The sequence below is a fragment of the Hypomesus transpacificus genome, chromosome 9 (genome assembly GCF_021917145.1).
Source record: "Hypomesus transpacificus isolate Combined female chromosome 9, fHypTra1, whole genome shotgun sequence".
NCBI classification, from domain to species: Eukaryota; Metazoa; Chordata; class Actinopteri; order Osmeriformes; family Osmeridae; genus Hypomesus; species Hypomesus transpacificus.
Genome location: NC_061068.1, coordinates 11,954,610 through 12,013,029, shown reverse-complemented (window position 1 = coordinate 12,013,029; position 58,420 = coordinate 11,954,610). Strand labels below are relative to the sequence as shown.

General features: G+C 47.4%; 5 protein-coding genes across 7 annotated transcripts; 4 read left to right on the top strand and 1 right to left on the bottom strand.

Annotated features, from left to right (window-relative positions):
• The first annotated feature begins 8,388 nt into the window (after positions 1–8,388).
• Positions 8,389–11,439, top strand: ccdc51 (coiled-coil domain containing 51). 3 transcript variants are annotated; one of them, XM_047025271.1, is made up of 4 exons: positions 8,389–8,485; positions 9,226–9,556; positions 9,759–9,923; positions 10,406–11,439. In XM_047025271.1, the coding sequence occupies exons 2-4, from the start codon at positions 9,242–9,244 to the stop codon at positions 11,264–11,266; spliced, it is 1,341 nt and encodes a 446-aa protein (XP_046881227.1). In that variant the 5' UTR covers positions 8,389–8,485; positions 9,226–9,241; the 3' UTR covers positions 11,267–11,439. The 3 variants fall into 3 exon arrangements, with proteins under 3 accessions (XP_046881227.1, XP_046881225.1, XP_046881226.1); XM_047025269.1 differs by having other exon boundaries at positions 9,185–9,556; XM_047025270.1 differs by having other exon boundaries at positions 9,150–9,556.
• Positions 11,440–11,787: 348 nt separating this feature from the next.
• mcm2 (minichromosome maintenance complex component 2) lies at positions 11,788–18,849 on the top strand. Its single transcript, XM_047025009.1, has 16 exons — positions 11,788–11,857; positions 12,385–12,569; positions 12,818–12,981; positions 13,424–13,696; positions 13,962–14,181; positions 14,586–14,793; positions 14,967–15,101; positions 15,253–15,444; positions 15,744–15,837; positions 16,137–16,387; positions 16,543–16,669; positions 16,789–16,901; positions 17,169–17,411; positions 17,637–17,819; positions 17,951–18,106; positions 18,198–18,849. The coding sequence occupies exons 1-16, from the start codon at positions 11,852–11,854 to the stop codon at positions 18,306–18,308; spliced, it is 2,661 nt and encodes an 886-aa protein (XP_046880965.1). The 5' UTR covers positions 11,788–11,851; the 3' UTR covers positions 18,309–18,849.
• Positions 18,850–22,365: 3,516 nt separating this feature from the next.
• podxl2 (podocalyxin-like 2) lies at positions 22,366–25,903 on the top strand. The gene is made up of 8 exons (XM_047025516.1): positions 22,366–22,611; positions 22,722–23,458; positions 23,919–23,993; positions 24,360–24,516; positions 24,640–24,701; positions 24,810–24,989; positions 25,252–25,517; positions 25,880–25,903. Exons 1-7 carry the CDS (start codon positions 22,386–22,388, stop codon positions 25,477–25,479), a joined length of 1,665 nt encoding a protein of 554 aa, XP_046881472.1. The 5' UTR covers positions 22,366–22,385; the 3' UTR covers positions 25,480–25,517; positions 25,880–25,903.
• Positions 25,904–27,638: 1,735 nt separating this feature from the next.
• zgc:171566 lies at positions 27,639–32,407 on the bottom strand. Its single transcript, XM_047025123.1, has 9 exons — positions 32,007–32,407; positions 30,940–31,054; positions 30,087–30,137; positions 29,923–30,007; positions 29,596–29,734; positions 29,319–29,425; positions 29,045–29,135; positions 28,677–28,814; positions 27,639–28,326 (listed from the first exon to the last, which is right to left on the bottom strand). The coding sequence occupies exons 1-9, from the start codon at positions 32,107–32,109 to the stop codon at positions 28,205–28,207; spliced, it is 951 nt and encodes a 316-aa protein (XP_046881079.1). The 5' UTR covers positions 32,110–32,407; the 3' UTR covers positions 27,639–28,204.
• A 1,916-nt stretch (positions 32,408–34,323) lies between these two features.
• Positions 34,324–36,181, top strand: lsm3 (LSM3 homolog, U6 small nuclear RNA and mRNA degradation associated). Its single transcript, XM_047025267.1, has 4 exons — positions 34,324–34,390; positions 34,828–34,938; positions 35,134–35,229; positions 35,500–36,181. The coding sequence occupies exons 1-4, from the start codon at positions 34,364–34,366 to the stop codon at positions 35,578–35,580; spliced, it is 315 nt and encodes a 104-aa protein (XP_046881223.1). The 5' UTR covers positions 34,324–34,363; the 3' UTR covers positions 35,581–36,181.
• Positions 36,182–58,420: the final 22,239 nt, after the last annotated feature.

The window sequence follows — 58,420 nt, the reverse complement described above, 5'->3', positions numbered from 1 at the left end:
TATAAGTAAACTGAGAATTGTAAATGAATCGTTTCTAAATGACTTGTTTAATATCAGATATTGGCTTCTATGGAAATACCCATATTTACAGAGCAGCCCAAGTTTGCATTTGTGTGCGTAATTTGGTGATGTGGCCCAGTGAAGGCTATAAAGCCACATATATAGGCTACTTCAAACAAACACACAGTATTTATATCAAAATGCAATTTGAAATGGCCTGGCACTGTGTAACACTTTTTAGAAGCAATAGCTGCTGTTGCCTAATTAGGCTAAAAGTGATCAGATTTAACGGTTAAAACGTCCACTTACGCGCCTGTAGCCCACATTCCAACAGAATGTGAACACGAACAACGATTGAGCGCTCGAGAGAGTGGACTTATACCCATGAAGGTTCCTCACCAAGCTTGATGAAATCCGGCACAGCGGGCTATGACGCCGGACCACACGAATGGGCTGCTTTCATTCGCGTTTCATTCATAGAAAGGGAACATAACTGGACGAAAATGTTGGAGGGGGAGAGTTTCTTAAAATAAAATAAATAACCATGGTATAAACATGAAAATCAAATAGTCCTGACTTGAGTTCACTCAATTTATTAACTAATTCCTGAATAGAGAAACCCACAAAACGAGTGGTTCTTCTAAAGAACCTCATATGCCTTTTCAAACCAGTTCAAATTCACAGGTGCCATAAAATGTTTTAAAATGTCATAATATTTAATCCATGAAATTCCATTGATGTATTAGGCTTCACACTATCTCCCAACAATACTTACGCTACCTGATTTAGTTCTGTTTGGCGGAGTTCATTTAGTTGTGTACAGTGGAATTTAATAGCATACACTGAAATATATATATGTCAGAACTGTTTCTTGGATGTTAACATTTCTAATTGCGTAAAATTGCGTGTCCATAACGTCCGATCATTTTCAATAAAACTTGCAAGCTTGTAGGGTAATTATAAGAATTACAACGAACGACCCGTGATGAAGCCAACAGGTTGTCCAATGGAACACCATTGCCGTCTAGGGTTGATCTTTTGAAGAGAGCAGTAGCTTAAAGGTAATTGTTATGAAATAACATTATAACTATCACACTCTTTAGTAGGCCAAACAGAGGATGCATCGTGAATGGCAGAAGTGCGTGTGTCGACTCGGTGGGCCCGCCGTGCATAGTAAATTGTGTGACAATTGCCGTGTAAAACACTCCTGGTGGAAGGCAATTTCACAAATAATTTTAGTAACAATTAGGGAGTGTGGAGGGGTGAAATGGCGATTTCACATGTAGATGCGCCGGTGGGGAGAACCTGGTACCCAGCCCAATAGCTCTGACCCTCACTCTCCAGCTTTAGTTAGCTTCACATGGGACAGAAAAGCACAAAGAGCCAGCCTCACCCTCCTGGGAAGGCTCACGGAGCACTGGATTAAGTCAAGCATCAATCACGCGAAAACCCACAACAAAGGCGTTTTTCCAGAAAACCTTTTCTTGATAGAAACCTTGCCATGACCTTTTAGACTGTGGTGCAATGGCTATTCCAAAAACAAAACAATAAAAACACTTTTTATTTTTGGTCGGAAAATCGCCTGACAAAACTCCTATTCAAGATCATTGAAATTCTCTATAGTACCCTAATAATAACAATTCTAAGGCCTTGGCTAATATTATGGTTTTGTTATTTACCCGTTTTAATAATTGAAGATATACAAAATTATTTTTTACTATTATTGTTATTATTATTATTATTATCATTATCATTATCATTGTTGCTGTTGTTATTAGGCCTATTAGATGGCCATAAACATAAATTCCCCAAATACCAAATCTGTTTAACCTACGCATAACTTTTATCTAACCTAGTCAAACTTTTATCTTGTTCAGGAATCAAACACGTATTGTTTATTAGCTATTTTTACAAGTAGATGTAGGCTTACGTTTGGAATTCTTCACAGAACAATAAGATAGCCTATTCAACAAGTCACCTTCAAAAACAAAAGTAATAGGCTTATTTGCTATTAAAAAAAAACCTTGCAAGATGTACCACAATTTAATCTTGAAATGTTTTGGGGCTATACCAGAATGCGTTTAATGATTTAGGATAATATTACACTAGATCCAGTGACAATGACATATCGTTTTGAATGTCTAATTTCAAGCTTGACATGCAAGTTTAACACGAAGCATTTATCTAATTTCCTTATTATAAACATTGACCCTGTGACATATTCAAGTATAAAAAACATATTTTAGGCCTGTTAAATCCCGCAACCTGGACTTTCCAATCATTTTAACTCAGGCCATACATCATACTTAGGGAATGTTTTAGAGAGGAATGTTGGGCGCGTCTGGTAAGCTGTAGTCTGCGCAAATGACCGCTAGTAGGCGACTACGGCTTCACCTTGAATATCTCTTGTTAGTTAAAATAACATTAATAGTTGCAAGAATGCTTTCACAGAACAGGCGTAATGTTCGCCGAAACTATAGACGAGCTTGTCGAGACTATATTATATATAAAAAGACTGAGATCTCTGTGACAGTATGAAGTGTGATTGACTTGGTTCCTCCAAGCAACGAAAAAAGCAGCGTTCAAACTGTGAGCTGAGGTTCTCTCTGTATCTATCTGGCGCTTCCCTTTCAACTTCAGAATACAGAACACTTCCCATGTCCTGATATTGTCTACAATCTTATCTTGATCTGGTTTTGCTCTTCAAACACGTAGCTATATAGCCTCTCTGTGACATGCCAATTACTCAAGTTTCTTATTGCTTGTAGGTGTATTTGGCTGTGCTGTTTTTCTGCCGGGCAACTTCATCTATCTCTGCCTACATCACTGGATACACAGTGTGTAGCCATAGCCGTTCAGAGACTAACATAAAACACCTTTAAAGAGCGACATTGCATCTTTGCCTCGAGTTGCCTTCTTAATTAAACAACAGTCAATTTTCTTGCAACTGAAAAAAGACTGTAAAAATGGCGATTACACTGTTTTATAAAACATCAAAGTCTGGTGATGAATAAATATAAAATATCTTTCATTTAAAGAAACCCAGAAGGGATGATGTCTGTTAAACACTCACAAAGTATTTCATTAGTCCAGCAAGCTACCTTTGTAGGCTTGAAAAGCTTGTCAGAGCATGGGCACCTCTGCTAGACCTCTATTATAAAGATAACATGTGACTTCCATCTCTGTAGGGATACAGCCAATTTAATAGAGGGGGGCCAATGTATATATACTGTATATAAAAGAGGGGCCCTGTATCTATTGTGTAGATGATAAAGGGGTCCAGCTCTCTATATGCTGTCAATTAAAAAGGGGCCCTATCTCTTTATAGATTATGACAGTTGACTGATGGGAGAGATAGAGACGTCTCCATCTCTCCCAGACATGTGGGACTCAGACTGGTTTCGATAGTAGCTCCAAGCTGGGCTCTTCAGAGCCTCGGTGTCCCTGTGCCAGGTTGTCCTGTGCCAGACTCAGGGGACTGTCCCTTTTCACTCCCTCATCCCGCTAACCCGCCACAACAACACAAAGCCTAACCAATTACAACAACACAAACCCTAACCAGCCACAACAACACAAACCCTAACCAACCACAACAACACAAAACCTAACCAGCCACAACAGCAGCTCCGGATGCAACACAGTCAGACAGACTGGGCCCAGCCCAGCTGCTAGAATCTTGTTAACTTGCTGAAGCATGTTCACATCTGCTTGGAATTATCTAAATGTGTTTTTGCTTCCTCATGGGAATTATTTTATCAGGATGTGGGGAGAGGGGGAGCGTATGAAATGTGTTGTAAGACGGCAGCAGAGCTGCTTACTTTACTTTGTGATTTCATTAATCAGTAGTTACTGGTCTGAGATACCTATCTTCTAAAGGATGAGATCCAGAGGGGCACACACAGGCTCTGATAGGGTGATGGTATTCAGGTGGTCCATAGTCATGTAATCTGTTAGCATGTGTCACCAGCGGGAATGGAACCTATTTGTCTACATTTACCATCTGACGAAGAGGACACATTCTAAGGGTGTTATGTAAGTGAACAAGTCTTCAACAAGACAATGTTAGTTCCAAGCGTTCTGGAATCATCCTGACTTTGGAACTTTTTCTCACCATTAGATCTGCATTGTTAACTTCTGGGAGAAGATGAGGGAGAGTGGGGGAGTAGAGTGATATCAGCTCAGCAGGCAGTCCCAGCTGGAGCTCAGAGCACAGGTGGGAGCAGGTGTTTGTGTGTGCTTGTGTGCTTGTGTGTGTGTGTGTGTGTGTGTGTGTGGGGGGGGGGGGGGGGTCTTCCATGGTAGGGTGGATGGCTGCCATCTTGCCACACCTCATTATTTCATAAATCCCTCTCTGTGCCATCACAGCAGCTTCCCTGACTGAGAAGTGACTCAAGAGACAAAGGCCACGGTGGCAACAGATGTCCAGGAGAGGGTGTTACTCATCCAGTCTGAGAACACAACACACAAAAAAACAACAACTGTCAAACGAGCACTCCGGACGCAATATGCTAACACCAAAAAAACTAAAAAAACTCTAAAACTAACACCGCTTTTTTTGGTTGAAAATGGCATACATGGGTGTTTTGGTATGTATCTCAACAGGAGCTGGGCAGAATAATGTGGTAGAAAGAATGGCTGCTAAAGCCCTGCCATTGATTTATGTACCATAGAGAAATAGACCTTTCTTCTCCCCCAAACACAGAGTAGAGGTGTAAACAGACATTTACATGCTCTTATCGCCCCACGTCAGGGCTCACCTATCCTCTCCTGTTAAATGCTGCTACGGCCCAATATTGCCCTTTTCATGTTATCTTCCTGTCAAACGCCACAGCGAATTAAACGAACACTCCACTTCAAACACCCCCCCACCAGTGTGCCTGTGCATGTATTTGTTTGTGCATTTGTGATGCCCATGGAAGGTGTATTTCGTAGATCCCCACAAACAACATACATTGCAGCCAGGATGTTTAACTCCCAACCCAATTTGACTGCTTTGGATGATTTCCATCACAAACTCTAGAAAACATCAAGAAAAAATTAGTTTTAGGGGAATGTCGTCATGCCAGTTCCTGTTCAGGGGTTAGGGGACAGAAGGATGCCCCCAGAGGAAGAGAGGTAAAAGATAAGAGCTCTCCTGGGTCGCCTCCTAGAGTACAGAGACGAGGACCTCTCGTGTGTCAGATATCTTGACCTTCAGACAGATTGGGTTTGTTGTGTATAACTGGATTATGTTGATTATACTGAGGAGCCCATCAATTAATAACTTAAAGTCTGCATTAACAGATACTTTGTAAAACTTTTATTAATACAAAATAATGAAGCAAAGATCAGAGCAAGCATGAGATTTCATTTGGAAAGCATGTGAGCCTGCATATTTCAAACAGTATTTCTGTGACTAATTTAAGTGGGAATCATAAAAAACCTATTTGATGAATCTCTCTTGGTTGATATCTGATAATTTTGTCTAAATCCCCTTGAATGTTCATACAAAATACATCCTGAAAGGTTTTGTATTAATTAATGCTTTGTTTAATCAAAAATCAAATCAAACTCAACTTCCCCTAGTGTATACTTTAAGAGGTTAGGAAGTAGCGACAGAGTGTCCCTTTACAGCAACAGGAGAAGAAGAGCACGAGTTTTGTCCGAATAGTCATTTAATGTTTTTGTGTGTCTTTTAATCTAGCATGTGATTAAAAGCAGTAGTCTGGGCTATCATTCTCTGACATGCATACTGAATCCCTCTGTCACCTCACACACTAACCCCATCTGGCCTGCTAGCTAGCTGTGGGTTGATTTGAACAGTGATTAGAAGAAGTAAAGCTATTTTTCCACTGTAGCTACACATTTATGTTTACAGTAATGTATTCATTTAGCAGATGCTTTCTTCAAATGCGACGTACAGGAGGGGATTCAAACCTACATCCTTTCGATCTATCCTGAGCTAATACCTATCCCTAGACATTGATACATCCTGTTTTACTGCTGCTGATGACATACCGGTGAACCCACATTTATGTATTTCATGCTTGACAGGTCAAACCAAATCAAATCAATCTTTATTTGAATAGCCTTTTGCACAGAGGGCTTCCCAAATGCCCGTAGAATTGCACCAAACCAGCCTAAAACCCTCAAAGAGAAAGAATTTAATGAACCAAATGTGGAGGTCAAAGTCTAAATGTGATACACAAATGTTAGCAAAAAAGGACAATTTAGCTGAGTGTTGGTCTGTAAGAATAATCCTTTTACTTATACTCTCTCCTCCAAAACATCCCAGATGAAGGGGTTATTTGGCACAGAAATGTCTAGGCAACCAGCAAGTGTGTGAAAATGTGTTAGCCTACTACTGTTAATTATCTGATTTAGATTGTTCTCACGTTCTTGTCTCATCACAGAGACGTCTGCCATTCTCTCTCTCTCTCTCTCTCTCTCTCTCTCTCTCTCTCTCTCTCTCTCTCTCTCTCTCTCTCTCTCTCTCTCTCTCTCTCTCTGTAATCATGTTAGGTGCTATGTGGTTGTTTGTTGTTGGGGCTGTTTGTTTTTGTTGGTATTGTAGTCATCTTGTTTGTTTATCTGACAGTGACTAGACATGATTCATTTCCCAAAGTATTTATTGTTCTAAGTACAAAAGGTGTTAAATCTTTACAGTTTGATGCTAAAAGGTGACATTTCACAGTGACGCTTTGAAATGTGTGTATGTATTTCAAAAAAGTACGTCATTTCTAAGTAGTGCATCAAGACTTTCTCAAGTCATCTGAGCATCTCTAAATGAGCTGTCACAGGCGATTAAGGCAGGAACAACTCTTCCTGTTGTCTCTGAGAACATGGGGCCCTCACGAGAGACGCAACCACGACTGGAATCAACGTCTGTGTTCACATGGCCGGGCAGAGCAGATTCACCATGTAAGATGCATTCTGCTTGCTCTCCAACTGTGTGAAGCATCTATTCATTTTCTGATTCTTCACAGAAAACTGGTCAGCGTGATGATGACGCTTGGTGTTCAGAATATCCCCTCTCTTTATCTCTCTGTCTTTTATCGATCAGGATGTGGAGGACGAGGCTTTAGGTGTTTGGAGTCGTGATCGGCCTGCATGACCAAGGCTCGGTAGTTATCACTTTGCCACTTTGTTGAACCAAGCATCACATGTAACCGGCCTGCGACATTATCAAAGAGGATTGAGTGTTAAGAAAAAGTTTTGGTTGACTCTTACTTTTGAAATCGAGAAACCAACATCAAGGGCACTACAGTTTTAAACTGATATGGATGTTAAATATAAAAGATGCTCAGTCGGACTGAGATAGGTGGTATTTGGAGGTCAGGGTCAGACGCTGACAGGGAGCATCCCACAAGCCTTGTCGTCTCAGAGACTCTGACCTAGTCGTCTGGACACAACAATGTGGCTCTTGTTCCAGTTGCCCAGGTCTTCACTCCTGCAAATTTCTCCTGTAACCAAAACGTTGATCACGAGAACCTATTGTTTGCTTTAGATGTCATTTACCCAGACCTTGACAATGTGACCTTGTTTGGAGACGAGATACATTCTTCTCTTCAATGAATAATATATAAAATAAATATCAATGGATATTTAACATTAATGAACAAAGTGTCAAAGTTCATCTGCTACATTATCGGAAAGTGGTCCTCCATATATCTAATACAATTAAATCAAAATGTATTTGTATGGCCCTTTTTACAATTGATGTCACAAAGGGCTTTGCAGTTGCCCTCAGATCAGCTCCAATTACTAACCTAAACCCTCAGAGAAAATGAATGGCCGAAGCTCTTGACCTCACCTTATAGAAAATCATGTGTTTGTCACACACACAGAAACACCAGTTCTACAGAACAGAAGTATGAAATCAACATGTTCCAAGCTGGGGGGTTTGGGGGAGGAGAGAGAGAGAGAGGGAGGGGGGGGGGGGGTTAGGATGGGTAACCCTGAGCACATCAGGCCAAACACTGACCCATCTGTCCATGGGATATTCTGAGAAATTGATACTTTTCTTGGCTTTTGCCAACTTTTTACTCAACGTAATCCAAAATCTTGTTTGTGCCCTTATGTGAGGGATACGGTCTATGGTATAGTGTTGTTTATTTAAATATTTAAATACATATATATATGCATATTATACTTATACATATAGTCCCAGAAAGTATTTTCAGTTTAAAATACAATTTTGTACAGTTGTGGGTTCGTAAATTTTCCAGGTTCTTTATGATATCGAAATATTTATTTGTCAGGGAAATTAATTAATTACTCAATAAGTAATTCAATTTCCATTCCTTAAACGCAGAGCACAGTGTAATGTAGTCCAATGGCACCATCTCCTGGACGATTAAGAACCCACATTTAAGAAATACATTGAGGACCCCGGAAGCACATGTGTGGCTATATGCCTGATCAAAAAAACTACCTTGGAGTTAGACTGGGAATCATGTCATCATCGCTATGTTAATCCCATAGTTTACAAATTTGAACACCACCGGTATGTCTTTTTACTTTTCAAACTGTTTGGTTTGATGGATGACGTGTGTGTGCAAGTATAGTAAGCCTGGAATGAATGACACATAGCTTGCTCGCTAAGACGTAGTGTGTGGAGCTCCAGCATCATGAGCGAGCCAAACCGGCTAACCTTGGATCACCTCGGATGCCAGTTGTTAGCCAGTTATCTCTCTTGTGTCATGACTAAGTTATTTTAGACATGAGCTTTAATAACACAATCGGTCTTTGGAATGACCTAAAGCATATTTCATTTGTACAAATATTCGCTATCCAGCTAATTTCCTCTCAGCTACTACTAGTGCCAGGGTTGATTACACCACTGTTTCATAGCAAATCCGTAGCTAATAAAGCACTTTTTACTTTTACTTTTGATTCTGAAGTAAAATTGACGTCAGATCCTTTTAAACGTTTACTCGAGTAATTAAATAGGTACCTATGTACCTACAGTAAGTAGATACATTCAAGTGTTAAGGTGTACTTAATTGTGTAGCCTTTCAGGCACTGGAATATAACTAGATGTTGAATTCATGCTAATGATTTCATTCATTAATGTGAGCCAGAGCTTCACTCTCTTACTGTAAGCTTGATTGGAACACAGACTGTTGTCAACTCGTAAAAACAAATCATCTTTATCTTCTGTGGTATAGGTCAAGCTAACATAACCCGTCGATGTGCCAAACAGGTGCCTTTACGTTCTGATGTGTTGTGCTGAAACCTGTACAGTAAACACACCTGCCAAATGAGGTTGAGGGGCCCGGTTCGCCCCTGGATCCACGGTCCGGGCCTCTACCATGTCCACGGCCCCACAAGGGTCTATGGGGTCCGGAGAACCTACTGCACCCAGCCCCCCCCGGCTCCACGGGACCATGGGGGCAAGGTTGCGGTGGTGCGTGAACAGACCATGGCTGTGCTCCAGAACCTAACGAGCCTGGGGAAGGAGTGGGGCCAGAAGACCATCACCACGGCCTCCGCCACCACCAACTACTGGTGGGGGCGCTACGAGGACTTTGTTGGCCTGAATGAAGTCAAACAGGCTCAGACTCAGGTCACGGAGGTGGGTCACAATGACTGGCAGACTACTGGTGACAGAGTGTTTGTCATGGATAGGATGTGACTTCACTCCAGTGTCCATCTGCTTCCTACTTGCTACTCCACACTTGCTTGTGTGTGCTTTGTGTATTTGCGTGATTTAGCATATTTATGTGGTTTAGCATATGTGTGTTCACATTCATATTTACGCTTGTGCGTGTCTCCAGGCAGAGAAGGAGTTCATGGTGGCCAGAGGGATGGTAAGGGAGGCCCATGGCAGCCTGGACACCCTGCTGGTCAGGCTGAAGGAGGTGAGGGACAGGCTGGACAGAGTCTCCAGGGAGGAGGCCCACTATCTGGAGCTAGCCACCATGGAACACAAGCTGCTGCAGGTAAACCACACAGATCTGGCCACTACTTTACAGAGCTTTTAATGGTATTAAAGAGCTTACTGAAGATACTCTAACAGTGCGTTATGTTATTTGGCATATGTCCTTCTTTAAAACAATACAAATAAGACACTCCAATTTCTGGAAAGTACTGCAGCGAACAGCTTATTACAATGCTAAGTATTATGGATCCTTACTAATGCCAGCCTTAGCTTAAGCCTGCCTTGCACGCAAGCCACTGGCAGGGGTTTATCCACTAACAAATGTTGTGTTACTATATTAACCACACACTAGACCAGCAGTGAGTCTCTTACTGTGGGGCTAAATGAATTCCATAGAAACAGGACCAGATTATGATTTTGTCTGACGGAGAACATTAGAAAAGCACTACCATACAGCAATACCATATTATGACTGTACATATACCTACTGTATCACATGCAGAGTATGTTGGCTGTAACAACCCCTCTCTCTTCTTCACAAAGGAGGAGCGTCGACTGCGAACGGCGTACGAGAACGCAGAGAGCATGGAGCGGGAGAAGTTCAGCCTCTTCTCCGCCGGCGTGCGCGAGAGCCACGAGAAGGAGCGGACGCGCGCCGAGCGCACCAAGAACTGGTCTGTGATTGGCTCGGTGCTGGGGGCTCTGATAGGCGTGATGGGGTCGACGTACGTGAACCGGGTCCGCCTGCAGGAGCTGAAGAGTCTGCTGCTGGAGGCCCAGAAGGGGCCGGTCAGCCTCCAGGAGGCCCTCAGGGTGCAGGCTGGGATGCACCGCAGCCAGCAGGGCGAGCTGAGAGGCCTGATCGACAGCCTGAGGACCACGCTGAGCCAGGACAGGCAGAGGGACGCCCAGAACGTAGACACCAAGCACACCTCGGCCCCTGCTCCAGCCCCGGTACCAGCACCAGTTCCAGCACCAATACCAGTACCAGCCCCAATACCAGTACCAGCCCCAGCCTCACCAGCCTCCCCAAGTGCCTCAGAGCTGGCCCTCAAGGCGCTGGTCCAGGGCAGCCAGAAGAGCCAGACTCTGCTGGAGCAGCTAGGAACTCGGCTGGGGGAGGTCCAGCAGGGCGTCTGCAGGGTGGGGGCAGAGGTGGAGGGAGTCAGGACTCTAGTGGAGAGCCTCCCCCCTGTGGTGGTGATGGAGAAGCAGCCGGTCATCCAGCCCCACGACTCCCAGCTGCTGGTCTGTGACACGGAGAGCGTCATCCAGGGCCTGGGTCTGGTGGAGAAAAGGCTGGAGGCCCAGATCAGCAGGACCTCGCTGTATAACACTGTCCTCACATGCACAGTGTTCGCTCTTACAGTCCCTGTACTGTATGTGATCTTTAGAGGTAGTTAATTAAATGTGTTAATGATCTAGACTGGGTTCAAAAGGTAATGTGAGATTAAGACTAGGTCGGGTTGGGGTCCTTCTTGAATCATGATTTCATATCCTTAACTGATAAACGGTCATTCCTACTCTTAATAGTTTACATTCAGGGAAATTAAACATTGCACTGAAGTGAGATTAAATCTAATAAATGTAAACATGAAACGCTGTTTTGTTTTCTTTGATTGGTTACGTGCGTGGTTTTGTTTAAAGAAGGTTTTTCCATCCGTATGTTAGATGAGTGCAAGGAAAAAAAACGAGCAGCATATGAAGATGATTCGCTGTTCTGGACCTGCCGGAGTGTCACAGGAGTCTGTCGTTAGTTAGTATGCGCATGCCGGCACAAGCCGGGCCGTCAAGTAATCAAATCAATGAACGTTCTCCACCAGTATACACCCTCTTCGGAGGAGCACCAATCACAATGCAGAAGCCTTTTCTCTAACGTTGCATATTAATGACGTTTCGCGCGCTTTGGCATCTTTTCGCGCGAAAAAGTTAGTCCAGACAGGAAACGCCAGACGCGTGGAATCAGCGGACACATTCAGACACATCACTATGGCGGTGAGTCAAAATGTTAAATATATTTACCATTAGAGATATTTTAATTAACGCTCTGGAAATCGGTGCAATGATCAGGATTTATTCAACCTGCAAAGCAGAAAAGTCGTGCATTCCAGGTTAAAACCTTATGTTGATCTCATCTGACTGCAGCCACACAAAGCCCAATGATATCCACACAGTTTACATTTTGTAAAAAAGTTTATATTTCCAGTTGAACTTGCCACACTCCTCACAACACAACGCATAGTGTATTAGCACTGTGTATTATAATCAACCGATCGATGAACTCAACTGTAAATACTGTTGTTGAAAGGTGACGTCGCGGACAAAACAAAAGCGCTCGGTTGCAAGCTGCTGCCGCTACTGTAGCTAGCCAGCATGACTATATTTTGAGCCAGTTAGCTTATATTTTGTGACCACATGTTTTTGAAAAACTGCTTGAACGTTGCATCCTATGTAGCATAGTATGGTGCTCTTTTCCGTCTTATCGTGGTTTGCTTCTAAGCTTCCACGGCTACTGTCTCCAGGATTCATCGGAGTCGTTCCACATGGCCACCAGCCCGACCCGCGGCTCCCGGCGGGGAGACATGACGTCCAGCCCTGGCAGAGATCTGCCACCCTTCGAGGACGAGTCGGAGGGTATCCTGGGTGACACCCTGCCGGATGAGGAGGACGGAGACGGAGAGGAGCTGATCGGAGACGGGATGGAGAGGTGAGGATGAAGTGCCAGTGCGTCCAATAACATAAAGTTGAGGAGTCTGGTTCAAAGCTTCAACAAGTGTCCCTTGTTGAAGGATCACATCCCTGTGGTCTAAACAGCAGTACCTGTTAGTCCAAAAGCGAGTTATGGACCCTCATCTCTGTGTGTAATTAAGGAGCTATGTTTTGGTTTCTAATGCATCATTCTCCCTTTCTGCTCCATCCCTTTTCCCTTGTCTCCTTACTCATCCCTCTCTCCAGGGACTACCGGAACATCCCGGAGCTGGACCAGTACGAGCAGGAGGGGCTGGACCTGGACGAGGACCTATCAGAGCTCTCCCCTGGAGCGCGAGCGGCGGCCGAGGAGGCTATGAGGAGGCGTGACCGCGAGCAGGGGGGCCGTCTGAGGAGGGGCCTACTGTACGGTGAGGAACTCCAGTTAGCTACCGATGGGGAACTACTGACACGTCCCTGGTGTATACCTCTAGAAATCTACTGACACATCCCTGGTTTATACCTCTAGAGAACTACTGACACGTCCCTGGTTTATACATCTAGAGAACTACTGACACATCCCTGGTTTAAACCTCTAGAGAACTACTGACACGTGTCTGGTTTATACCTCTAGAGAACTACTGACACATCCATGGTTTATACCTCTAGAGAACTACTGACACATCCATGGTTTATACCTCTAGAGAACTACTGACAATTCCGTATTATCTACCACTGTCAAGCTATTGACATGGCTGAAATTTCACTTACCCCCCACTGGAAAACAACTGACAAGCTACAACATCCCTACTGAACGGGTAGTGAGGTTTGTTGTTGTTTATCCTCTTCTTTGTTGTTGTTTACTGTTGACAGACAGCGAGGATGAGGATGATGAGCGGCCGGCGGCCAGGCGGCGCCGCTTCGCCGAGCGGGCGGCGGAGGGGACGGGCGAGGGCCTGGAGGACGAGGAGATGATCGAGAGCATCGAGAACCTGGAGGACATGAAGGGCCACTCGGTCAGGGAGTGGGTCTCCATGGCAGCGCCCCGCCTGGAGATCTACCACCGCTTCAAGAACTTCCTGCGCACGTACGTGGACGAGCACGGCCACAACGTCTTCAAGGAGAAGATCAGCGATATGTGCAAAGGTGTGTGTGTGTGAGAGAGAGAACAGAATACATGTGTGAGTGGAGACCAACTTGTGTTTGTCTGTTAGCCTTAGAATAAGAGTCACATAAACAACCACCAGCTCATGAACTCATTTGAACTAACCTGCTCACTCACAAATCTGTTTACTAACCAGCTCACACAGTACTAACTAACTACACTCACAAACTTATGTTAATGAACCTGCTAAATGCCTCCCATCCAGCTGACTAGCTGCCCTGCTAACCCAGCGGTGTGTTGTTCCAGAGAACAAGGAGAGTCTGGTGGTGAACTACGAGGACCTGGCCGCCAGAGAGCACGTCCTGGCCTACTTCCTGCCCGAGGCGCCCACCGAGATGCTGAAGATCTTCGACGAGGCGGCCAAGGAGGTGGTGCTCGCCATGTACCCCAAATACGACCGCATCGCCCACGACATCCACGTCCGGATCTGCAACCTGCCCCTGGTGGAGGAGCTGCGCTCGCTCAGGTACACACACACACACACACACACACACACACAGACAAATAACAAATAGATACACACACACCTATTCACGTGTATATACAAACATGAATATAAACACAACATGCACACCAAACATACTAAACAAACCCCGGCAGTATCATCCTCTCGATCATTCTAACTGTTCTCCTCCTCCTTCTCCCTCTCCTCTCTCTCATCTCTCTCTCCTCCCCTCTCCTCCTCCTCCTCCCTCTCATCTCTCTCTCCTCTCCCCCTCTCCTCCTCCTCCTCCCTCTCATCTCTCTCTGTCTCATCTCTCTCCCCCTCTCCTCCTCCTCCTCCCTCTCATCTCTCTCTCCTCTCCCCCTCTCCTCCTCCTCCTCCCTCTCATCTCTCTCTCTCCTCTCCTCCTCTCCTTCCTCCTCTAGGCAGCTCCACCTGAACCAGCTGATCAGGACCAGCGGGGTGGTGACCAGCGGCACGGGCGTGCTCCCCCAGCTGGGCATGGTCAAGTACAACTGTAACAAGTGTAACTTTGTCCTGGGGCCCTTCTTCCAGTCCCAGAACCAGGAGGTGAAGCCAGGCTCCTGCCCTGAGTGCCAGTCAATGGGGCCGTTCGAGATCAACATGGAGCAGGTGAGAGGAGGGACAGACACACACACACACAGAGACAGGAGCAACGTATGCAGGCGTGCACACACATGAATATCACAAACACACACTATAAGAATAAAGACTCATCAGAGGAACACACATACACAGCAGGAAATGATGATGCATGAACCATGTGACCTTTTCTCCGCCCCCAGACGGTGTACCAGAACTACCAAAGAATCACCATACAGGAGAGCCCCGGCAAAGTGGCAGCTGGCCGCCTCCCACGCTCCAAAGATGCCATCCTATTGGCCGACCTGGTTGACTGTTGCAGACCTGGTGATGAGATTGTGAGCGGAACATCTCTGATTGACTTCACCACTTCAGTCCACGCTGAAAATATTCTACTGTAGAAACGGTTCCTTCATTCTGCTTCCTTTTGAAGGGCACAGGTCACAGCCCTACTTCCTGTCAGCCAACTCTGTACTTCCTGTGTTCCAGGAGCTGACGGGCATCTACACCAACAACTATGACGGTTCTCTGAACATGGCCAACGGCTTCCCGGTGTTTGCCACCGTCATCATGGCCAATCACATCACGCGCAAGGACGACGGGGGGGCGGTGGCCGAGCTGACAGACGAGGACATCAAGGCCATCGTGACGCTCAGCAAGGACGAGCGCATAGGGGAGAGGGTGAGACACACGCATACAAACTGAGGGGGGATATAAACAGATGGCTGAGCGTTTAGAGAGTCTGGCTAATAATCAGAAGGTTGTTGGTTCGATTCCCGGCCAAATGACGTTGTGTCCTTGGGCAAGGCACTTCACCCTACCTGCCTCGGGGGGGAATGTCCCTGTACTTACTGTAAGTCGCTCTGGATAAGAGCGTCTGCTAAATGTAAATGGAACAGACATGCACACTATCACACACATGCAGAAACAGACAGCCAGATACATACTGTGGAGCTGTAATCACTCTCTCTCTCTGTCAGATCTTTGCCAGCATTGGTCCCTCCATCTACGGCCACGAGGACATCAAGAGAGGTCTGGCGTTGGCTCTGTTTGGAGGAGAAGCCAAGAACCCAGGTAGAGCCCTCATGGACACACACTCTGCTGTAGGAGCACTGGCTGAACACTGGGTGGAGCTCTCTCCCTTTCTCTCTCACCATACCTCCCTTTTCCTCCTTTTTACCTCTCTCTCCTACCTTCCTTCCACCCCTCTCTTTCCTACCCCTCTACCTCCATCCCACCTCTCTTTTCTACACATCCCTCTCCACCACTTCCCTCCGACATTTATTTCCGACCTCCCTCTAAACCTCTCTCTTTCCTACCTCCGTCCTCCTCTTGTACCCTACCTCACTCCTACCTCTCCTCTCTCCCCACAGGTGGGAAGCACAAGGTGCGCGGGGACATCAACGTGCTGCTGTGTGGCGACCCCGGCACGGCCAAGTCCCAGTTCCTGAAGTACGTGGAGAAGGTGGCGAGCCGCTCGGTCTTCACCACGGGCCAGGGGGCCTCGGCCGTGGGTCTGACAGCCTACGTCCAGAGACACCCGGTCAGCCGGGAGTGGACCCTGGAGGCCGGGGCGCTGGTGCTGGCCGACCGGGGAGTCTGCCTCATCGACGAGTTTGACAAGGTGGGTGGAGGGGTTGGGGGGGGGGGAGGAAGAAGAGAAGATAGGAGGAGATGGTTGTTTTAATGGACGAGGGGGGTTTGGGTCCCCTGACAACTGTGTGTGTGTTGGAACTACCTCTGTGTAGCCTAACCCTACTGTGTGTGTGTGTGTTCCAGATGAACGACCAGGACAGGACCAGCATCCACGAGGCCATGGAGCAGCAGAGCATCTCTATCTCCAAGGCCGGCATCGTCACCTCCCTGCAGGCTCGCTGCACCATCATCGCCGCCTCCAACCCCATAGGTAACCCCCGAGGGAGTGGGGGGGGGGGGGGGGGGGGGAGAGGGAAAACAAAGTCTGAATGTTTTGTTTAATCTGTGTATTTGCTGCCATTGTTCACGTGTGTGTGTGTGTGTGTCCAGGTGGTCGGTACGACCCGTCTCTGACCTTCTCTGAGAACGTGGACCTGACCGAGCCCATCGTGTCTCGTTTTGACATCCTGTGCATTGTCAGGGATACCGTAGACCCGGTGCAGGTAAAAACGGCTTTCATTTGTCTGATATTCAATCTACTTTCATTTCTGTTATTTTCAACCTACTTTCATTTCTCAGCCTATCTTCTCACAAATACACTTATAAATCTATATCCAGAACCATTAAACGTTGACATTTACATTTGAGTCATTTAGCAAATAACCACATATGAGCTACCAGGCATAACACAACGACAACACAGTCGTACACTGCAGTAAAACGTCACATCTTGAAGTTTCCATCATTGCTCTGTATTCCCCCTCCATCAGGATGAGATGCTGGCTCGCTTCGTGGTAGGCAGCCACATCAAGCACCACCCCAGCAACAGGGACGGGGGCATGGCGGGGCTGGAGGAGGTGGTGCTGCCCAACACGTCTGACGCGCCGCCCATCCCCCAGGACCTGCTCAAGAAGTACATAATGTACTCCAAGGAGCGCGTGCGGCCCAAACTCAACCAGATGGACCAGGACAAGGTGGCGCGCATCTACTCCGACCTCCGCAAGGAGTCCATGGTACGGGCCTCGGCCTACGAGCCTTAACCTGGAGGGTCTGTTCCTCTCACTCTGAGCTCCGTTGAGAGGAGGTGGTGTGGTCTGGCGGTGTATCCCTGCCCTCAATGTTCTATTACCAGCTGTGCAGGGAGTCTGGGTTTCAAACCGCTTAAGCCTTCCCTGAATTGTTTGCTTTGACTTCTCTGGAAACCCTGACCCCTGAGTGTGTGTGTGTTTGTCGTCCAGGCAACAGGCAGCATCCCCATCACGGTGCGCCACATCGAGTCGATGATCCGCATGGCGGAGGCCCACGCCAGGATGCATCTGAGGGACTACGTCCTGGAGGACGACGTCAACATGGCCATCAGGGTGATGCTGGAGAGCTTCATAGACACGCAGAAGTTCAGCGTCATGAGGAGCATGAGAAAGGTAGGGGGGTGGTGGGGCAGAAGTGAGGGGGGGGGTATGAACAAGGAGGGTGCTACCGAGACAGTTACGAGACAAGGTCTACACTATATTTCCAACCATCCTGACTCCTCCCCCCCACACCCTTCTCCCAGACGTTCGCCCGCTACCTGGCCTTCCGTCGTGACAACAACGAGCTGCTGCTCTTCATCCTGAAGCAGCTGGTGGCCGAGCAGGTGACCTATCAGAGGAACCGCTACGGCGCCCAGCAAGACACCATCGAGATCCCCGAGAAAGACCTGGTGGACAAGGTAGCACACACACACAGATGTACAGACACAGGCTGTATTATTCATGGACATCCTAAACTGACAGTGCCCCTCCTCCCTCTCCCTCCCCCAGGCCAGACAGATCAACATCCACACCCTGTCGGCCTTTTACGACAGCGAGGTCTTTCAAACCAACAAGTTCTCCCTGGACTCCAAGAAGAAACTGATCGTCCAGCAGTTCTAACCTCTCTGTCCTCGTCTCTCACACACAGAACCACAGCTTCTGGAGCACGCAGGCCCGATCTGGGCAGTGTGGGCGCTGCGTTCTACCTTGTTGTGTGTTCGGTGTTCGACCAGGTCACATGATCAGCGTCATTTGTTCTGCTGTGTCGCATCCCTATGGTCAGGGATAGGTGGATGTCCAGGCCAGCCTCTGTAAATACCTGTATATGTCTGTCCCTCTGGTGGAATCATAGACTCTGTGTCACAGGGAATAACCTGTCTAGTTTTGGGGGGACTAATTGTTTCCATTCCATTAGACTAAGAATGTTTCTTGTTCCATCTTTTGTGCTCCAACGTCTTGGAATTTGCATACACACAAACACACTTTGTGTCATTTGATGAAATCAAGTGTTTGTGACCCATGAAGTTCACTTATGTTTTCCATGTAAAACAAAGATAAAATGTGTTAACTTTGACCTGTAGTATGTTGGATTCTGACATTGTTTTTCGTAAATGAAATAAAAAGTGAATCTCCTGTCTGCTAAGGAATTTGTTCCACTTGATCCATTTGTCCCTTTATTCATACCTGCTACCTCTTTGACACTGAACCATATCAAACATAGAGACTACTTAACGCACAGAATCATATTGCACATAGTCGAGTCTCTAGGGAGACCTGGTACAACTTATTTTGTAGTCATTTATGTCTTCAACCAAAAAAAAAACAGACCTGCAAATACGTAATGGATGCCGATACCTTGCAGAAACAACATGGAGATTAAACGACTGAGTTTAGGACCCTGACTCTTCCGTCCATTGCAGCGTATTCTACTGCGCATCCACAGGCATCTGTCCAACTTTAAAGATCAGCACCAAGAATGTTCTGAGGCCCCTAGTGACGCATACTTTGGCTGGCTATTGGTATTGCCTTAGCCCGGTAACTCATTGAAAACTAGTTATTCCGGGGGTCCACGCAAACAGTCTCAGACTTCCTCTTATCAGTCAGAGGGGTTTGTCACGGACCCGCCAGCATCTGTCTGTGACAACGGGTTTGCCCTGCAACTCGATGCAACGGAGCGTTGCGCGGGGATGCAGATAATCATCAGCCGGTGCATCCAAGTTCAGACGCTGATCACACCTCGCGCTCTTTACCGAACGGACAACATGCGATGACTCTTCTTCTTACCCAACTTAGCAGCGATACGTTTTAGTGTGACAATTCACATCTGAACTGAGACGATGCTCGCAGCCGCTATGCCGGGCCTATGTCGCCTGCTGATAGGTGAGATTTTTGTTTTAATAATTCGTATCTCTTATTATTATTACCGTGTATCGCATCGCACCACAATGGGCCGCCCCGCAAAAGCGGAATGTTGAAGCGTTGTTGGACCTAAGGTAACCAAATCAGTGGAAACATTGGCATCACGTAGTCAACATAAATTGTTGGCTGCGGTAAAACAGCTCAGCTAGACGAAATCACTCGTATTAGCTTATTAAAAAAAAACTAAACGTCAGGGAACAAGCATAATGGGCATTTTACATTATGTTTATTGCCTTTTGGGACAGGGAAATTAATAGATAAAATACGCATGCAATGGGCAAAGTCTAAATCCAACTATGCATCAAACTATCGGAAGGCTATTTGTAATTACCATAACCCTGCAAAGCCCATAACTTTTCATTGTGGCCTATTAAAAATGGCCAATCACATCCCGTTTATTATAACATGTGCATAATTGGAATCTGATAGCATCCCGAGCTTGGATTTGTGTTGCTGAGCTATAATAGCCAGTGTTGTGTATGTATGCTTTGTATATCCTCCTTATGTCATGGTTACCTAGTTGTCTAACAGCTGAGATGCTACTAGCATCTTAGCATCTGGGGATCTGTGGTGGTCAACGTCACACATGGAGCCAATTAAAACAGCCATGGGGCTAGTAAGGGGGGCAGGCCAGGGATTTGGGGGAGGGTATAAGCTGATTCTCTGAGACAATAGAGGTGACTTGAATCTTTAACTACCCCATTCTGTCCACCATTCCGCTGTTATTCTCTGTCTCCTTGGCACATTTTTGTCCTCTTCCTCGACCTCCATCCTCCCTCTTTCCCCAGTCCTTATTCCTGTCCTCCTCTCGTTCCTCTCCACCTTCCTGTACACTCTGTCTTTCTCCTGTTCCTCCTTCTACCTCTGCGTATCTTCCATCTCCCAGCTTGACTGCTCCTCTCTCTCCCAACCCTTTCGCCTCATTCAGCTTTACAGCTATCTCTCTCACCTCTCTCACCTCTCTCACCCTACTCCTTGCTCTCTCTCCCCTCCTCAATGCTCTCTCCCACCTCTCTATCCTCCTCCTTCCTACTCTCCTCCTCTCTCACCTACTCCTCCCGCTTTCTTCCCCACTCTCCTCCTTTTTCCTGTCCTCCTCATCCTCTCTCTCTCTCTTGTTCCCTGCTCTTTTCCATCTCTCTCTCCTCCTCCCTGCTTTCCTCCTCCGCTCTCTCCTCTCTCCCAGGTCTCAGTGATCAAGTAGCACTGCAGGTGAGATATATAAGTCTGTGTGTCCACTTTTATTGGCTGGCTGCTTGCCTGGCCAGGCTGGCCCAGTACTGCACAGTCAGCCTGCTAGATAGCTGCTCCCCAGAGATGAAACTATACTCAGGGAGGAGAGGAGGAAAGGAGGAGGTGAGGGGGTGAGCTATGAGAGCTGGGTTTGTGTAAGGCTTAATAGTGAAGGATGAGAGAGCTGGGCTGGGCTTGGCGTTAATAGGTTGAGAACAGGTTTGAGGGAGTACTATTTGGCCTCTGTTGGTCTGGGCCCCTGTGGCAAAGCTGAGCAGATTTGTGACACTTCTCTGTGCCATGTGGATGGGTCTGATGATCAAGTAGTGTGTGACCCGGTGGTGTTATGGAGCTAGCTGGCCTGGTTTGGCAGGCTGGGGAGACTCTGAGTGAGGTGACAGGGTGTGCGAGGATGGTAAGCTGGTTGGAGCCATCTGTGAAGAGATTCGGAGACACACTAGGCAACCAGGATCCTTAACAAAGAGATCTGCTGTCAGTCTCTGATGTGCTTAGCCGACACATGCCCATCTGTCTCTGCTCTCTGCTCTCTCTCTCTCTCTCTCTCTCTCTCTCTCTCTCTCTCTCTCTCTCTCTCTCTCTCTCTCTCTCTCTCTCTGTTTTCTCTCTCTCACACACACTCAGTCACGCACACAACCCCCCCACCCTCCCTCCCACACACACACACACACATACAAACCCCCGCATTCAACCTATCACAGATCTGATTCTGTCACTGTCTGTATGTGTGTGTGTGTTTGTGTATGTGTGTGTGTGTTTGCATGTCTGTTCTCAGGTTCCGTTGTCCTGTTACTGGCGTCTGGGATCAGCATGGCTGACGGGCTGGTTTTGATGACGTCCACCACCTCCAGCCCTCCCCCCTCGGCCTCCTCCACCTCTCTCCCATCCACCCACTCCTCCCCCTCCAGCCCTCCCCCCTTCTTTCTCTTCAGCCCTCGTCCAACCTCTCACTCAAGCCCTCCGCCCTCATCCCAGGATGTAGACGGCACTGAGTCACCCACGGTTCAGGACACAGACCGATCCCAACCATCCCAAGATGTAGACCTTTCCCTTGGGGTTCAGGATGTGAACCATACCCAGGCCTCCCTGGACAAGAACGTAGACAATGCCGAGGACGAGAACGTCCAAGACATAGATGGTACCCATCCCCCTTTGGTCCAAGACATAGACGGTACCCATCCCCCCTTGGTCCAAGACATAGACGGTACCCATCCTCCCTTGGTCCAGGACATAGACGGTACCCATCCCCCTTTGGTCCAAGACATAGACGGTACCCATCCCCCCTTGGTCATGGACATAGACAGAAGTCAGTTGTCCCAGTTCCAGGATGTAGTCCATACCTCTGTGGAACAGGAGCTGACCCTGGATGTGTTGCAGCACAGAGATGAGGATGAGAGGATGGAGGAGGAGAGGAGGGAGGAAAGGAGGGAGGAGCAGTGGAGGGAGGAGGAGGAGAGGAGGGAGGAGGAGAGGAGGGAGGAGGAGGAGAGGAGGGAGGAGGAGAGGAGGGAGGAGGAGAAGCGGAGGATGCAGAGAGAAAAGGAGGAGGAGAGGGCGAGATTCCTCCTCAGTCACCCGGACTCGTACGTGGTGAAGAGAGAGATGGAGCAGGGCCTGGACGGGATGGACAGCTCTCAGGAGGCCTCGGGCTTCTTCACGGAGGACAGTGAGGACAAGCGTCTGTCGTCAACCAGACTGTGGGAGGAGACAGCCGAGGGGAACGACACACGGCCAGGATCAGAGGCCCCGGTTGGTGGGTAGATGACACACACAGAGACACACTGTTATAGGACTTTTCCTTCTTAGTTCTCTCCTCACTGCCGGTCAACTTCAAACTAATAAGTGTTTGTGTCTGTCAAGCAGAGTACCACCCTCACTTACTCCAGACCTCCACACCAGACTTCCAGGAGGCCAGACAGCCCAACCTCACCTCTCTGCTTCCTGAGCTGGATCCTGGCCTGGAGGCCGGGCTGGAGGCTGGCCTGGAGGCCCTGGAGAGGGAGCTGTGGGAGCGGGAGGAGGGCCAGGCCAGTGGCCTGCCCGTGGTGCCTCATCCTAGGGATGACCTCTCCACCACCACCCCTCCAACCACCTCTGCTGCAGTAGCTGGCTTGCCGAGTTCAACCCCCTCTGATCTCACTGGCCTGTGGCTGCTCCAGGGGCGGGATGAGGAGGAAGAGGAGGAGCAGGCAGAGAAGGAGGAGCAGAACGAGGAGGAGAGGAGGCCGGATCTAATATACCTGGACCCTGTCCTTACCCAGAATCCTACTGTGCCTGAGGTTGGAGCCCCGCCCAGCAGAGAGCCTCTTCAGCCCGGCCACGCTCGCACACACGGATTGGTTGGCGAAGAGGAGGAAGGGGAGGAGTCGGAGGAGGAGGCCGACAGGAGACGGAGTGACTGGGAGAAGGCAGGAGGCCACACCCCCCTGACCACAGTCCCCTCCTCCTCTCTGGCAGCAACCGTGGGCTTCAACCAGGTGTCCTGGGATAGGCTGGATGAAGCCACGCCCCCTCGGGGTGGCAGTTCTGAGGTCAGAGGCAGAACCACAGAGCTGCTCTCGGAGGCGGGGCTGATAGACACAGAGGGGGAGGAGCAGCAGGTAGCTAGGAGACAGAGACTGTCCTGTCACTCTATAACTGAGCTTTAGCCATTTCTTCAAAATACAAGACTGTGACAATACAAAAATACATGCCACAATACTGTTAAACAGTATAACCTAACACCACTGTAATTCAGAGATCCCATAGCACTACAATACTGTGACATAACACTCTCTAACACTAGACCATTGTAATTGTAGGATACTCTAACACTAAAAGACAATTAATACTGCTAATATACTGTAATTCTAGAATTCAGTAATAGTAGGACTGAATGTGCTGGCACTTTAGAACAAGACTGGGATCTCCTGTGTCAGTCCCAGGCAGGCTCCGTCCAACTCAAGCTTGTAGCTGAGGGATGTGCTGCTGGCTATCTTGATATGACAGTGTTTGTTTTCTTTCTCACCGTCCATCTTGCTACTCCATCTCCTCCTCTCCTCTGTTCCTCCTCCTCTCCAGGTGGTGTGTGTGGACTGGAGCGAGCTAGCTGGGCGGGGCTACGTCATCCTCAACACCACTGAGAACCTGGACTGTGTAAGTCTCTCCTCGCGTCTCCTTTCATTTCTTCTCCTTCCCACTACTCTCCTCTCTTCGCTTCTCCTTTCATTTCTTCTCCTCTCTTCTCCCACCAATTATGTCTCTATGGCAACAGTACGAAACCCGATTCGAATCTATTTGACTCTTTTGGTTGTCACAGCAACGACTGCTTATTGACTTGACTGAGTTTTTCTTCGATGTGCTCGTTCCTCTGTGGGTGTGCGTGTCTGTCTTTGTGCGTGTTGCTATGTGTGTGTGTTTATGTGTGTGTGCATGCTGTGTGTGTTGTTGCATGTTGCTGTATGTGTGTGTGTGTGTGTGTATCTGCGTATGTGCGTGCTCATGCGTGTGTGTGTGTGTCAGGATGAGTTCCGTGAGGAGAGTGGGCCCAGGCTGCTGGAGCTGGTGGAAACAGTGTTCTCCAGGAGGATGAACAGCCCCCAGGGCTCCTGGCAGGTCTCCCTCAGCAAGACCCCCAGACATGACCACCAGCTGCTCATGACCCTGGCCACCCAACACGGTACACACACACGCGCGCACGCATTAACACATACAGGCACACACATGCATTAACGCACCCACGCACATCCGCCACTGTCAGTCGTTGTGGCGGTGGCCTGTTGAGTGTGGCCTGTCTGTGCAGGTGTGATCGCCACCAAGGATGTGCTGTCTATGCTGGGAGAGATCAGGAAAGGGCTGCTTGAGGTGAGACACCGTGCTTCTAGGAGCTGCTCCTCTCACATGCTTAGACTGTCTGTCCTACTGAGACTTTTCTTGCTCGTGTGTGTGTGTGCGGGTGTGTGTGTGTTCTAGGTTGGCATCCAGAACTACTCTGCTGCCAGTACGTGCCACTCCCGGCCCAGCCAGACGCGGTCGGACTACGGCAAGCTGTTCGTGGTTCTGGTCATCATCGGGTCGGTGTGCATGGTCATCATCACCACCGGACTCATCTACATCTGCTGGCAGAGGCAGCTGCCCAAGACCAAGACCATGGTGGGTCAGAACCAGGCCAGGAGAGTCAGACAGACATAGACAGACAGACAGGCAGACAGGCAGAGAGACAGAGAGACAGACAGAGAGACAGACAGACAGCTCATATCCTATGAACTGTGAACGCATTTCATTTTTGCGCACACGTGTAGCCACAACCCTGTACATAAATAGTCTATCAGGTCTGATGATCCCAGTCTTAGTTTCAGTTGTAATCCCAGTCCTAATCTAATCTAACCCTACATCCTGGTTTTCTGCACCCAAGTCCCGAGGCGAGGAGCTACACTTTGTGGAGAACGGCTGCCATGACAACCCCACCCTGGACGTGATGAACGACAGCCAACCAGAGATGCAGGAGAAGAAGCCCAGCACCAATGGGATGGCAGGTGGAGGGGCGGGAGGCGGGGAGGAGAGTAACCGCTGGCAGGTGTTGGTCAACCAGTCGGAGAGAGAAGCGGAAGAGGATGACATGGAGGAAGATACCCATCTCTGAAGGAGGAGAAGAACAGAGGAAGGGAGAGAGGGAGCGGGAGAAAAGAGAGAGAGAGAGAAAAAAGGAGAAAGAGGGAAGACTTTGCCAACAGAGAGAAAAAGAAGAGAGAATGAGGGACAGAATTGTGGTGGGGTCGACTGTCTGCTGTCGGCTCATTCATGTTAGGTCAGTTGCATCCTGGGTGGCGTCCAGCTACGTAGATGTTTCATGACTCGGCAGGACGCGTGCCTGTCTGAGTCAGCATGGCTGCACCGCCGCAGGGCCAACAAGCACGTGAGCCCATAGGAGCAGAGAGGGGAGGCACGATGATGTGCTCATTCAGAGCAGCTTCAAGGCTGCCTTTCTCTCTCTTCCTCTTTCTCTCTCCCTCTTTCTCCCTCTTTCTCCCTCTCTCCTACTTTTTCTTTACCCATCTCTCTCTCTCCCTCGTTGTTGGCTCGGCCAGGTCTCTGCAGAGTCGAATGCTGTGTGTTCATAACGCTCTTCTTTTTGGCTTGGTCAGGATAGTTTGACCCAGCTGTTCCAACACTATAGACACCTTTACACATTCTCTGCCTCCTCGCTCTATGCTTGGTGAGACAAGTGTCATACGATACTGCTAAGACCCCCAACAGGGTCTCTGTGATTGGCTTGTCACAGACCAGAGTTAAAGTTCTGATTGGTTTGCTGAATCAAAGCTTCTCAAACTCCTTTGTTATATAAGAAAAAACAAGGGAAACCAAATGGCTCATGGTTACTTGAAAGTGTTTTGGCCAACACGGCAAATATTTGTTTTAAGATGTGCCGTACAGCCCTTGTGTCTCCAAGCATACATGGGCCAGGATGCCGGGTTGTGAGTGGAAACAGTCCCTCCATGTCAGGCTGCCCTGCAGGGTGAGGACAGAGGACCCTCACAGCTGGGTGCCCACACGTGGCCTGTATATATGAATGTAGTCCTGCTGCTTCTACGGTCTGTGGGCCCGAGGACAAAACAACACTGTAGCAATGTTTATGTGAACATATATATCTACGTTTAGAATATATGAGAAATGCTTTGCCTGGCGTTACTGTTTTCATGTAATATAAAGCTATGAAACGGTGTGTACACAGACACAAGGGGGCGCCTTCCCAACTCCTAACACTAGGGGGCAGTATTAACAAGCATGCTATTGTCACCATTGCCTGCAATGTGTCTTGGACCAAGCTTGGCTATAGTTATTACTGTTTGAAATGAGTTTTATTTTAAGGTTATACTGCTGTGTGAGGTATCAACATTATTCAAGGAGTAGTCTTGTGAATCGTTTTCTTGGAAAAATACGGAGATATTGTAATCTTCTGTTTGCTGTATGCTGATACACCTTGACAAGCCCATAGTCACAGGGGTGTCCTCTATACAAACTTTGAAGCTTGACAGATCCGGGTTCCGAGGTGACGTCAAAGCAGTCATTCTGAACGTGCTTTTACTGCAGTCTCACATGCAGACCTGTGCTAGAGGGCATCTTACTAGGGCTCCAAGGAGAGTGCAGGATATCTGTAGTCTTGTCCAAGCTTCAGTTCTGATCTCCATCTGGAAATGTGTCATTGTCTCATCCTGTCACAGGGAAATTAATGTGTCTTGCTGTAAAACCTCTCCATACGTCTTCTTATAAATAGGATGTTTTATTGTAATTTATGTTTCCATTTATACATGAGGTTTGTCCTTTCATGTTTGTATTCTTTATCTATTCATCTGCCTTTACTGTTTTCTATGTAACCGTGAGATACTGCAAATAAAGTTTGGAGTTACATCTGAGGAAATATCGATTTGTGTTCACATCCGCACTCTCCAACCTCGCTCCTAGACATTTAGGTTTTCACTCCGACAGTAATATAGCACTCCTGATTCTAATACTTAGCTAGTTAATGTGTTGAATCAGGTTAGTAACAACTGGGGTTGCAGCAAAAAAAACCTAGTTGGAGAGCCCTAATATACTCTGCCACAAGAAACATGCTGCTGTGATGAATGTCACAACAGCACCCTCTAGTGTCATTCACAAACTACTGTTTCCCTGACCATTTCCACAGTGTGCAGTAGGACTTGAAGCAGTTGAAGTTATGGAAATATCTAGCGTCTGAACCCATACATAGACATAGAGACACAGGACAACAATCCAGGTTCAACAGAGGGTCAAGTCTGTGGGTATGGTTGTTAACTTTATTGCCAATACACTGGTCAGATGGCTTAGCAAATGATTAACATCCTATTCGTTCTGTTTGGAAAACATAACGTGTGATCTGTGTCTCAGACATACAAGCTGGGACAACCTGCTATCACACACAACCAACCCTCACCCACCGACAGCCTAAACCACAGAATGAAGGAAATACTGACACTTTGAAGTGGAATGAACATGGATTAAACACTGCTTCTGTAACCAATGCCATAATACTTCAATTTGGACAATTACAATCATCCTTGAGACACAGAGATTTACAAGTACTACAGATCTAAAAAGGAATTACATTCAAGAATTCCAATCGTTTTCCAAAAGAAAATCGCAAAACTTGCAATAAACAAAGTTTCCCAAAGACACATCGTTTCAACACTACAATCTTCATGGAATTGTCCTTTCAGAAGGACCAGACACGACCTAGGGAAACCGTCCCCAACACTTCCTCTTCATTCATCAGTTCATTTCTAAAGGTTCACTAAAGGTTGACGATGACTGTGACTGCGTTACGTCTAGTGATGAGCTGTGTGTCGGGTCTAGTCAAAGTAATAGTTCTGCATGAAGACACTTTGGACTCCTCTGAAGACAGGGGAGTAGTTGTAGATGAGAGCTCTCTCCTCCTCCATGAGGCTGAGGAACTGGTGCTGGCTCTTCATGGCTGGACACCGCGAGGAGAGGAGGAGAACGGAGAAGGGTGGAGAAGAAGAGGTTCAGGGTGAGAGGAAAAAGATCGATTAATAAAAACATTCAATAAGGAATTGGAGGGTAAGTTTATTAGTTCAAAGCCAAAGACAGACAGGTTGACCTGTGGCTGACCGAACACGCTAACCCCACAGACTGACCGAACAGGCTGACTCCACAGACAGACTGAACAGGCTAACCCCACAGACTGACCGAACACGCTAACCCCACAGACTGAGCGAACAGGCTGACCCCACAGACTGACTGAACAGGCTGACCCCGCAGGTTGACCCCGCAGGTTGACCCCACAGGTTGCTCAGTGCTCACCCTCTGACACAAAAAAGCTGGCGGTGTAGAAGGAGGCCGAGACTGCGGAGGATGTGTGGACCATGCCTGCTTTCTGGATCCACTCAAACGGAGCCTTCTCTGGGTGCCACTGGACCGCGTAGAACGGGTACCTGTGGGCTGGGGGTCAGAGGGGATGGGCAGGTGGGCTCGCCTTAGTTAGGGTAGATAGTCTAGTTTAAAAGGGACTTTAAACTAGTCGTCTAGTCTAGATGGGAAGAGGGCAGTGCAGAACTGGTACCGGTTCTACAGTGTGTCACTGCCAAACACACACACACACACACACCCACATACCCTACTCACACACACAAGCAGATACCCCATGCCCTCTGTGCCCCCCTCCCTCCTACCCTCCATGGTGGAGATGAAATCCTTCTTGCCGTCGTTGTTGGTGGACAGGATCCTGTAAAAGCGTTTCAACTTGGCGTTCCTGCTGTAGTTCTGCCGATTGCATTAGAGCAGGATCACATTAGACTGATTAGAGTGGATCGTATTCGACTACATTCGATTAGACCAGCGTGCTTCCCAGGGACAGAGGCTGGTTGTGTATGAGGGAGAAACTTTGAACTTTTCTCTAAACTTCAACACTCGGCGCGTGTTAATGTGGAAAGACCTTCTGTGTACCTGCAGGGAGAGGCTCCAGCTGTGGAAGTTGGAGGTGATGTTCTCAGACGCCAGGGCCTGCAGCAGCTCTCTGGGGAAGGTCCTGAACAGACGACTGCTCTGGGCTCCTGGGGACAAGGCAGGCGGGCAGACAGACAGGGCAGGAGGGGTGAGACGGGTGGGTATAGACAGAGGGGGGGGAGGAGAGGTGGAGGAAGGAGGGTCCTTGGCGAGAGGGTGAGGGCCACAGCCTTGGTGTCTGTGGGGGTGAGGAGAGGGGATGAGAGGGTGAGGGTACCTGGTGTGAGGGTGAGGGGCAGGGCCACAGCCTTGGTGTCGGTGAGGGTGAGGAGGTTCTTGTTGCTGGCCAAGACTGTCATCTGCTGAAAGCCCTGGCAGGTGCCCCAGATAGGGAAGTAGTCCCCTGCATCGTTGGCCTGATGATCAGCAACAACATCGACAAACAAATCAGAGGAATACAGTCAAATACAGAATTTCTAATGCCATTTCAAATCACTTTTAGTTGTGTCAGTCTAGTGGAAATGCATTCAGAACAGAAGCTACAGAGATACCTTTTCAGAAGATGAGGAATCCATTGATGTGAGACTTGGTTACAAACAGTTACCTTGATAGCCAGGTCGTACAGGATCTTGGACACGCGGCTGAACTGGGAAGTCTGAAGGTCCACATCTCCTCCTGGCAACAGCACACTGCACACACACACACACACAACCGATCAATAAATACAAAAAAACAACAACTTCATACTCAAAAATCCTTGATACTCACCCATTAATGGAGTTGAATATCTTCACATATTCTCCTTCTGTTTGATTAATTCTGTAAGAACAGAGACAACAGTTGTTCAGGCAAGCAAAGAGTGGGGTGCTACTGTTAGACTACTGAAACGTCACCACCAATAAGTTGCGTCAGGGCAGGTGTCATGTTAGCATATGCTTTTTTTTGTCCCCACTCCCCATCAGTGTTAAGACCTTGGTGTGTAGGCTAGTGAACAGAGGTTTGGGAGTAAGTTACATAGCATAGGGTGAAGCGTGGTTAGAGTTCCTCTCAGAGCATGTAACCACACAGTACACACAGAAAGTGGAATGGTAGCTACACATTTTTCCATTGCAGAGAAAACTTGATCTCAACATCATCCTCAGCGTCAAACTCAAGTGAACCTACATCATCATCATCATCAGGTAACATACATATTCCATCCTTGTCGCCAGCTTACCACAGCATTGAGTGTCTCTGAGCCCATAATGTAGTAATAACAAGGTAAAGAAAAGTACATCTACAGACATCAAATGAAGAACTTGTCTGGAAGATCTACCACATCCTGTTCCCGTTTTGATGTTTTAGAGCTCCTCTCAGAGGATGTAACCACAAAGTACACACAGAAAGTGGCATGGTAGCTACATGTTTTTCCATTGCAGAGAAAACCTGATCTCAACATCATCCTCAGCGTCAAACTCAAATGTACCTACATCTTCATCATCATGTCTGTAGAAGTACCTTTCTTTACCACTGCAGATCATTTAACCTCTGGAGCCACATAGAACACAAAGTGAGCTGCATGACCCATCTTTCCAGTACGTGTGCACTGTGTGTGTCCAGTGAGCCGGGGTGCGCAGGTCACCTGATGGGCACCACGCGGGCCCCCGCCCCCTCCAGGTACTTCACATAGGAGGCAGCGATGTAGGAGGAGCCCAGGGCGTGGACGTCTTCCACAATGTTCTCCTGGGCCAGCACACCTGGACAACACTGACAGGTTAATACATGCCACAGGTGTCATCGCTTCGCTGATCAGCGTGGTTTCCCCCCTCAATGTGATCACAGAAACAGTTCAGCTGGCTGTGCAGACAGAAGTGGGGAGCGGTATTTATACCGAGGAGTGAGTTTAACCAATTGAAGACTGAGTGAATGGTGGTTGGTATGAGGTGGGGGAATACACAGTTGGCTTATTGACAGCTAAGAATACCATAAAACAGCTTCTCTAACTTACATTTACATTTAGTCATTTAGCAGACGCTCTTTTCCAGAGCGACTTACAGTAAGTACAGGGACATTCCCCCCGAGGCAAGTAGGGTGAAGTGCCTTGCCCAAGGACACAACATCATGTGGCACGGCGGGGAATCGATCCAGCAACCTTCTGATTACTAGCTCGACTCCCTCACCGCTCAGCCATCTGACTCCCTGACTCCTAACTTCAATGTGGACTCATTGGAATGTGTTTATGTGTATGTAAATGCATACATGTAAATGTATTCATTTTTTGATTTTGAGCTGCAAAGCTGGGTTGTTTTAGGTTATGTGCTGATCATGGCTAACTACTGTATAGGTTATCCTTTTCGGCTCATACTAGCATACAAACTGCTTTCTAATCATTTCTGTTGAATTGGGGCGTTATAGCCAATTATTTGCTCCAGATCGAAAGCTATGCATCTACGGACCGTTGCCAGTGCACGGACCTGGGTTTGAGAAACACTGGGGACAGGCCTCGCAAGAGATATTCAAATTCATCATGTATGTCTTTCAGGCGCACGCACACAAGTGTACATGGACACAAATGCACGCACACACGCACAGAAAAGTCTAGAACAAGACATAGCCTATGATGAAGCATTGAGCCCAATTGTTTTTTCTCTCGCCATATTACATAATGCAATTTTTACTCATTCAGTCGGTTGGTTCAGGTTGCCTTACCGATTATTGGTCGGTAATTCAGCTGAGGAGTGCACGCCACCGGCAAAAGCAGACCGCAGAGGCAGGCGGTCAGCACCGCAGAAACTACCACCGGAGAACACATTCACCTCGGTCACCACACCAGCAAAATAAACTAAGGGTAAAAAAGACAGGTTGAGATCGGTGAATTATGTCTTTAGTCAGCAGGAGTCCTGTGGCTCGTGTCTCTGCTGCAGCCGGATAATTCTCATCGTGCGCATGGTGGCGGGGGCGCAGGGAGAGAAAACGCGCACCATCGGTCCAGTGACGTGTGCAAACAAGCGCACAAATGCACGCAACAGAACATTCAGGGGTGCGTTTCCCGAAAGCATCGTAAGCCTAAGTTGATCGTAGAGTCCATCGTACGATGGATCTTAGTTGTACGGGCCGTTTCCCGAAACCATCGTAGCTAAAGAGGCACTTCAAAATCGTCGTAGATCAACGAGAGCTCCAGACCAGTCGTAGATCGCTAAGTGCATCGTAGCACAGAGACTCAGTGGAGACACGCGTAGGCCGACCATGAAAACTACATTAAACTCATGCTGAAAGTTAATTCCGATGGAAAATAAGATTTTTTTGGTCCTCTTTTTACACCAGTTACGCTGGAACTGGGATATTTCTTAGTGAACCATACAAGTTTAACTGCCGAAAAAATATCAGAATCCGGTTTATCCTCAAGTAAATTTAGGTTACACAAAATAATTTGATTTAGTGGGTTTGGCGCATGCAATGAAGGTATTTAAAAAACAAATGTCAGTCTTATTCAAAATACTATAACATTGAAATATGGCTGTTGTAATGTGCAATAGAAACTAGAAATGCATTAACGTAACGCTTTTACGAGTACAATAACACAACAACAATTGAACATTGAAGATGTTTATTAGAATTATAGGGCTGGTAGCACGCCAAGCCCGGTGGATGAAGAGGCTGGTGGCAGAGCCGAGCCTGATGTTAGGAGATGGTGGCGCCCAGGAAATGGAAAGACTCCACAGGGTTGAAGTCACACAGGGTGAATGGGCTGGGAGGGAGTGAAAACTCGTACGAAAATCATAAAAGCCATTGAAGATAGCCTAAGTCCTGCACTGCAGACTTGTCCCCTCTGATATGGGGAATTGGATGTGGTCTGAGATGTGGCAAAGTAATGCAGTTGTGACAGCCTGCACAGATCTTGACACTGAGGCCTTGGCGAGCCCATGTCCATCTCCAATAACCTTCAGAAAACTGCCAATGGCATAGAACCTTAACACTGCCAGTAGTTGGGTTACAGGGGTCAGTGCAAAGGACCTCCTTGTTAGCCTCTGCAGGTCTGCTTCTATGTGGTTCAGGAGCATCATGATATCATGATGTCATCTGACATATCTTACACTCATAATGAGTATAATTGATCAACCATCAATTAAAGTAGAGTTGATTATTCATGTCAAAAACAATGATTCCATGTTGAAGACATGGGGTATTCATTACTTATGTGTTTGTCATTTGTCACAATGTCATTTGTGGCCAATATGTGATAATTATGAGATTGCAAACATGGTCTTGGGAAGCTGTTGGCCTATGCAAGATTGTAGATATAGTCACTAGACTATATAGGCACTAGAAAATAAGACAGTAAATATGTTGGATTGAGATGCTTGTATTTGTACATTGAATTGTTTAGGATGCTAGCTGGGACATGCCATGTGTGATACCATTCATATGCATGGTTTTTAACCTTGCATAACCCTCCATCAAGTTGCGTCAGAAGAATCACATTTCAGTACAATGGACAGCGTCTTGTTAAGTGCAACTTAAGAGATACGTACGATGGTTCTCCTTACGAGCATGTTCGGGAAACGCACGTAAGAAATAACGATGGATCGTTATTTTCATCGTAGAGAACCCTCGTAACAGCTACGATCCATCGTTATCGGGAAACGCACCCCATGCTGTTAAAATTTAATGTGTATGAAATATAATTTATAGGTCTAGCCATGCATTTGAGATAAATTAAGCGAAATGTTGCAAGAGATCTTACACCTGTAGCCTAAAAAACTAATTAAAACGAATTGTGTTATTTTTATATTAAACAAATAAAGCGTTATTTTCAGAATAAAGGCTAAATGTTTCAATTTAATTTCCACAAAATCAATCGTGGTCGTTATATTTCTAAATATACCTTAAAATGTTTACATTTAATATTAATTTCTACCAAAATAATAGTGGTCGTTATTTTTCCAAATATCCCATAAAAAAATTACATTTCATATTAATTTCTAAACGCAGGAGCTGGAGGCTACCCGCCCGGAACGCATGAACAGTGGCAACATTTTCCCACGCAATGCACTCTGGGTCGTCATATGAAAATGGCGGACGAAGTTGAGCAGGTTGGTAATAACGGATCTGACAGCTTTTGTAGATATTGCAGGAGTTACAGAAAGTTTTAGATGTTTGTCTGAATGGAAAAAAGATGCATGTCTTTTTGGTCGTCTTTCGTTTTCTCGAGTAGCTAGCTAATTGAAGCTAGCACTAGCCCAAACAGCCTTGAAGCGTTCACAGTGTATTCAATGAACGTGAGACTTACGATGGGTTACCCAGCGTAGGTAGCTAGCACAATGAGTTAGAGCCCTGCACATTTCTTTACAAGCCGTTTGACGATGATTATAATTGTTTTTCATGTCAGCTAGGTCTCGGTGTTTGCCATGAGCCGGTCGGTCTGTTAACCCCACTACTGCAACCCCACTCCTATTCTCATTTTCGGTGTAGCTAATCATGATTCATGTCTGTCGCCACTGTCTCCCTCGCCGTATGTTTGAACTCACAGCAACAGAGCAGCAACACGGTCGAAGAGCCGCTGGACCTGATCCGTCTGAGTCTGGACGAGAGAATCTACGTCAAGATGAGAAACGACAGAGAATTACGGGGCAGACTCCACGTAAGACTCCTACACACGACCTGTATCCTCAACCCCAGAGCCTTTCAAAGTGGCCCAACTCCACCTACTTAGCAAACCCCTTTTTTAAACTGAACACAGTGGGAGTCCTGGTTGCATTAGACCAAAGCTACACATAGGTTGTTAGTGGTGTGTTTTTTCATACCTACTCCGTGTAACGTTGTTGCTGTTGTTTAGGCTTACGACCAGCACTTAAACATGATACTCGGAGACGTAGAGGAGACGGTGACCACAGTGGAGATAGACGAAGAAACGTATGAAGAGTTGTACAAGGTACCCGAACGCACCCCTTTATTTGAACACAAACACACACCCATAGCCTGGGGACTGACCCATCTGCGAGCTCATGGTTTATTTGCTCTGGCAGATGGGTCTAGCAATGACAGGCTAACACACCCACACTTGCACACGGAAACACACTGTTACTCACACGAACACTGAGAGAACCCTGTACATGTATACACTTAATAACACTAACACATACGGCGCAGCACAAGGCAGCCAACAGAGTTTGTTTGTTGATGTTTGTTTGTTTTTCCCCAGTCCACGAAGAGGAACATCCCCATGCTGTTTGTCCGAGGAGATGGCGTTGTCCTGGTAGCTCCTCCCCTCAGGGTTGGCTAGCTCCTCCCTCGGCTGCAGTCTTAGGACTCCATGTACTGCAACCATCTTTCACTCTCACTGAGGAACAAGACGTGTTCAGCCCTGCTTCAATTCTCTAAAGATCCAGCCTTCCTCACTTCCTAAAGCTAATTCTTATGGAACACAATACGATGGGCGTAAGCATGGTATCTTGCTACACTTCTTATACCCATCTGTCACACATACGATCAGTGATTTCTGTGAGGATGGGAGGTTGCATGTCTAGAGAATCCAAACAGGGACTTGGTCTTTTGATGGTGTTTTTGTTGTAATTCTGACACATAGAATCTTCTTTCCTCTTATGATTTTGTATGTTTTAAGTGACTGTTAAAAGCCGAGAGGTCATGACCCCTCCTCGTCCGGTCGTGACCATACTTCCTGTTTTGATTTGAACTAAACAACGGGGGATCACTGTCCCCAGCTCTTGTGTTAGAAGCCTGGGTCATCTCTGGGCGGGGGCTAATTTTATATTTTTGTAAAGGTTGTGGAAGCAACGGCGTGGCAGCCCTATTTTTGGTTGTTTGGTAACTTGTGACACTTGAATAATAAAAACCAAATGGCACAAAGCAGTTTGTAAAGACAAGTGGGTTGTGTTCTTATTCCTGGCTTGTGTGGTCCGAGGAAGGCTGGCTGTTATAAACTAACTGGGAGCACTTTTGAGTCAGAATCACATTAGATCAATGCCATTAATCTAATGATTACCATTAACATGAATGGTTATGTAAAAATCAAAGTTGGTCACCATTAAAGCTAGTTCACTATAGGGTCATCATCATCAATTTGCTCCACAGCATACAAAAGATTGGGTCAGAAAAAACAGTAGGTTGACAGTTATTGTGTAGCTATGTAGCACTGCATTAGTAAATCAATTGCAGTTTTTCTCGATTGCTAAAACACATTTCTGGAACCGGTCACCTATTTTCTCAAAACTGTACACACACTGCAAACACTGCTCTCAAATCATAAACAAAGTTATCAAAATGATATACACTATCTAGCAGTCGGTAAACAATACACCAAAAAATGGAAATACATTGTTCAAAACAGCTCTCAGGGAGAAGTACATTTTTAATCTCAAAACTAATTTCATATTTATCTGTCATTGTCTGTTGATGAACGAAAACATGTTCTATCATAGTAGCTCAAATTTCATCAGAAATTACTACTCTGCTTTGCCTTTTGCAATTTGTTTTGTTCTTCCTCCTCCTTGTACCCCTATACAGTACTGTACCCTGCATCTCACAAACTTGTCCTTTGTCTCTGTGATACTGTAAAACTTGTTCTTTGTTGATATGAACCTGCAACCAGTCAAAATGTATTGAGCAGTCAGTACTGTTACAGTAACAAATGGAAAGCACAATGTTCAGGGCCATACAACTTGTTCATTGTACAGTATACAGCTTACAATGCACTGTACTACAGTATACAATACTAAAAGGGACAAAAATCCAAGATGTAAACATGTAATCAATATGCTTCTTCTTGTCTTTGGGCTGGGTCAGGACAGAGCACTTCGTCGACATCACAAGCAGTATTTTCCCACCTTCAACAACTTGTTTGCTCTCTGAACTGGCTTATATTGGTTGTGTCACATCATTTGAAACAAGTGAAATCAATTTTGAGTGCTTGTGTTTAATCAATGACATGTTTTCTCTATTTGTATTTGAATGTTGCCACTTGTGTTTACCAGTATGGATGACATGTGCATTAGAGTGCAGAATGTGTTTGGAGTCTGAGAATGTGTTTTGAGTTTTTCTGAAAAGTCTAAGTGAAATTTGCTAATTATGTTTTACCATGTGAAATGGTTTAAGGTATTGACAACAGACTGCACAATTAGCTAAATGAGTTCAGGCAACTGAGAGCTTTGTTCAGCCAATGGGTTTTAGTGTTTTAGCAATTGAGAAAAACTGTAGTAGACAGATCATGGATTTTATACTATGCCAATATTTATGTTCATATAAGTTCATTTATGGATCGATAGATGCATAAGCAGGCAAACCGACCAATTATTAAAGATAGATTGCCTAACGTTATATACATCAACACCACTAGATGGTAATGTTGGAACATGTTTTGTAGTCCAGTCTGCAACCAACAAGGAGAGCTGTTGTTCAACTACTCAACTATCAACTACCCAATTGGCTTGAGGGAGGCAAACAGATTTAGCTGAGAGAGATCCTTATCGGTCGGATGTTGGAATGAACTTCCTGATGCTAATCGCATGTTAATGATATATTTCCATCATCGTACTATAACGTGGATTGATTTCAATACTCAACTTGGTAGCTGACCTGATTTGGGATTCACGTCTGCCTATTCAGACCAGACCTGGCTCAGAATACCATTTGAAATGATTCAGAGTACTCATCTGTGCTTGATTGCTTGAGCCTAGCCAAATGGAACCCTGACCACCTGTCAATGCATAGAGACTCGCGCAAACGTCTCGCACATTAGTGAGGACTCGAGATACTTACTGGCTCATGCCTGAGTCGGGCAGTGTTCTCATGCACGTGAGACGGACAGAGCTCCCCGGCTGACTCACATGTCAGGGAAGTGTATTTCTAGTGTTGTGTGTCTAAAACAAACAGCCATGTAGCACCGCAGAGAGACGTGCAGACCAAAGAAAAGAAAAAGAAAAACGATGTGGTATTTGCAGAGCATCCCCAGGCAGTGAGTTCTTGGGAGAGCAGCCCCAACAGAGTCAGCGGTGTGGGGTGTCGAGGGGCCAGTCTTCTCCCAGAGCCTGGATGGTCCTCTGGCAGGAGTCTAGTCCAAATATAGCTGACTGGGGCCGGGCCCAGCCTGTATAGGAGTCATGGGAGCCATTGTCAGGGATAAACCTCAAGAGGGATCACAGTACCCTGGTCACAGACACAGGCCGGAAGTACCCTGGTCACTGACACAGAGACATCTCTGAAGTAACCGACAGTAAATGTAAGTTGGGATGCGTCAGGCCCAGAACCACAGTCTGGACTGTGGGAGACTGTGTGCTCTGTATTGTAATGTGTTCTGGTTACATAAGCAGAGAGAGGAGAGAGAGGCTAAAGGAGAAAAAGCGCTGCATGTGAGCAAGGATGTTGATTCAGCCAACCGAACATTAGTTACTAAGCATTAGTCAGGTCTGGGCAGAAACACCTGCGGGCGTTTATACTTTTACAATCAGGAGTTAACCCTTAACTATGCTTGCCCAACCTACCATGATGATAACATTGCCATTACAACACAACAGCATGCAACAAACCTTCCACTTTTTCGTGACCCATGTTAACGAGTCTGCGTTTGTGTCTGTGGTGTGGGGGCTTGTGTGTGTGCTTGTGTGTGTGCTTGTGTGTGTATGTGTGTGTGCGCGCGCGCGTGTGTGTGTATGCCTGCGTGTGTGTCATAGTGTGAGAGTTTGATCCAATCAAAGAGAGAGTGAGGGAGAGAGAGAGAGAGATAAAGGGACATTTAGAGTAGGGAAGAGAGAGAAGAAAAGAAAGAGGAGAGAAAGAGAGAGATGCAGATAGATAGAGGGAGAGGAAGTTGGGTGTGCTGGGGAGGATTGGCCCACTTTCCTCTCTCCAAGACGAGCCAGTCCATCTAGGAAGTCAGAAGGGTGGGCTGAAGAGTGGTGAGAGAGAGAAGGAGGGAGAAAGATGGCCGATCGGACCGCTATAGGAGACCAAGCCGTCTGTACCTGTCCACACTGGACCCGCTCACTGGCCTACTATACCTGCAGACATTATTCTTAGATGAAAGAACTTGTGATGTGAAAACACATGGTCCAGATAACACTGTGCCTTATCTCTATGGTAGCAAAAAATCCAAGACTTCTAAAGTATCTGTCCTTGAACTTTGTGTTTCAAAGGTTTTATTTACTTAACACAAGCCCAGTTGTGTTTACATTATGTGCAGCCAGCTATTTAGGACTGTCAGTTGTGTTAAATTAGGGTGGAAGCAGGAACTGACAGCTAACAGGAAAATGCAGTTTCACAGAGATAGTTCAGAAATTCTACTACATTTACGTTTAGTCATTTAGCAGACGCTCTTATCCAGAGCGACTTACAGTAAGTACAGGGACATTCCCCCCGAGGCAAGTAGGGTGAAGTGCCTTGCCCAAGGACACAACGTCATTTGGCATGGCCGGGATTCGATCCTGCAACCTTCTGATTTCTAGCCCGACTCCCTCACCGCTAAGCCATCTGACTCCCACGTCGTACTAAGAAGTGAATGTTGTCATTCAAGGCATCCAAGGTTAAATGCACATTTTTGTGTACATTTTGAAATGTCACACACCTCAACCAGTACAACCAGACATACGTTTTCCTTTCAGCCTTTCACTTGTGCTCCCTACAATGGTCGGACTAGCGCTTGAGGGCAGGCCCCACACTTTGGGAACCTCTGCAGTATGGGAGCTGTACATGTGAGGGCCTCCTACATGATGACATGGGTGGACGATGAAAGTGAGATGAGTGGCGCTGGCAGGAGAACTGCCAGACCATCCACCTGAGCTCATATCTCTCCACACCTCATTGTTCCTGTAGGAGAGGAAAGATAAACTCAAAGTATGGATGACTTTATCCCAGTTTTATTGACACTTTCTCAGTGTCATGATGGAACTGCTAATCTCTTACATGTTATGCATAATGTGTTATGATGAAGCAATGAGTTCTTGAGGAATTTCTGTGCATTGTATGTGTGTGTGTGTGTGCGAGAATATATGTGTGTATTGTGCAAAAAGGGTGTCTGGAGCTGGTTAGAGAACCACAGAGTAGCAGTTAGCCAGCAGGAGACCCACATGAGGAATCCGATAACCAGATTGTTCCATGTGAGCTACAGAAGGATGCCATTTTCAGCTGAACATTTTACATTTAGTCATTTAGCAGACGCTCTTATCCAGAGCGACTTACAGTAAATACAGGGACATTCCCCCGAGGCAAGTAGGGTGAAGTGCTTTGCCCAAGGACACAACGTCATTTGGCATGGCCGAGAATCAAACCTGCTACCTTCTGATTACTAGCCCGACTCCCAAACCGCTCAGCCATCTGACCCCCAAGGGGTGTTTCTGTCTGGGTGTCTCACCCAGGATGATTGTGAGCCAAACTGAACGTGCACCACCAGACCAAGGGAACGTCTCTGGTCGGATAATGAAGTTTGGGCAAATTGTGGAGGGGTGAAGGTTTGGAAGTAGTTTGGATGGTATTTGATCTGAATGTCTGTGGTGCTTCACGGTGGAGCGTCAAGCCTTGCGGGAGAGGAAGTGCTCTGGACCCTGCAGCCCTCTACCCTCAGACCCATCAACAGACATGATAAAACAATATGATTACAACCAGCCTTCATATGAGGGTGGGGATAGCTGAGTGGTGAGCGTATTTGACTGCAGTTCAAGAGGTCACAGGTTACCATATCCCTGTATGTTCTTTGGATAAACCCATCTGCTAAAACAACATATTTATATGTGGATCAATATACCAATATGACTACAACCGCCATTATATGGATCAACAGACATGATCAAGAAAACAATGTGAATACCACAGCCATGAGACGGATCATCAAACATGATCAATATATCACTGACCCGACAGCTGAAAGATCAGCTCAGCAGCTGTCTACAGTATGTTGTTTGAGGGCCACAGCATCCTGCACACAGTTGGAGTGTTTGGTATGCAGGTGATTTGTTTGGTTTGAGACGTGTTACACAATCATAATGCTCTTTTCCAAGGACAATAATAGTGGCTATTTAAAGTTATGACCAAAGGGAATTCATTACACACCCCTCATAATAAAGAGCCCTGGTTTTACCACTGCCCAGACTGAAAGCCAACTCAGACTCGATTCAGACCTAGCATAATAGTAGTATTGTAGTCATGCCAAGCCAAACCAGACCATACCACACCACACCAGATCCCACTAGACTTGACCATACCAGAGCAGCTTGATTTGTCCATTTGTTGTATCACTTCAGTGTGTGCATGTGGTCGCGTGCATGCATGTGTGTCCGCATGTGTGTGATGATGTAACCGGAATACATCACATGTCCCCAGGTTCAGCTTTGAAGAAGCAATGATTCATGGGAAACTGGCCTCTCTGCATTTTATTTTGACATAGAAAAATGTGGAGCACATGTGTGTACCGGAGAGGGCTTGTCCCTCACACACGCATGGGCGTGTGGCCTGTGTCTCATTGCAGACAATGTGCAGGAATGCTGCTGCATGGCACAGTCCAGGCTGCTGATTGGCCAGCCTCAAGAGCTCAACACACCCACACCCTCATTGGCCGGAGTGAGGTGACTTCTTGTTGGACTTGTTTTAGAGTTCACAGATGGTTTTCGTGAAGAACGATGCACCCTTGGGATAGCTGAGAGGTGTTAGTCCAAAGATGGACTGGACCTTGACAAGTATCACTCCCTCATTAAAACCTTATCTGCCCACACAAATAAAACCCACTACTTCCTGAACAAAATTAACTCTCTCTCAAACCCTTACCCCCACACAACCTACAAGACCCCAACCAATCAGGTTTCAAGCCTGGCCACTCCACAGAAACTGCCCTCCAGTGTGCCAGAGCGGCTTCAAGGTCATCCAACATCATTCTGCTGAACATCATCCGCAGCATTTGACACGGGCAACCACCAGATCCTGCTTGCTAGACTTTCTGAGATGGGCATCTCTGGCACTGCACTCCAGTGGATCTCATCCTACATGCTCCTCTGGCTTCCCATCAAGGCCCGCATCAGATTCAAGACTCTGGTACTGACCTTCCAAGTGGTGAACGGGACTGCACCCGACTAAATCTACTCTCTCGTCCAGCCTTACACCTGCCACCTACAGTCGTCTTCCAACAACCGTCTGGTGGTCCCAACTCTGAGTGCCTGCTCCCAACCTAAGCTCTTCTCCTGTCTGGCCCCCCAATGGTGGAATCATCTCCCCACCTCCATCAGAGATACTGAATGTGTCTCCACCTTCAAGAAAAGGCTAAAGACGCACTTGTTCCTGGAGTACACCAGCACTTAAGAAATATTTGTTGGATCAGATGTTAGTTGATTTCCTCCAGGAACACAATGATACTTATTGAGGGACTTGTTGCACTTTTTGGTTAGTTGTAACTGGTTTAACTAGTTATACTCGCTGCATATTATAATATTGTGAGAGTCTGTGAGAGTCAGATGGCTAAACGGTTAGGGAATCGGACTAGTAATCTGAAGGTTGCCAGATCGATTCCCGGCCGTTGGGAGGAGGTGTGAAGAGGAGTACATTGTATGAGGAGGTACGTTTCCAACAGAGGTTCTAAAGAGCCATGTGATGTTGTTTTGGCCCCTGGCTGGTCCTCGTTGGCCCAGAGCCTGGCTCTAAGGGGGCACGGCAGAACACACACATGCATACACACTCTCCACGTGCACACACACACAGCTTCAATTGTTGTACACACAAGTTACAGCTTCCCTCCACTGGCATGCCCTCTCGATGCTCAGTTATGCAGGAGGTCTGGTTCTTTGTTCTGCTTTGTTTACGGCAACAGTCCCACTGTGCTGGTTAGGATCCAGCAGACCAGCCCAGCCCAGACCCCTCTAGCCTCCCGGGGTCCCAGGGCCAGAGCTTGACACATTCCCTAAATATCTTTCCGGTTGCTTTGTCCGCGGCATTTGAGTGTATATTGTGTGGGGACAGAGCCATTGTTTTGAGAACCCGTGGCATTGTGTGCACTTAATCTTTCTTGTTGGAGTTTAGTTGTACGATCAGGTGGTGTGTATCCGCCCCTGCACCCTCCCTGCTGCTTGGGGAAGGGCTCGTACCAGGGGACATTGTGGCCGGTGTCGGTGTACATTAGTCATGCTGGACGTAGCCCACAATGGCGTCCCTGACTCTGTCTTTGTCTCTCCCCTCTAGGCTTTGTTATGGAACCCTCCGGAACAATGAGCAGATGCGCGTCTATGTGCCACAGTGCTCATCATGGATGAGCTGCTCTGGGATGTGTCACATGTAGAGCAGCATGGTGCTCGGGCCTCTCGTCTGCAGCGTTCTGAATGTGCTGCTGCCAGAGCTGATGCTGTGATACCACTGGGGTAGAACACACACCCGTATGAACACACACACACACACAGCTGGAGTGCTCCTGTGCGTGTGTATGGGTAGTATTCCATTCCACCCATGAATGCTCAGAGTGTATGCGTGTTGGTGTGTACATGTGTGTGTATGTTTGCGTGGGTGTGTGTTTGTTTGCGTGTCTATGTGCGTGTGTGCACCTCCCTTGTTTAAGAGACCACAGATCACCAGTCAGCAGTGGTACCCCGGGCCGGGCCAGATGAGTAGCATGGGGCCACCAGGAGCACGACAAGCCGTCCAGGAGTTTATAGTCCTGTTTGTGCTGCTTTCGTGAGCCTCCCCGAGTCTTACTCCAGACCTCAGGTCTGTCAAACTGTCTTCACTGTTAATTGTTGGTGCAGCAGTGAACCTGTGGTAGACCACAGAAGCTGGGCTGTGGAGAGGAGGGCTGGCAGGGCAGCAGGGGCTGCAAGGACAGAGCTGGTGCTGTTCAGGACTGGGCCTCTCCTCATATCAAGGATCTTGGTTCGAGAACCAAAACACTAACTGCTGGAAAGGATCGTTGTTTAAGGTTCAGGCCTGTCTGTTTGAAGTATCTTGGTTTAGGGCAAATAGTTCAAGTTCAAGTTTTTTATTGTCAGATGCACAGACCAACACAGGGTCAGACTGGGCACTAAAATTCTTAAGACAAGACAACACAAACCAACCTGGCATAACATGACATATGAGTACTAGTAATAAGACTAGGCAAATAGGCAAAAGACAGAAATGTGTATGTCTAGGTTGCTCTCGGTATGTAGTTCAACGACAAGGCCTCTTTTTCTATGGAAATGACATGGTCCAATATGCAGAGATCTCAGGTTTAGTCTAAACCTTTCATCCCATCACATTTGCATGTAGGCAAATCACCTCTTGTGTTTAGTTACAGGCTCCAGGTGGTGCGTGGATACATCCAAACTCTAGTCTGGTCACCGGTCTGCCCTTTACCTCAGAGAGAGAGAGGGAGAGAGGGAGACGGGGGGGGGGGGGGGGGGGGGGGGGGCTTGGCCAGCTGGCTTCCTGCCAGGTTTTTAAATTGTCAGTTGCCTGTCTTTGTTTATAGTTGCTCAGACTGTACTGACCTGTTCCCCTCAAGTAGAATACATAACCTACAATACAATACAGAAAGAGACAGAGTGAATGGGAAAGAGAAATAGAGTGAGTGAACCACTGTTGAAACGACACAATAATAGCACCAGCGGTAACATTAACATAGCAGAGAGGTTTCTCACAAATGTTCTGCACGTGTTATAGTTGCTCCTCTTGTTCCTGCTCCTCTCGTTCCTGTCCCGGCCCCCTGAAAGACAGAAGAGCTCACAGCTAGGCGATGCTCCTTGGTGGGGATCTGAGGGTGGTTGCTCTGTTTGTCCGACACGTACCCTCGATGGCAGGCCTGCTCTGGAGCACGCGTCCAAGCACATCCCTCACTGCCACCCCACTCACTCACACGCACGCGCTCACTCACACCCACTCGAACAACCCTGCCTCAACCACTCAAACACTCACACAAAGACGCACACACAGTCCCACTCGCGCACACTTGCTCAAACACACACACACTCAAACACGACTGGCTTCTCCGCTCCATTACACACCAACACACACCGACACACGCACACGCAACCCATCCACTCGCACACACACTTGGCCTGACTTCTTGTGAACTGTCATGAAGGTGTGAAAACTGAAGTCATTTGGCTGTTTATGGCCTCTGCAGACAGGTCAGCAGCCAGAGGGCTACCTCATAGCCGCGGTGTAGAGGAGTGTGGGGAAGCAGGAGGAGGCAGGGACACACACAGGCCTGGAGATGGGGAAACAGAAGGCGGTTCCTTCTTTGGCAAAAGGACTCTTTGATGAGAAGTCCTGTCTGAGACTGGGAAACCCAAATATCTCACTTGTTGGGCTTGGGTTCCCATGCGTAAGGTTGTTGGCTTGAATCCCACCTCTGCCAGCGGGACTCATCCAGACGGGTGACATAAGCTGGTGGGGATGGAATGGTCTGATCCCAGTGTGCGATGAGTGATCTCATATGTTTACTGGCACTGCAGAAAAACCCGACAAAAGTCTCTTGACTTACTGTCTGGGTCCGATCCCTGCTTTACTGTGACTTCTTAGAGAAACCACTTGTTTTGCTGTGACTCCTCAGGGAGACCAGGCTCTGAGCTGGTTGCTGTGACTCCTCAGAGAGACCAGGGCTCTGAGCTAGTTACTGTGACTCCTCAGAGAGACCAGGGCTCTGAGCTGGTTGCTGTGACTCCTCAGAGAGACCAGGGCTCTGAGCTGGTTGCTGTGACTCCTCAGAGAGACCAGGGCTCTGAGCTGGTTGCTGTGACTCCTCAGAGAGACCAGGGCTCTGAGCTGGTTGCTGTGACTCCTCAGAGAGACCAGGGCTCTGAGCTGGTTGCTGTGACTCCTCAGAGAGACCAGGGCTCTGAGCTGGTTGCTGTGACTCCTCAGAGAGACCAGGGCTCTGAGCTGGTTGCTGTGACTCCTCCAGACACCAGGGCTCTGAGCTGGGCGCTGTGGGTTCGACCACTGTTACAGATGTGTTTTGGAAGCTATGGGAGATGTGGAGAGGCTTTGACACGCAATAGTCAGACAACCTGTGGCCAGACAGAGTCATTCAGAGAATGTCCCACCAAGCCTGTGCTACCACACACACCACACACACCACACACAGACACACACCCACACACACACACACACACACACACACACACACACACACACAGAGACAGACACACACACACATACACGCACCTCCCGTCCTCTCCTTAGCTAATCTATCACATTATAACATGTTAGATAACCCTGTTGTTTTCTCAGAATATCAACATGGCATGGGTGAATTATCTGCAATTTACTCTAAAACACATGCAAACATACACCACACACAGACCAGTTGGTTTGGGAATCTGCAATTTCAGGAATTCCAGGAAATTATGTGATAATTATATAGCTGGAGGTTTTGTTTTTGCCCCAAACCGTATCAAGCCAGCTTGCTGGATAAAAACAAGTAACTCTTAAGTAAAATAAGCCTTTGAATAAGAAACGATCGTTCATCTCCAACTGTCAAAACAACATCTGAACAACATCAGTTTAGCACCGCCAGCACTTGAAAAAAGATCACCTCTAGAATTCAGAGAATTTCAGTTTGGTTTAGAAGTTAGATGGTGTGGTTCCTATACAGATGGTTCACACCACTGATGTTAGTCAGCATGCCGGCCAGTAGATTTATCCCATATCTGTGTATCGATCACAAGGCAAAAGATTATCAGCACCAGCAATCCTTTTCCTCCACTTATTAAGAGCGGCCAGCACTAATTAAGGGTGGCCAGCAATCTGGTTTGCTGGATCGAGCTAAAGTCCATCACATCCTGAACATGTTGACTCTATGAGTTCAAGTGTTTAAATCAAGTGCAGTTGAAATATGAGTGTGCGTTATGCCAGGTGTCATTTGTTTTGCCTGTCTGGTAGAGACGGCTCACTGAGTAACACATCCTCACTGACGGCTGCAAACAGAAGCTATCACTTTACTGCACTTTCGTTCACTTATTCATGTAGTTAAAGTCCGAAGGCGTCTCATGTTTCTGTCCTGTCCTGTCGGTCTCTCAGCGCTGCTATGCTCACCGGTGGGCAGATTCAATCGGTCCCCTAGCAGCAGCACACACAGCCTGGTCCTCTTCCTCCTCTTCTTCGTCCTCCTCTTCCTCTTCCTGGTCCTCCTCTTCCTGGTCCTCCTCTTCCTGGTCCTCCTCTTCCTCTTCCAGGTCCTCTTCCTGGTCCTCTTCCTCCTCTTCCTGGTCCTCCTCTTCTTGGTCCTCCTCTTCCTGGTTCTCCTCTTCCTGGTCCTCCTCTTCCTCTTCCTGGTCCTCCTCAAGCCCCTTCAGCCTGGTGTCTGTCTAACTGGGCTGTATAATCTGAGGCTGGAGATTCAGAGTGTCTAACATCTGTGTCTAATATCTGGCCCACTAAGAAATAAGAGGGCTGTTTGTGTGTGCTTATCTTAAAAGACTGATCGAGAGCACAGTGACTACTCTCTGGTTGCCAGTGATAGGGATAGGACTAGCTGTGTGTGATAGTGAGTGAGTTGAAACAAGGTCACAAGTTACAATTCCATGAACCCATGGAAGAAAGAAGACCAAAGAACAACTCTCCACTTAAACAAGGTCCCAAAAGTCCCTGCCCCAAAAGCTGTGGTCACCTTGACTCAGTAGAATCAATATATTAACTCACCAAGCTGAAGCCTAAGGCCTTCTCTTAGGAAACTTAGGAAACCAGTACAGGTCCTCAGGCCTCACATCACCAGCCTGGTCCCCAAACCACCTCTACTGTGTCTAGTACATGAATGAGTACATGAATGTATGTTCCAGTAGCACATCAGGAAACTGCTGGTTCAGTTGGCCTTGTGAGAGCAGGGCTGTGTGAGTGTGTGCTGACAGGGCAGTGTATGTAAAAGTGTAACAGTACACCTGTTTATGTAAGCGTTAGTGTGAGCTTGGAGTGCCAGTGTGTTGTGAAAGAGCCCCGCAGCGGGCGACATGCTCGGTTTTCCCAGCGTATTACTAACCAGGGCCTTTGTAAAGCTTCACACCACGGCTGGAGGGCCACAAGGTACGAGGCTTCAGCACACCCATCCATCACCTGTTGACGACAACAGCAATAGCATCAATGACTTCCATAAAGCGCACTGTTTGCTCGTGTCAAAGAGGTCGTTTGGGATGATTCTGGTGTGATGAGTAGCCATGACTCTACCCAAATATCCTCTGGGATTTCAGGGAAATATGTAATTATTTGTATCCAGTTTAGACTATGCCATGAAACCATGTTGGCAGTGTCCAAAGTATTTTCACTGTATCTGATTCTTTGTCTGCGGTCGAGGTATCCGACTTTCTAAAAGTGTTTTTGTGGTGTTACGCTGTTAGGTTTAGAATTGCACTAAGGGTTAAGGTTAGGGGTTTGGGGTAGGGGTTTGGGTTTACCTCACTAGGATGGTAAAACAAACCAGTATGTGTGTGTGTGTGAAGGCCTGTCCTGTCAGAGCCTGGACTGGGAGATCAGAGTCAGTGTGTTAGTGTGAAACTGCTGATGGCTTCTCAGCTCACATTACTGCTCTCTGCTCACCCAGTCTGACTGTGTCTCAACCCTGAGAGAAAACCATTCTCTGGCATAAAGGCTGAATTGTGCTTCTCTGTTATATCACAGTCTCATAATATATGTGGATGTGCCCCCAGGCTCCAATCAGGCTGTCACACAACAGCACAGCCAGTCATAGAGGGAAAAGAGACCCTATTGGTTTCACGCAGGTATTGTCTAGCATGCGCATGAATTAGACATGAACTACTGTACACTGAACATGGCTCAGGGCTGCATACTTAGCAGGGACACTATCAGAGTCGAGCATCAGTTCTCTGTCTCCTTCCCTTCTCCCTCCTTTCTCTTTTTCCATCCTTCCCTCCTTCTCTCCCAGTCAGGTGTCACACCTGCTACCTCCCTTCCTCGCAACCTCCCTCCTTCTCTCCTTCCCTGGGTGTGTAGTATGGATCAGCAAACATTTTCCAGACCATGCCAAGCCACGGCCCATCGTTCACTACAGCAGAGAGAGAGAGAGAGAGAGAGAGAGAGAGAGGGAAAGAGAGAGAGAGAGGCTGTGTGTGTGTGTGTGTGTGAGAGAGTGTGTGTGTGTGTGTGTTTGTGTGTGAGAGAGTGTGTGTGTGTGTGTGTGTGTGTGAGAGAGAGTGTGTGTGTGTGTTTGTGTGTGTGTGTGAGAGAGTGTGTGTGTGTTGGCCTGTCCTGTACGAGGCTGGACGGGGAGATCATAGACAGCCATTTATTGGCTAGACAGTTCCACTCTAGAGTTCTGGCTCTAAATGTTTGGTGTATTCTTGGAACAAAACTGACCGCTGGTCTGCAACTGACCACTGTTGTGCTTTTTTTCCATGAAACACAATAACTCTGTTATGCAAGCTGTACATGATCCAATAGAGGTAAATAGACCGGACGGAGTCTTGAAATGAAATTCACAAGACAGGTTTATTGTCAACCCACATGTTTTGAACCAGGGACAAATTCTTAAAAGAAGCGTCAATGTTTCTCTGAAATCTCCTGTAAAAAGTATCATGCCATTACTTTGTGGGCCAAGTGCCACCAGAGCTCCCTGTCCTGAATCTGTCCTGAAGAGACAAGCAACAGGCAATGAATAGTATGATGGGGGATCAGGCATCAAGGTGTCTCAGTCTTCTGTTAGACTGTCAACATATTCTGTTAGAATGTTATGAAGGTGATCTCCTCCATGTTTTCTCCTCTAGTGAGTTTTTTCCCGGGAGTTTTTCCTTGTCTTCCTTGAGGGTTTAGGTTGGTTGAGGGGCAGTTCTATGGGCGTATGTGAAGCCCCCTGTGACATGCTTGCGAGTAAAAAGGGCTGAACAAATACATTTTTATTTGATTTGATCTAACAATGTCATTATGTTTTGCCTCCATACATGGTACTGCATTTAATAAAGCAATGCATGAAAAAATGAACAATACAAAAAAATCATGAAAGTCAATTGCACAATTGATAAAATCAAAGATGATGAAATAATATCTGGTATTTCAAATATTGCCTTTGTACAGTCAGAACTACAGTCCTGACCTTTGTCCCTTCATATCTGTATCATTTCAACTGATGCTGACGATTTCCATGAGACCAGTCTCCTGGGTTACGTTCCATGTTTTTGTTATGACCAGTGTGTTTTCTCTCTGAGGTTTCTCTCTGGCAGGCCTCGGTGGAGTATGGGACCCCGGGCCCCGTGTCCCCTGTCAGGCTGCATCGCATTACACCCCAACTCACCCTCGACCGCACTACACACACCAGCACAATACCCTACTGTAATGTCATAACAGGCTCTTTCCCTTTCATGCTGGTTTCTGTCTCTGCTGTGCAGTAGGGAGACAACTGCTGCGGGACTGACTCGACCCATACCTGGAGTAATACAAGCCGTCTTATCCTCACAGACAGGATTACACTGTAAAAGTCTCAGAATGTGTGTTCCCCCAGTTCTGGCACCAAGAGTGTCTGTTGTGGGCGCCTGTTTGAGTCTTGCTTCCTGTGTACGAGGATTCCTGAAGGGCCTCAAAACACTGGATGGGATTCGAGACGTGATGGAAACTCTCTCCAGTCTAGCTTGCACTGATCACAGCCTTGAAATCTATAAGGGATGTATAGGAGAGCAGAAAGAGAGAAGGGGGGGGAGAGCGAAAGAGAGAGAGATAATATTTTAACAGACCTGTATTATTCCCGTAAGGTGGCAAAGGATGGACAGCACATGGCCGGTAACAAAAGTTCACATTGAGCAAGTGAACACCCCCACCAAAACCAAACCTGAAAAAACGACTGAAAGATAAGAGAAGGAGAGAGGGGAGGGGAGGGAGGGGGGAGAGTGCAGTGTGTCAACAACCTGGCATTCATGATAAGAGACGTTCAATAAAGTTGGGCCGCTCCCTCTTCCTGTAACCTTCACAACAACACCAGTCCGCTCCTGAACACTGTCCACATCAAACGCTTTTCCTCTCCCGCTCCCCATCTAACACTCTCTTTTTCAGCTGTCTACAGTGTATCTTTTTCTCTCTCATTCTCTTTCACTTTTCTCTTTTCACTGCCATTCTCTCTGTCTCTCTGTGCCATTCTGTCTCTTTTTCTTTCTCTCTCATTATTCCAGGACAGCGGCCCTGGACTTGTGCTCTTCACCTCAGTTGACCCCATGCAGGTTTGTAAGTTTGTGTCTGTCTCAGGCCCCTCCTCCCCTCCCCCTTCTCCCCTCCCCCTCCGCCCTTCCTCGTCTGGATGTAAGGAGTACAGGTCCACCGACCTGTGGATAGACTGACGTTCACATGGTCCTGAACTATAAAGCACACATACTCATGCATACAAGCAATCGCAGCCGCACTCACAAACACTCACACACACCGCCCACACATGGCTATTAGTGACCATCCTTAGAGACAAGAGAACATGAGAACAGGCCAACTTACAGGATATGCTGTTGTCAGGTCTGGGACCCCTCTAACCCTGACTCTCTGGGGACAAAGCTAAGTTTAGCCACTTCTATACCAAGTACTCTCCAGAGCGCAAGTAACAGCAGCCTACATGCCATTCTCTTCTCTCTCTCTCTCTCTCTCTCTCTCTCTCTCTCTCTCTCTCTCTCTCTCTCTCTCTCTCTCTCTCTTTCTCTCTCTCTCTCTCTCTCTCTCTTTTTCACTCTCTCTCTCTCTCTCTTTCACACACAGTCACTCACTCACTCACTCACCCACTCACACAGAGGGGCTGCATAGCTAACCCAACAGGGTGAGATGGTTATGGGTTTTGACGTGGGTTCCGACCTCCCACTGATTGGGTCAGTCTGAGCTTGACTTGCTTGTTTGGCAGAGTGCTGGTCATTCATCTCCAACCCCCTCACTGGTTCCAAGCCCTTCAACTCACATCATGTCTGGAGGGGCCTGCAGAGGAGAGGACACTAGCCTGGAAGGGGGGGGGGGGGGGGGGGGCAGAGGGGGAGGGAGGAGGGAGAGCTCTGCAGGTGAGGGAGAAGGAGGGGGGCTCTGGAGGGGATGGAGGGATGAAGGGGGAGGAGAGGGACCTGGAGGGGAGGGAGGGCCCTAGAGGGACTTAGAGGGAGAAAGGAAGGAGGGATGGGAGGAGAGGAAGGGGAAGGGACAGGGGGAACCGTCCTGCAGAACCCCTGGAGGAGAGACGATGGGAAGTCAGGTTAATGAGGAACATCCCCGTTGGAGCGGGAATCAAAAAGTCATCCCTCTCCCTCACCTTCCCCCACATCACCCCACCTAGCTCATTTCCTCTCCCCATGCCTCGCTTTGACTGAACTCACAATGCATAACTGGAAAACAAGTCTGGATTTATGGCACTGTCTGCAAGACTTCCTGGCATTCTAGGTAATCGAAAACATAAGACCTTCTGTTGTTGTTGTTGTTGTCGAGGTTGGATCTCTCCTCTGGCAGCCAGTGTCTGTGTGAATGCAGAGGTGGGATTCCAGAACACCAGGGTGTGGAGAGGGAGGCCCAGCCACAGCAACAAGCCCTTACACTCCTGCCCCCTCTTACATGCTCAGGACTTTGTGTTCACGAATGTCAGAACAAGACAAGGAATAAACGATCCAAAACCTGTGGGTGTGTGCGTGTGTGTGTGAAAGTGGAGGGAGTGTGTGTTTTAACCGCTACAATAACAAGGCTGTATCCATGGCGACTTCAGTTGAGTCAGCAGATCCAAAGAAAGACGTGTTCTCCATGACAGTCATGTGACCATCACGAGGGGTCGGGACAAATGCACCATCTAGGTACATTGGGACAATGCTCCTGCTAAGGTTTCCTGGAAAACCCTATTGCGAGTATCACGGATAAGGGCTTTAAAGGGACAGTGCACTGGTTGTGACACTTAACTAGGTTTGAAGCTACTGTAGGTGATCCCTGTTCTCTGAGCAACTGGAGGTGGAGGGGCTCCTCCAAGACAGGCCCGATCAGACCCAGCACACACTCACCGTAGCTGGCCTCACTGCCACTTCCAAGGCCCCTCAATCTTCTGGTACAAATGAACCAGAACAGATGATGGTGAAGTCACTTGAAATGAGCTTTTAGATTGTCAGTGACAAGGGGATGTTTTTTTCAGACTGTGTCCAACAGTCAAATCTGATCCAAGTGAATATGTTTCGCTCCAGCAAGTCCATGCACATCCTCTGTGATCTCTGTTCTTTATTTAAGACATCCAGGCATCCTGTCACACCCTCTGTCCTGCCCCCCCATCCCACTGCTGCCCTCACGACCCCCCCCCCTCCCCCCGTCTCCCCTCCACACACTCCCATGCCCCCCCCTCGTCTGGAGTTGCTGAGAAGAATCTGGGTGTCGGAGCCGCTCAGCCTTCCTGCGTGGACGGACAGATGGTGAGACTGGGAAGGACAGGAAGGGAGATCCTGACGCCTGTGCCGTATATCTGACAGACGCAAAGGGTATAACTGTGTGTGTGTGTGTGTGTCTATGTGTGTCTATGTGTGTGTGTCTGTGCAGGTCTGTGTGGGAGACAGCATCAACAACAAGGACGTTGAGGGTGATTGGTGAGTGTGAGGAGACACGGCAGCAGGAAAGGTCTGGGGGTGAGAGCGTGTGGTCAGACAGCACACAGGCTGCCAGGCAGGACAGTTACAGACAGCAGGCAGCACACCACTGCCCTCAAATCAGGCTGGAGGACTACAAGGAAAAGTAGCACCAGCTAACAGTAGTCAAGAGGGTTAGCTCTAGTCCAAGAAGGTAGCTATTAGTCCAAGAGGGTAGCTATTAGTCCAAGAAGGTAGCTATTAGTCCAAGAGGGTAGCTAGTCCCCGGCCTATAGATATTCCTAAGGGCTATCTATAGTCAAGTGGGCTAGCTATAGTCAAGAGGGCTAGCTGTAGTCCAAGAGTCAAGTCATAGTCCAAGAGTAGAGATATAGTCCAGGACCATATCATTTGCCCCGACGTAGTTCATTCACCAGCAGCTTACATTGTGGTCTGTAAAAGTCCGAAAACCACGAGATCTTATCAGCTACTACAGCAAGTACAAATACCATATAAGGCTTTAATAGCAGGACAGACGTACCCAGAACAAGAATGTGTTAGGCTGAGGACGTGGGTGCTTGTGTTCTAACCCTGTACTGATATGCTAGTAGCGCAGAAGCCAGCCTTACAACCCAGCAGCAGATAAGTGGGTGAGCACAGACATCTTAGACTCTAGGTCGGTTATCTGTGGCAGCACCACACAGGTCACATGACCAATGGTCCCATGAGTGACCACATTTACTGTTAAAGAAGCAAACAGCAGATGATAAAAGTCCCCATGCTACTCTAGACATGAGGTTAGCTTCTTTAGTTAGCCCAACACTTAACCTCTGACCAAGCCACCGGGCGCAAGTCTGAGTCACTCTGTCCTGCTGGTGGACTGACATGAACTTGAGAACGTTTCTTCTGAACCTGAATGTCTGAATTTGAAACTCTGTCACAGTGTTTCCTGTTTGGACTTGTGTGTTTGACGTGGAGGTGTTCCCTGGCTAACGTCTCCAGATAATCAGGGCAGACATGCCAAGTGGGTTAGCACCTTAACACCTTCCTCTGATGGGAAACGGGTTAGTCATTATTGCCATCAGATTAGATAGGAATGTGTTTACGGCAAAAGCGTGCGCGTGTGTGCATGTGTGTGTGTTATAGAGTGAGAGAGAGAGAGAGAGAGAGAGAGAGAGGGAGAGAGAGAGAGAGTGGTGGGAGAGTGAGATAATGGGAGGGTTCTGTGGCTGCTCTGCGCTTCAAGGAATATTTTCGGGTGCCCCTTCATGGTCTAGAAGTTTTCCGCAGCACAAATTACAGGTTCAGAAGCGCGTCTTCCGTGGAGACGAAGATGTAGGTGAGGCGTCTGCTATGTTTACGACACAGATATGAGCTTCAAGCAGGCCAGGGACTCTGCAGAGGCCTCAGCACATGGACGTGTGTGGCCGCTGGTGGTAGGAGAGCAGAGGGGGGGGGGGGGTGTCGGTCTGCTCTGCTGTGACACACCTCCCCAGTGACTGAACCACACTGAATGCCACCTTGCCATTTGTGCATTGTCCGTGCTCAATGGGAAAGTCTGGCCTGGCTGTTGACACATTGCCAGAGCGTCACCTCATTAGAGAAATTGGACGTTTATACGGGGTGAAGGACAAAAGCTTCAGGTGTCTGGGTGTCACCTTGTTGGGCCTGTGGAGGACAATTATCTTTACGACCCTGTCTCTGCACCTCTGTCTGTCTGTCTGCCGGTCTAGCTATACTTGTCTCTGAGATCCTAATGTTTTCATCACAGCATAACTGACCCTCCCTCTGCCTGATAGCAAGTCATTTGTTGAACTACTGGGAAAACCACAGTAATTATAGTAGAATTGTAACTAGGTGGGTTTGAAAATGTGTGTGTGTACGAGTGTGTGTGTGTCTGTGTGTGTGTGTGTGTGTACGTGTGTGCGTGTGTGTGTGCGTGTGTGTGTGTGTGTGTGCACGTGTGTGTGCGTGTGTACATGTGTGTGTGTGTACATGTGTGTGTGCATGTGTGTGTGTGTGCGCATGTGTGTACGTGTGTACGTGTGCGTCAGTGTCTTGGCAATGATCCTGTGGGCTTGTGCAAGTTGTAAAAAACGTTTTTAAGAGTATTTGGTCAGGTTTTGGTGGCCATGTTCCCATGCTGTTACGTCAGATGCTACAATGAAGCGTTGGTCTGTAAAAGGTCACACAGCCTCTGGGCCTACATGTACACACACATCCCAGGTGACACGCCATCCCGCTCACAAGACATCGGAAACAAAGGGCGGGCATTTTGTTCATAGTTCCTGTTTATGAGCTCCATCATCATTAAGACAAACTACACAAATTAAACATCAAGGAGGATGTGGGAAGGATTTCAGAGGTTGTCGCAATGTTTAAACGAAATACCTGTTGTGAAACTGTGATCATACTGACGTCTTAACGTATGAGACAGATTCACTCACGCTACGTTTCTCATGGCTGTGCAGTCAAGACTCATCCAGATCCCAATCACACAAAACACAGAAGTACTAGGCCCCATGCAATGTAGTATGTCAGTAGAGACGCATACATACACGCATACTCCCAGTATTGTCATGACAACAGCAAACAGTGATGGGTGTAGCACGTAACGGTTGCACATTAACAAACACATGCATTCGGTTTTATAATCACAATACACATGGACAACACCCACCCACCTACACACACACACCTTGTTCTGTAGCTGGGTTAGAACAGAAGGTTCTGTGTGTGTGTGTGTGTATATGGTGGTAACACATACAGAACCGTAGTCCCACACAGAGGCTCAGCTTTCCTTTGACCACATCCTTGCATGTTCGCTTACGTTAGGATGGAGCCCGTTCATTACGTAACACTTCTCCAGTCAGTTTGCACGTGTGCTCCCACAATGCATAGCTCTGTCTCCTCCAGTCAGCTCGTCTCAGATCTGCGGGATGCTCCGCGTAGGTCATAATGGTTATGATCATCCACGCTGTCATCGTTATCTTGTATCAACCTCAAAAATGTGATTGATGATGACACGCTACAGGATCGCTCAAGGGATGTTTCTTCAAAGAACCATTTCCAGTTGTCATAACTCTCCTTCTTCTTTTCCTACTCTCTCTCTCTCTCTCTCTCTCTCTCTCACACATATATATATCTTTCTCTCTATCTCCTCTCTTTTTCTCTCCTCTATTTCCCTAATTCCCTTCTTCCTTCCTTACCTCTCTCTCTTTCTTTCCATCCCTGTCTTGTTTTGAGAAACAGGTAAATAGATGGAAACAGATCACACATCAAGATATTGTGTCATGGAACCACCTTTAATGAGGGGGCATCAGATTGTGCTGTTGACAGGTAAATATCAGGGCATGTGAGATCAAACTGTCATGCTTACATGCTTTGACATCTGATGTCTGTTTCTTGACCTGAAGGATAGTTTATACCCACACACACTTGTGCACTCTCAAACGTTCACACACACACATTTAGTCATGCGCACACACCTTCTCATGCACACGCTCTTGTACAAATGGGTGTGTCTGTGTCCTGCCCTTGACCGTGACTTCACAGGTCATTTACATCGAGGCCACTTATCAGCCATTTGTCTTACCCTAACCCTTTTATCTGATATATAAAACTGTCACAGGTGGGGGCGCTGGTGCCTCCACTTAGTCTACTCTTACTCTGAGGAGCAAAACGTATCTCCCACTCAAAAGATGCCAAAACTCGTAGAATCGAGGTATAAAATGTATTAGATTTATTGGTAAAAAGAAATAAAAAAGAAAAGGAAGTCCTTGTTGTTGATCGCCTCAAGAGGCTCTGGCAGGAGATAAGGTAGCCTGGTTCCTCTGGTGGCCGCTGATACTGGCCTCCTCCAGCAGGGGGAAGGGGGGTTATCCGGAGACTGCTGGAATAGTCCGATTGATTATTCTGCGCACACTGGACGTAATCCTATCGCCCACCCGGGACTGCAGGGTGCTCCAACTAGTGCATGAACGGCAAAATCTGTAAAACAGTGGAACATGGGCACACCACACATCAAACTCACGTGTGCAAGCGTAACACAACTGTGGATAAAACCTCAAACTCAGGTGTATCAATAGGCCGAGCAGTCCGGGCAGCACGTTCCACAAGCTTGACTGCGTAGAATTCACGGTACTCAGCTTCGGCGAAAGTCCGTGTCCGTGCGCACTGTGTTGCAGTCCCTTGCTCCCCCAGTCCTCTCTCTCTGCTTCCAGTCCTCTCTCTCTGCTTCCAGTCCTCTCTCTCTGCTTCCAGTCCTCTCTCTCTGCTTCCAGTCCTCTCTCTCTGCTTCCAGTCCTTCTCTCCGCTTCCAGTCCTCTCTCCGCCTCCAGTTTCAGTTCTCCTTCCAGTCCCAACGCCCTTTGATTGACGGTGATCTGAGTTTAAAAACCCTCCCAATCCCCCGGTTAATTGCGACCAGCTGGGTGCTTCCCTGCTGCACACCTGCAGCTAGTTGGTTTAATACGGTACTGAATATGGTCCTCGTGACAAAACCCTTTATAGGATCACCTGATTGTTTGCCACTTGCATCGTTAAAGCTAACCCAAATCCAACTGTTACTTTGATGCAATTTAGTTTTGTGCTGTTGAAAAAACATTGCCCAGGTTACTTAACCCAGGACAAAGGCCTTCCCAACAGAGACACTCCATGGATATTTCGTTCAATCTA

Excerpts from the sequence above, each read along its gene's own strand:
- lsm3 (XM_047025267.1), top strand. The coding sequence starts at position 34,364 with ATGAAAATGGCGGACGAAGTTGAGCAG. Across the intron at positions 34,391-34,827 it reads TGGCGGACGAAGTTGAGCAG|CAACAGAGCAGCAACACGGT; the intron begins GTTGGTAATAAC and ends TTGAACTCACAG. Across the intron at positions 35,230-35,499 it reads CGTATGAAGAGTTGTACAAG|TCCACGAAGAGGAACATCCC; the intron begins GTACCCGAACGC and ends GTTTTTCCCCAG.
- ccdc51 (XM_047025271.1), top strand. The coding sequence starts at position 9,242 with ATGAGGTTGAGGGGCCCGGTTCGCCCCTGGATCCACGGTCCGGGCCTC. Across the intron at positions 9,557-9,758 it reads CTCAGACTCAGGTCACGGAG|GCAGAGAAGGAGTTCATGGT; the intron begins GTGGGTCACAAT and ends GCGTGTCTCCAG. Across the intron at positions 9,924-10,405 it reads TGGAACACAAGCTGCTGCAG|GAGGAGCGTCGACTGCGAAC; the intron begins GTAAACCACACA and ends TTCTTCACAAAG.
- mcm2 (XM_047025009.1), top strand. Across the intron at positions 16,670-16,788 it reads CGCCGCCTCCAACCCCATAG|GTGGTCGGTACGACCCGTCT; the intron begins GTAACCCCCGAG and ends GTGTGTGTCCAG. Across the intron at positions 17,820-17,950 it reads TCATGAGGAGCATGAGAAAG|ACGTTCGCCCGCTACCTGGC; the intron begins GTAGGGGGGTGG and ends CCCTTCTCCCAG.
- zgc:171566 (XM_047025123.1), bottom strand. The coding sequence starts at position 32,109 with ATGTGTTCTCCGGTGGTAGTTTCTGCGGTGCTGACCGCCTGCCTCTGC. Across the intron at positions 31,055-32,006 it reads GAATTACCGACCAATAATCG|GTGTGCTGGCCCAGGAGAAC; the intron begins GTAAGGCAACCT and ends AGTGTTGTCCAG. Across the intron at positions 30,138-30,939 it reads GCCCGCGTGGTGCCCATCAG|AATTAATCAAACAGAAGGAG; the intron begins GTGACCTGCGCA and ends CTGTTCTTACAG.
- podxl2 (XM_047025516.1), top strand. The coding sequence starts at position 22,386 with ATGCAGAGAGAAAAGGAGGAGGAGAGGGCGAGATTCCTCCTCAGTCAC. Across the intron at positions 23,459-23,918 it reads CAGAGGGGGAGGAGCAGCAG|GTGGTGTGTGTGGACTGGAG; the intron begins GTAGCTAGGAGA and ends CCTCCTCTCCAG. Across the intron at positions 24,517-24,639 it reads GACCCTGGCCACCCAACACG|GTGTGATCGCCACCAAGGAT; the intron begins GTACACACACAC and ends CTGTCTGTGCAG.